The sequence below is a fragment of the Asterias rubens genome, unplaced genomic scaffold (assembly GCF_902459465.1).
Source record: "Asterias rubens unplaced genomic scaffold, eAstRub1.3, whole genome shotgun sequence".
NCBI lineage: Eukaryota > Metazoa > Echinodermata > Asteroidea > Forcipulatida > Asteriidae > Asterias > Asterias rubens.
Window position 1 is genome coordinate 1 of NW_022985725.1, and position 69717 is coordinate 69717.

At 38.5% G+C, this 69717-nt stretch overlaps 2 protein-coding genes, 1 long non-coding RNA gene and 36 other non-coding genes across 40 annotated transcripts; all 39 read right to left on the minus strand.

The window, feature by feature from the left end:
• Positions 1–35: 35 nt before the first annotated feature.
• Trnal-uag lies at positions 36–117 on the minus strand. Its single transcript has one exon. It is a non-coding gene; the product is annotated as a tRNA-Leu (tRNA).
• Positions 118–184: 67 nt separating this feature from the next.
• Trnal-aag lies at positions 185–266 on the minus strand. Its single transcript has one exon. It is a non-coding gene; the product is annotated as a tRNA-Leu (tRNA).
• Positions 267–334: 68 nt separating this feature from the next.
• Positions 335–416, minus strand: Trnal-aag. The gene has a single exon. It is a non-coding gene; the product is annotated as a tRNA-Leu (tRNA).
• Positions 417–782: 366 nt separating this feature from the next.
• Positions 783–864, minus strand: Trnal-aag. Its single transcript has one exon. It is a non-coding gene; the product is annotated as a tRNA-Leu (tRNA).
• Positions 865–931: 67 nt separating this feature from the next.
• On the minus strand, positions 932–1013 carry Trnal-uag. Its single transcript has one exon. It is a non-coding gene; the product is annotated as a tRNA-Leu (tRNA).
• A 67-nt stretch (positions 1014–1080) lies between these two features.
• On the minus strand, positions 1081–1162 carry Trnal-uag. The gene has a single exon. It is a non-coding gene; the product is annotated as a tRNA-Leu (tRNA).
• Positions 1163–1228: 66 nt separating this feature from the next.
• Trnal-aag lies at positions 1229–1310 on the minus strand. Its single transcript has one exon. It is a non-coding gene; the product is annotated as a tRNA-Leu (tRNA).
• Positions 1311–1378: 68 nt separating this feature from the next.
• On the minus strand, positions 1379–1460 carry Trnal-aag. Its single transcript has one exon. It is a non-coding gene; the product is annotated as a tRNA-Leu (tRNA).
• A 217-nt stretch (positions 1461–1677) lies between these two features.
• Trnal-aag lies at positions 1678–1759 on the minus strand. Its single transcript has one exon. It is a non-coding gene; the product is annotated as a tRNA-Leu (tRNA).
• Positions 1760–1826: 67 nt separating this feature from the next.
• Positions 1827–1908, minus strand: Trnal-uag. Its single transcript has one exon. It is a non-coding gene; the product is annotated as a tRNA-Leu (tRNA).
• A 67-nt stretch (positions 1909–1975) lies between these two features.
• Positions 1976–2057, minus strand: Trnal-aag. The gene has a single exon. It is a non-coding gene; the product is annotated as a tRNA-Leu (tRNA).
• A 68-nt stretch (positions 2058–2125) lies between these two features.
• On the minus strand, positions 2126–2208 carry Trnal-uaa. Its single transcript has one exon. It is a non-coding gene; the product is annotated as a tRNA-Leu (tRNA).
• Positions 2209–2275: 67 nt separating this feature from the next.
• Trnal-uag lies at positions 2276–2357 on the minus strand. The gene has a single exon. It is a non-coding gene; the product is annotated as a tRNA-Leu (tRNA).
• A 66-nt stretch (positions 2358–2423) lies between these two features.
• Positions 2424–2505, minus strand: Trnal-uag. Its single transcript has one exon. It is a non-coding gene; the product is annotated as a tRNA-Leu (tRNA).
• Positions 2506–2721: 216 nt separating this feature from the next.
• Trnal-aag lies at positions 2722–2803 on the minus strand. Its single transcript has one exon. It is a non-coding gene; the product is annotated as a tRNA-Leu (tRNA).
• A 214-nt stretch (positions 2804–3017) lies between these two features.
• Trnal-aag lies at positions 3018–3099 on the minus strand. Its single transcript has one exon. It is a non-coding gene; the product is annotated as a tRNA-Leu (tRNA).
• A 218-nt stretch (positions 3100–3317) lies between these two features.
• Trnal-uag lies at positions 3318–3399 on the minus strand. Its single transcript has one exon. It is a non-coding gene; the product is annotated as a tRNA-Leu (tRNA).
• A 68-nt stretch (positions 3400–3467) lies between these two features.
• On the minus strand, positions 3468–3549 carry Trnal-aag. The gene has a single exon. It is a non-coding gene; the product is annotated as a tRNA-Leu (tRNA).
• Positions 3550–3915: 366 nt separating this feature from the next.
• Trnal-aag lies at positions 3916–3997 on the minus strand. The gene has a single exon. It is a non-coding gene; the product is annotated as a tRNA-Leu (tRNA).
• A 67-nt stretch (positions 3998–4064) lies between these two features.
• On the minus strand, positions 4065–4146 carry Trnal-aag. The gene has a single exon. It is a non-coding gene; the product is annotated as a tRNA-Leu (tRNA).
• A 67-nt stretch (positions 4147–4213) lies between these two features.
• On the minus strand, positions 4214–4295 carry Trnal-uag. Its single transcript has one exon. It is a non-coding gene; the product is annotated as a tRNA-Leu (tRNA).
• Positions 4296–4362: 67 nt separating this feature from the next.
• Positions 4363–4444, minus strand: Trnal-aag. Its single transcript has one exon. It is a non-coding gene; the product is annotated as a tRNA-Leu (tRNA).
• A 214-nt stretch (positions 4445–4658) lies between these two features.
• On the minus strand, positions 4659–4740 carry Trnal-aag. The gene has a single exon. It is a non-coding gene; the product is annotated as a tRNA-Leu (tRNA).
• Positions 4741–4958: 218 nt separating this feature from the next.
• Trnal-uag lies at positions 4959–5040 on the minus strand. Its single transcript has one exon. It is a non-coding gene; the product is annotated as a tRNA-Leu (tRNA).
• Positions 5041–5108: 68 nt separating this feature from the next.
• Trnal-aag lies at positions 5109–5190 on the minus strand. The gene has a single exon. It is a non-coding gene; the product is annotated as a tRNA-Leu (tRNA).
• Positions 5191–5711: 521 nt separating this feature from the next.
• Trnal-aag lies at positions 5712–5793 on the minus strand. The gene has a single exon. It is a non-coding gene; the product is annotated as a tRNA-Leu (tRNA).
• A 68-nt stretch (positions 5794–5861) lies between these two features.
• Trnal-aag lies at positions 5862–5943 on the minus strand. The gene has a single exon. It is a non-coding gene; the product is annotated as a tRNA-Leu (tRNA).
• A 68-nt stretch (positions 5944–6011) lies between these two features.
• On the minus strand, positions 6012–6093 carry Trnal-uag. The gene has a single exon. It is a non-coding gene; the product is annotated as a tRNA-Leu (tRNA).
• Positions 6094–6309: 216 nt separating this feature from the next.
• Positions 6310–6391, minus strand: Trnal-uag. Its single transcript has one exon. It is a non-coding gene; the product is annotated as a tRNA-Leu (tRNA).
• Positions 6392–6458: 67 nt separating this feature from the next.
• Trnal-aag lies at positions 6459–6540 on the minus strand. Its single transcript has one exon. It is a non-coding gene; the product is annotated as a tRNA-Leu (tRNA).
• Positions 6541–6758: 218 nt separating this feature from the next.
• On the minus strand, positions 6759–6840 carry Trnal-aag. The gene has a single exon. It is a non-coding gene; the product is annotated as a tRNA-Leu (tRNA).
• A 67-nt stretch (positions 6841–6907) lies between these two features.
• On the minus strand, positions 6908–6989 carry Trnal-aag. Its single transcript has one exon. It is a non-coding gene; the product is annotated as a tRNA-Leu (tRNA).
• Positions 6990–7055: 66 nt separating this feature from the next.
• On the minus strand, positions 7056–7137 carry Trnal-aag. The gene has a single exon. It is a non-coding gene; the product is annotated as a tRNA-Leu (tRNA).
• A 66-nt stretch (positions 7138–7203) lies between these two features.
• Positions 7204–7285, minus strand: Trnal-aag. The gene has a single exon. It is a non-coding gene; the product is annotated as a tRNA-Leu (tRNA).
• Positions 7286–7349: 64 nt separating this feature from the next.
• Trnal-uag lies at positions 7350–7431 on the minus strand. The gene has a single exon. It is a non-coding gene; the product is annotated as a tRNA-Leu (tRNA).
• Positions 7432–7646: 215 nt separating this feature from the next.
• On the minus strand, positions 7647–7728 carry Trnal-uag. Its single transcript has one exon. It is a non-coding gene; the product is annotated as a tRNA-Leu (tRNA).
• A 435-nt stretch (positions 7729–8163) lies between these two features.
• LOC117306381 (short transient receptor potential channel 4-like) lies at positions 8164–12904 on the minus strand (the record flags this gene model as incomplete). The annotated part of the gene is made up of 6 exons (XM_033790993.1): positions 8164–8732; positions 8897–9033; positions 9420–9556; positions 10214–10401; positions 11706–11819; positions 12773–12904. Coding segments are annotated over 6 exons (1277 nt in total), but the record flags the coding sequence as incomplete, so codon positions are not given.
• A 1989-nt stretch (positions 12905–14893) lies between these two features.
• On the minus strand, positions 14894–17883 carry LOC117306379. The gene is made up of 3 exons (XR_004520933.1): positions 17806–17883; positions 15373–15556; positions 14894–14992 (listed from the first exon to the last, which is right to left on the minus strand). It is a non-coding gene; the product is annotated as an uncharacterized LOC117306379 (long non-coding RNA).
• Positions 17884–20960: 3077 nt separating this feature from the next.
• LOC117306380 lies at positions 20961–34565 on the minus strand. Of its 2 annotated transcripts, none has more exons than XM_033790992.1 (4): positions 34444–34565; positions 31410–31561; positions 26219–26344; positions 20961–22339 (listed from the first exon to the last, which is right to left on the minus strand). In XM_033790992.1, the coding sequence occupies exons 2-4, from the start codon at positions 31543–31545 to the stop codon at positions 22335–22337; spliced, it is 267 nt and encodes an 88-aa protein (XP_033646883.1). In that variant the 5' UTR covers positions 31546–31561; positions 34444–34565; the 3' UTR covers positions 20961–22334. The 2 variants fall into 2 exon arrangements, with proteins under 2 accessions (XP_033646883.1, XP_033646882.1); XM_033790991.1 differs by having other exon boundaries at positions 31410–31566.
• Between the last annotated feature and the right edge of the window lie 35152 nt (positions 34566–69717).

A 69717-nucleotide genomic window follows, 5' to 3' on the forward strand; every position in this document is an offset into this window, starting at 1 on the left:
AATTGAAAAAAGTATGTTTTAAACGAAAAACAAGTTGGCAGCGGTGGGATTCGAACCCACGCCATCGAAATGACTGGTGCCTAAAACCAGCGCCTTAGACCCCTCGGCCACGCTACCTAATGTAAGTCTTTAAAGATGCTCAATTAAAAGTTGAAAAAAAGTATGTTTTAAACGAAAAACAAGTTGGCAGCGGTGGGATTCGAACCCACGCCATCGAAATGACTGGTGCCTTAAACCAGCGCCTTAGACCGCTCGGCCACGCTACCTTGATGATATACTTTTAAGAGGCTAAATACACAAATTAAAACATCTGTGTTTTAAACGAAAAACAAGTTGGCAGCGGTGGGATTCGAACCCACGCCATCGAAATGACTGGTGCCTTAAACCAGCGCCTTAGACCACTCGGCCACGCTACCTTAATGAAAGACTTTTAAGATGCTGAATAAACATTTAAAAAAGTTTGTTTTAAATGAAAAACAAGTTGGCAGCAGTGGGATACGAACCCACGCCATCGAAATGACTGGTGCCTAAAACCAGCGCCTTAGACCGCTCGGCCACGCTACCTTAATGAAACACTTTTAAGATGCTCAATTAAAATTGAAAAAAGTATGTTTTAAACGAAGAACAAGTTGGCAGCAGTGGGATTCGAACCCATGCCATCGAAGTGACTGGTGCCTTAAACCAGCACCTTAGACCGCTCGGCCATGCTACCTTGATGATATACTTTTAAGAGGCTAAATACATAAATTAAAACATCTGTGTTTTATAAACGAAAAACAAGTTGGCAGCGGTGGGATTCGAACCCACGCCATCAAAATGACTGGTGCCTTAAACCAGCGCCTTAGACCGCTCGGCCACGCTACCTTAATGAAACACATTTAAGATGCTTAATACATAAACGAAAACATCTGTGTTTTAAACAAAAACAAGTTGGCAGCGGTGGGATTCGAACCCACGCCATCGAAATGACTGGTGCCTAAAACCAGCGCCTTAGACCGCTCGGCCACGCTACCTTAATGAAAGACTTTTAAGATGCTAATACACAAATGAAAACATCTGTGTTTTAAACGAAAAACAAGATGGCAGCAGTGGGATTCGAACCCACGCCATCAAAATGACTAGTGCCTAAAACCAGCGCCTTAGACCGCTCGGCCACGCTACCTTAATGTAAGTCTTTAAAGATGCTCAATTAAAATGAAAACAAGTATGTTTTAAACGAAAAACAAGTTGGCAGCGGTGGGATTCGAACCCACGCCATCGAAATGACTGGTGCCTTAAACCAGCGCCTTAGACCGCTCGGCCATGCTACCTTGATGATATAGTTTTAAGAGGCTAAAGAAACAAATCAAAACATCTGTGTTTTAAACAAAAAACAAGTTGGCAGCAGTGGGATTCGAACCCACGCCATCGAAATGACTGGTGCCTTAAACCAGCGCCTTAGACCGCTCGGCCACGCTACCTTGATGATATACTTTTAAGAGGCTAAATACACAAATTAAAACATCTGTGTTTTAAACGAAAAACAAGTTGGCAGCGGTGGGATTCGAACCCACGCCATCGAAATGACTGGTGCCTAAACCAGCGCCTTAGACCGCTCGGCCATGCTACCTTGATGATACACTTTTAAGAGGCTAAATACACAAATCAAAACATCTGTGTTTTAAACGAAAAACAAGTTGGCAGCGGTGGGATTCGAACCCACGCCATCGAAATGACTGGTGCCTTAAACCAGCGCCTTAGACCGCTCGGCCACGCTACCTTAATGAAAGACTTTTAAGATGCTAAATTAAAATCGAAAAAAAGTATGTTTTAAACGAAAAACAAGTTGGCAGCGGTGGGATTCGAACCCACGCCATCGAAATGACTGGTGCCTAAAACCAGCGTCTTAGACCACTCGGCCACGCTACCTTAATGAAAGACTTTTAAGATGCTAAATTAAAATCGAAAAAAAGTATGTTTTAAACGAAAAACAAGTTGGCAGCGGTGGGATTCGAACCCACGCCATCGAAATGACTGGTGCCTTAAACCAGCGCCTTAGACCGCTCGGCCACGCTACCTTAATGAAAGACCTTTAAGATGCTTAATACAAAAACGAAAACATCTGTGTTTTAAACGAAAAACAAGTTGGCAGCGGTGGGATTCGAACCCACGCCATCGAAATGACTGGTGCCTTAAAACCAGCGCCTTAGACCGCTCGGCCACGCTACCTTAATGAAATACTTTTAAGATGCTGAATACAAAATGAAAAAATCTGTGTTTTAAACGAAAAACAAGTTGGCAGCGGTGGGATTCGAACCCACGCCATCGAAATGACTGGTGCCTAAAACCAGCGCCTTAGACCGCTCGGCCACGCTACCTTAATGAAAGACTTTTAAGATGCTAATTAAAAATGAAAAAAAGTATGTTTTAAACGAAAAACAAGTTGGCAGCGGTGGGATTCGAACCCACGCCATCGAAATGACTGGTGCCTAAAACCAGCGCCTTAGACCGCTCGGCCACGCTACCTTAATGAAAGACTTTTAAGATGCTAAATTAAAATCGAAAAAAAGTATGTTTTAAACGAAAAACAAGTTGGCAGCGGTGATATTCGAACCCACGCCATCGAAATGACTGGTGCCTTAAACCAGCGCCTTAGACCGCTCGGCCACGCTACCTTAATGAAACACATTTAAGATGCTTAATACAAAAACGAAAACATCTGTTTTTTAAACAAAAACAAGTTGGCAGCGGTGGGATTCGAACCCACGCCATCAAAATGACTGGTGCCTTAAACCAGCGCCTTAGACCGCTCGGCCACGCTACCTTAATGAAAGACTTTTAAGATGCTGAATAAACATTTAAAAAAGTTTGTTTTAAATGAAAAACAAGTTGGCAGCAGTGGGATTCGAACCCACGCCATTGAAATGACTGGTGCCTAAAACCAGCGCCTTAGACCCCTCAGCCACGCTACCTTAATGTAAGTCTTTAAAGATGCTCAATTAAAATGAAAACAAGTATGTTTTAAACGAAAAACAAGTTGGCAGCGGTGGGATTCGAACCCACGCCATCGAAATGACTGGTGCCTTAAACCAGCGCCTTAGACCGCTCGGCCACGCTACCTTAATGAAACACTTTTAAGATGCTCAATTAAAATTGAAAAAAGTATGTTTTAAACGAAAAACAAGTTGGCAGCGGTGGGATTCGAACCCATGCCATCGAAGTGACTGGTGCCTTAAACCAGCACCTTAGACCGCTCGGCCATGCTACCTTGATGATATACTTTTAAGAGGCTAAATACATAAATTAAAACATCTGCGTTTTATAAACGAAAAACAAGTTGGCAGCGGTGGGATTCGAACCCACGCCATCGAAATGACTGGTGCCTAAAACCAGCGCCTTAGACCGCTCGGCCACGCTACCTTAATGAAAGACTTTTAAGATGCTAAATTAAAATCGAAAAAAAGGTATGTTTTAAATGAAAAACAAGTTGGCAGCGGTGGGATTTGAACCCACGCCATCGAAATGACTGGTGCCTTAAACCAGCGCCTTAGACCACTCGGCCACACTACCTTAATGAAATACTTTTAAGAGGCTCAATACACAAATTAAAACATCTGTGTTTTAAACGAAAAACAAGTAGGCAGCGGTGGGTTTCGAAGCCACGCCATCGAAATGACTGGTGCCTTAAACCAGCACCTTAGACCGCTCGGCCATGCTACCTGAAAGAAAGACTTTTAAGATGCTCAATTAAAATTGAAAAAAGTATGTTTTAAACGAAAAACAAGTTGGCAGCAGTGGTATTCGAACCCACGCCATCAAATTGACTGGTGCCTAAAACCAGCGCCTTAGACCGCTCGGCCACGCTACCTTGATGATATACTGTTAGGAGGCTGAATACACAAATTAAAACATCTGTGTTTTAAACGAAAAACAAGTTGGCAGCGGTGGGATTCGAACCCACGCCATCAAAATGACTGGTGCCTTAAACCAGTGCCTTAGACCGCTCGGCCACGCTACCTTAATGAAAGACTTTTAAGATGCTGAATAAAAATGAAAAAAAAGTTTGTTTTAAACGAAAAACAAGTTGGCAGCGGTGGGATTCGAACCCATGCCATCAAAATGACTGGTGCCTTAAACCAGCGCCTTAGACCGCTCGGCCACGCTACCTTAATGAAAGACTTTTAAGATGCTGAATAAAAATGAAAAAAAAGTTTGTTTTAAATGAAAAACAAGTTGGCAGCGGTGGGATTCGAACCCACGCCATCGAAATGACTGGTGCCTAAAACCAGCGCCTTAGACCCCTCGGCCACGCTACCTTAATGTAAGTCTTTAAAGATGCTCAATTAAAAATGAAAACAAGTATGTTTTAAACGAAAAACAAGTTGGCAGCGGTGGGATTCGAACCCACGCCATTGAAATGACTGGTGCCTTAAACCAGCGCCTTAGACCGCTCGGCCACGCTACCTTAATGAAACACTTTTAAGATGCTCAATTAAAATTGAAAAAAGTATGTTTTAAACGAAAAACAAGTTGGCAGCGTTGGGATTCGAACCCACGCCATCGAAATGACTGGTGCCTTAAACCAGCGCCTTAGACTGCTCGGCCACACTACCTTACTGAAAGACTTTTAAGATGCTGAACAAAAATGAAAAAAAAGTTGTTTTAAACGAAAAACAAGTTGGCAGCGGTGGGATTCGAACCCACGCCATCGAAATGACTGGTGCCTTAAACCAGCGCCTTAGACCCCTCGGCCACGCTACCTTAATGAAAGACTTTGAAGAGGCTAAGTACAAAAACGAAAACATCTGTGTTTTAAATGAAAAAAAAGTTGGCAGCGGTGGGATTCAAACCCACGCCATCGAAATGACTGGTGCCTTAAACCAGCGCCTTAGACTGCTCGGCCACGCTACCTTGATGATAAACTTTTAAGAGGCTAAATACACAAATTAAAACATCTGTGTTTTAAATGAAAAACAAGTTGGCAGCAGTGGGATTCGAACCCACGCCATCGAAATGACTGGTGCCTAAAACCAGCGCCTTAGACCCCTCGGCCACGCTACCTTAATGAAAGACTTTGAAGAGGCTAAGTACAAAAACGAAAACATCTGTGTTTTAAATGAAAAACAAGTTGGCAGCGGTGGGATTCGAACCCACGCCATCGAAATGTCTGGTGCCTTAAACCAGCGCCTTAGACTGCTCGGCCACGCTACCTTGATGATAAACTTTTAAGAGGCTAAATACACAAATTAAAACATCTGTGTTTTAAATGAAAAACAAGTTGGCAGCAGTGGGATTCGAACCCACGCCATCGAAATGACTGGTGCCTAAAGCAAGGGCCTTAGACCGCTCGGCCATACTACCTTGATGATATAGTTTTAAGAGGCTAAATACACAATTTAAAACATCTGTGTTTTAAACGAAAAAAACAACAAGTAGGCAGCGGTGGGATTCGAACCCACTCCATCGAAATGACTGGTGCCTTAAACCAGCGCCTTAGACCGCTCGGCCACGCTACTTTAATGAAAGACTTTTAAGATGCTCAATTAAAGTTGAAAAAAGTATGTTTTAAACGAAAAACAAGTTGGCAGCGGTGGGATTCGAACCCACGCCATCGAAATGACTGGTGCCTTAAACCAGGGCCTTAGACCGCTCGGCCATACTACCTTGATGATATAGTTTTAAGAGGCTAAATACACAAATTAAAACATATGTGTTTTAAACGAAAAACAAGTTGGCAGCAGTGGGATTCGAACCCACGCCATCGAAATGACTGGTGCCTTAAACCAGCGCCTTAGACCCCTCGGCCACGCTACCTTAATGAAAGACTTTGAAGAGGCTAAGTACAAAAACGAAAACATCTGTGTTTTAAATGAAAAACAAGTTGGCAGCGGTGGGATTCGAACCCACGCCATCGAAATGACTGGTGCCTTAAACCAGCGCCTTAGACCGCTCGGCCACGCTACCTTGATGATAAATTTTTAAGAGGCTAAATACACAAATTAAAACATCTGTGTTTTAAACGAAAAACAAGTTGGCAGCAGTGGGATTCGAACCCACGCCATCGAAATGACTGGTGCCTAAAACCAGCGCCTTAGACCGCTCGGCCATGCTACCTTGATGATATACTTTTAAGAGGCTAAATACACAAATCAAAACATCTGTGTTTTAAACAAAAAACAAGTTGGCAGCAGTCGGATTCGAACCCACGCCATCAAAATGACTGGTGCCTTAAACCAGCGCCTTAGACCACCCGGCCACGCTACTTTAATGAAAGACTTTTAAGATGCTCAATTAAAATTGAAAAAAGTATGTTTTAAACGAAAGACAAGTTGGCAGCGGTGGGATTCGAACCCACGCCATCGAAATGACTGGTGCCTAAAACCAGCGCCTTAGACCACTCGGCCACGCTACCTTAATGTAAGTCTTTAAAGATGCTCAATTAAAAATGAAAACAAGTTTGTTTTAAACGAAAAACAAGTTGGCAGCGGTGGGATTCGAACCCACGCCATCGAAATGACTGGTGCCTTAAACCAGCGCCTTAGACCGCTCGGCCACGCAACCTTAATGAAAGACTTTGAAGAGGCTAAGTACAAAAACGAAAACATCTGTGTTTTAAACGAAAAACAAGTTGGCAGCAGTGGGATTTTAACCCACGCCATCGAAATGACTGGTGCCTAAAACTAGCGCCTTAGACAGCTCGGCCACGCTACCTTGATGATATACTTTTAAGAGGCTAAATACAAAAATTAAAACATCTGTGTTTTAAACGAAAAACAAGTTGGCAGCGGTGGGATTCGAACCCACGCCATCGAAATGACTGGTGCCTTAAACCAGCGCCTTACACCGCTCGGCCACACTCCCTTAATGAAATACTTTTAAGATGCTAAATACAAAAACGAAAAGATCTGTGTTTTAAACAAACACAAGTTGGCAGCGGTGGGATTCGAACCCACGCCATCGAAATGACTGGTGCCTTAAACCAGCGCCTTAGACCACTCGGCCACGCTACCTTAATGAAAGACTTTTAAGATGCTAAATTAAAATGAAAAAAAGTATGTTTTAAACGAAAAACAAGTTGGCAGCGGTGGGATTCGAACCCACGCCATCGAAATGACTGGTGCCTTAAACCAGCGCCTTAGACCGCTCGGCCACGCTACCTTAATGAAAGACTTTTAAGATGCTAAATTAAAAATGAAAAAAGTATGTTTTAAACGACAAACAAGTTGGCAGCGGTGGGATTCGAACCCACGCCATCGAAATGACTGGTGCCTTAAACCAGCGCCTTAGACCGCTCGGCCACGCTACCTTAATGAAGACTTTTAAGATGCTAAATTAAAATGAAAAAAGTATGTTTTAAACGAAAAACAAGTTGGCAGCGGTGGGATTCGAACCCACGCCATCGAAATGACTGGTGCCTAAAACCAGCGCCTTAGACCGCTCGGCCACGCTACCTTAATGAAAGACTTTTAAGATGCTGAATTAAAAATGGAAAAAGTATGTTTTAAACAAAAAACAAATTGGCAGCGGTGGGATTCAAACCCACGCCATCGAAATGACTGCTGCCTAAAACCAGCACCTTAGGCCGCTCGGCCACGCTACCTTAATGAAAGACTTTTAAGATGCTAAATTAAAAATGAAAAAAAGTATGTTTTAAACGAAAAACAATTTGGCAGCGGTGGGATTCGAACCCACGCCATTGAAATGACTGGTGCCTAAAACCAGCGCCTTAGACCACTCGGCCACGCTACCTTAATGAAATGCTTTTAAGTTGCTTAATACAAAAACGAAAACATCTGTGTTTTAAACAAAAACAAGTTGGCACCGGTGGGATTCGAACCCACGCCATCGAAATGACTGGTGCCTTAAACTAGCGCCTTAGACCGCCTGGCCACGCTACGTTGACGATATACTTAGAAGAGGGTTAATGAAAAAAAAAAAAAAAGTATGTTTAGCCGAAAAACATTATGGCAGCGGTGGGTTTCGCCACGCTACCTCGATTCAACTCCTTTAAGAGGCCAAATTAAAAATGAAACAAATTAATGTATCTTTCATTAAACGAAAACTATGGAAGTTGTGCCTTTAGAAACAAGCGCATCAATAACTAGAACAAGACCAATAAGAACAAGAACAAGACACACAAATACCAAGAAGAAAGACACGAGAGCTGAAGAACAAGAAAATTACCTTAAAAAGTTGTTATTTGGGTTTTCGTCCATCTTCTCTACATCGTTATCTTGAGTGGAGTAAATCAGTGTCATTCCAAATGCAAACGACAAAGCCACTGCGCCCACAACGAGGAAGAAATGGTACGTCCCTATTATCATTCGGACGAGAGAGATTTGAAGTGGACCAAACACATTGCTGATCACCACATAGGACATCATGCGCACTACGGACAATGTGGTTGCCAAGGCAAACATGGCGGAGCCGATGAGTTTTGGATTGTACCACGTGAGCTGAAGGAAGTCCTCTGATTCGTCAACATGTCGCTCGCGTGGTGTTGCTCGCTTGCGTCGGGTGCCGACTTGGCATCGCGCCGTGTTGAAGTTCATCAGTCTTCCGACTTCCTCTTTAATCTCTAACCTCATGGAGTGGTTGATATTGGAATTCGTCTTCGATAATTCACCGAGAACATAATCTCCTATTTCCGAAATCCTTCCCTCACTAGAATTTGTTGTCAGTGTTGAAGTGAGAGCTTTTACTGATCTTGTTGATTGATGATAACTCAATGTTGCCTTTGTCGGCGGAACCTTCTGAAAATCATCACAACAAAATTGAGTAAGTCATCAACCTAGTTTCTGCCACCCTCCCCTGAGGCCATGACAGAAAGCTGCAACAGGCCAAAGCTAAACACCATCTACACATTGATAGAAAATGCTTATTAGGCCTAACGTTAAAAATCTTACACGAAACTTACACACAGAGCAACGATTTCAAACGAAATCCAACAAAGGAACAATGAGATGATGAAGATATCTCGGAGGTGCTCACTGTTTCTCATGATATTCGTGAACCCTCTGGCTGCAATACTTTCTACTTCCCTCCAAGTCATACCTTGAAAGATAAGATAAGGCAAAGTCAAAGAGCCGACGACTAGATTTACCAATTGAAATCATCGTACTGTGACATAAATATGTTATAACAACCCTTTATGGTCTAAAAAGAATGGGTATGTGTTTACATCGTTCTTCGGATGGGACGTAAAGCCGTTGGTCCCCTGTATTGTGTAACGCACAAAACAGTACCCATTGCACTAATCGAAAAGAATGCGCCGTAGCACATTGTTAACCCTTATTAGGTGCTACATAATTGGGTCTCACAATTCATATCTTGAATAACCCATCTTTCTGTCCAAATGTATAAAATACTTAGCGCATTGAGTACTTTGTCGGTAAAGTACGTGCGCTATAAACAAAAGTTGATATTAGTGAGTTTATTACCTGCTATCCAAACAGAAAGTACAATATTAAGTGGTTGGGTTAGAGTGTGGGGTGATCCGCTACTGCTGACTGATTCCCAGGTCAACAGGGTCACCAGGGTCAGGTCGGATGCTAAATGCATGATGAACACCACCACGCTGAAAAGGAAGAACAACAAAACTAGAGGGCAGTGTTGTAAAAAAAAAACGGAGGAAAAACCAGCAACATAACAGCATATCTTATACATAATGTATAACACAGCAAAGGGTGTCATTATTTAAAAGGGGGATGTCCTAGTGCTGTATTTAATCATCACATTTTGTTGTTGCTAATGATTTGTTTCAGGGGCTGAACATATTTTTACTCACTTCGTGCACAAAACTGGACAGACTGTCTTCTGACAACATTATACAACATGTATTTGCATACAAACAAGATCAATGAAAATTGAGTATTTGGCCACCCTTTCATTGCCATGCACATACCCAGTCACAACGACAAAATTGTGACTAAAATAATCGGACCTCGATCTACACATAAAACCTGTACAGATTATTTTCCAGTCGTAAAGTGTCACATGCCTTGACAGCGCCCGCCCGCATATATCCAATTGTGTGGGTAATGGTATGTGACATAAAAAGGCTCAACTATTATGGTAGCTGAAATTGTTTAGGAAATAAAATAAGTGACCCAGTGACTAGGGGAGTAATAACTTCGAAGTGGATTGATAATTTTGTAGAAGTTGCACCAAAATAATATACTGTTTAACAAACTAAGAACAATACTTGTTAAAAATGACACAATTTTTTTATTACGGTGTTTGAACGAAGGCTTTTATCTTCTCGCTGTTAGAGTAAAGATGAAAAACAGCTAGAACTGGGAACAGGAGAAAAAGAAGAGCAAACACCGTTGCACGGTAGAGGGCGCGCTTGTCTCTCAAGAAGATAAGCCGTTTGTAGAACTGTGCGATGATGACTTGCTGACAATTCGGATGTGCAATGAACTACAGGGGGGAGAAAATGATAAAGATGTAAATTTATTAGAAGTGGACCAGTGGTCGATTTCACTTTAAAAGCAGTGGACACTATTGTTAATTACTCTTAATGATTATTAGCATAAAACCTGACTTTGTAACTAGTAATGGAGAGAAGTTGATAGTATAAAACATTGTGAAAAACGGCTCCCTCTGAAATACGTAGTTTTCGAGAAAGAAGTAATTTTCCACGAATTTGATTTGTGACAAGGTTTTTTCTTCTTTCATTACTATCTCAACTTCGATGACCGATTGAGCTCAAATTATCACATGTTTTTTATTGTATGCATACGTTGAGATACAGCATGGGAGAAGACACTGTACACGTTTGGTAATTGCTCAAAATATATAATAGCATAAAACTTAAACTTGGAAACGAGCAACGGAGAGCTGTTGATAGTATACAAAATCGTGAGAAACGACTCCGTCTAAAGTAACGTAGTTTTTGAGAAAGAGGTAATTTCCCACCAAATTAATTAAAGACTTCTGGCCAAGTGTTCCTCACAGGGACGCACTGGATAGTATCAGTGTACAGGTCAAAAAAAAAAAAAAAAAAAAAAAAAAAAAAACATTTATAACATTGTTAATACCCAATAATATGCAAAATTAACAAACAAGTTAAAAGGTTATTTTAATGTTATTCTACAAGCTCAGTGATAACAAATCCGTACCAGTAACTAAATTCGGGCTAACCGCCCCCATCAAGCCATTGTTGTTTTACTGTTAAATTCCTAACCCTGAGTAGCGGGTATTTTCATGAATATGCTAGTAAAAATACATGATTTGCCGGGCTGGTTCAAATGTAAGTTTGGCAAAACAGGGCCCACAGAGTGGTGAAATAAGGATGCGATATTTGAAAAAACTCGAGTTCATGCGGTGGATTAATTAGGAGTGAAGGACTCGACGCGAGTCCGACCTGGGTCAAGTCCATTATTACAACCGACGGTAGAACGTCGCTTGACTTGGACACTGGCCATGTTTTTGAATATTTTAATAGGTGTGGCATGTTATGGAACTTTCCCGGGTTTGGCCTAGGTTATTGACCTTAGCAAGTGTATTGTACATACAAGTGTTTTTTGTTCCTGTATTTTTTGCCTATGTTATTATTATCTGAATTCAGCCGTTGTAATATTTTGTTCTCGTCAATTTGTATGTTTTACGTCATCTTCCAAAATTGTGATCGTTTGTAGCTGCTGGGGCACCTCTGAAAAATATTGTTTTCTTTTCCAAGGTAAATACTTAATAAATAACAATTAAAAAGAGTTTCAACTTACTTTCTGAAGTCCAAGATCAAGTGCTTGTGAAACCTTTGGTAGCGGCGAGTGCGCAGTCTTGTCGTAGTTAGTAATATCGTCATTATCACCAGGATGGGTAAGAACTGTCAATACCTTGTAAAAGGAAAAACGGGATCATTGCATGACTGTTTTGCGGTTTATGACTTCCCCCTTCCCATTCCGTTGTAAAATAAATGGGGGACATTTAGTCGGAAGGTGGCAGCAGACAAACCAGCTATATCTTTGGTATCGGTGATGTGCGCATGTTCAGAGCTAAGTCTGCTGCCACCTAGCGTTGCAGAGTTTCCACTTGTACGGAACATTATTTTAAAAGAGACAGTTTATAAGAAAACAATTTGTTCAGTAATGTTATGACTTTAATTGATAAATAATTGGGAAAATTAAATTAGCTGTTGCAAACAACTTACCAACCAAATGGACCGCTGGAAACAAAAGTTAATGGCCTGACGTTTCGACCCTAGCAGAGTCTTTCTCGAAGGCTAAAAAAAAAAAAAAAAAAGACTATGCTAGGGTCGAAACGTCAGGCCATTGATAAACAATTGTGATTAAACTTTTGGATGCTAAGTTATAAGGAATTCTAACTTCTAATTGGTTACTTATTGATTTAAGGCCGTGTAAATAAACAAATTATCAATTTCTTTTTTTGTGAACAAGTGTTTTAAAGACAGTAGACACTATTCCGTGGTGTATCTCATCATATGCATAAAACAATGAACCTGTGAAAATTTGAGCTCAATCGGTCGTCGAAGTTGCGAGATAAAAATGAAAGAAAAAAACACCCTTGTCACACGAAGTTGTGTGCGTTTAGATAGTTGATTTCGAGACCTCAAATTCTAAACTTGAGGTCTCGAAATCAAATTCGTGGAAAATTACTTCTTTCTCGAAAACTACGTCACTTCGGAGGGAGCTGTTTCTCACGATGTTTTATACTATCAACCTCTCCCCATTACTCGTAATCAAGAAAGGTTTTATGACGATAATTATTTTGAGTAATTACCAATAGTGTCCACTGCCTTTAAGGGGTTTGAACATGACTATATATTTACCTCCTCCGAACTCCTAGCCTGCGAGATGAAATCCGTTGCGAACTGTTGCATATTCAACTCAAGTTGTTGATACGATAACTTAAACTCAATATCAATCTCAGCCAATCGTCTGATCTCACCACACAGTTTAAAAGCTCTTTCAATGGGGTCATTACTCGCCATCGCTACGTATGGTTCGCTTGCTAGTCCCTTGTATATCTCCATGGTCCCGATAGATCGCTGGAAACCATCATCAGAATCAGTGCCGTCGATCTGATCATCTCTACGGCATGTTGGTATACGAGCACCGGCATCGAGTAGGCACTATATTAACAACACAAAATGCAGTATATTGGTACATCGCATGTATTAAATCAAACACAATTTAAATGAGGAAATCAATGTGTGGTGAAGAGGTTTTCAACTATAGTGGTTTAATCCCAATGAGGCCTGGTTCTTGATAATTTTACCGAGACGAAGTCGAGGTAAATTATCAAGAACAAGGCCTCGGCGGGTTTCAACACTTTTTACTGGTAATAAACAAAGGTTTATACACACCCACGTGACGCACTCTCCACCAATAGGAATAGCGAGACTGTCTGAGGTATTTATGAATACTGGTTAATCATGAAAGACAAAAAAACGTCATAACTGATATTTTGAAAAGACCTCTAATAAAGCTTATAGCACTCTAGGAAATCGTACTACCCCGGGGTGAGAATTGTGTTCAGATCATTTTCATTTTTATAGGCTTATTTCTTATAAAAAAATAAATAAAGTAGAAATATGAAATTAAATAAACAACTTTATGCATGAGTTGTTTCTAAGACTGAAATGAGTTTGACTTAAAATTATCCAAGCCATAAAACTAAATTTTTAAAAACAGTTCACACTATCACCAGCTGCATTACTGCTCACCATAGTGGCATGTTGTGGTCCCATAAAATCATTAGTCACACGCTCCTCATTTTTGTTTTATGTCGGCACCAGTGGTGTCATTTATAAATATAAACTGTCGTAGTAAACTTAGGTGTCAAACAGGCAGTGGACACTATTGGTAATAGTCAAAGACTACTCTTCACAGTTGGTGTATCTCAACATTATGCATAAAATAACAAACCTGTGAAAATTTGAGTTCAATCGGAGGTCGAAGTTGCGAGATAATAATGAAAGGAAAAACACCCCTATCACACGAAGTTGTGTGCTTTCCGATGCTTGATTTAGAGATCACAAATTCTAAACTTGCGGTCTCGAAATCAAATTTTGTGGAAAATTACTCCTTACGCAAGAACTACGTCACTTAAGAGAAGCTTTTTCTCGCAATGTTTTATACTATCAACCTCTCCCCATTACTCGTAATCAAGAAAGGTGTTATGATGATAATTATTTTGAGTAATTGCCAATAGTGTCCACTGCCTTTAATTGTTAATAATTTATATGACCCCACTAGGTTAACATACAAGACAACTGGCCAACCTTAATGATGTTAAAGTTTTTCATCTGTGCAGCCAAGATGATAGGGGTTATCTCGTGGTTAAAGTCATCGTTCGCACAGTGACAATTGATGATGGAACGTGCATCGTTGGTACCCTAAATTATATAAAGGTAAATAAGGACCAAATAAAGAAATGCATATCACCAAACAAAATTGTACCGTAAGCTTAATTGGAGCATTTATGACGCTAGTTCGTAACAGAATTACCAGGTAAATTTTCAGTTTACGCAGCGGCGCACTGGGTCAATTTTTTTTCAAATGATTAAAAGTTATCTTTTGATGGTTGTTGTTTGCTTTCTCAAAATACACAGCAATTTTTAAGCGTGGCAATAAATTAGTTTGGGGGCTTAATATTTTCACAGAAGAAGCACATTTCTACAAGATACAAGATGCACGATAACATGCCTATACAACTGGAAAATATATCAGTTGATTTTCTGAGCCAAAGATGAAGCATTTTATTTTTTCAAACAGTCTTGTCCAGACAGTTTCATGTAGGCCTACAATTATTTTTTTAATTATTTTCTTTGCGGGGAATTTGTTTTGTGGTCATTGATTCTGAGCTAAATATGTCCCACTAAACTGCCACAATTTATTCCCCTCGGTGTTGTTAATTTCACCAACCTGAACTTGTTTGGATGCGTTCTCACAGAGCAATTTGACCGCCTCTGGAAAATTGAATTCAACAGCTCGCAAGAGGTTGTCCTTTATCTTGACTCCATTCTCAATGAGTGAATAAAGAACAGCTGGGGGAAAAAAGTAAGATAATGTTAACCCGTTTATCGAGTCTACACTTGAAGGGGTAGTTTACAAAACTTCCACCGTGAAAGTTACGGCACTTTACCCGGCCCCCTAGCTGCCAGGTAAAGTGCCGTACATTTTACGGATATTTTGTTTACGTGTAAGATAATGTTAGCTCGTTTACGAGTCTACACTTGAAGGGGTAGTTTACAAAACTTCCACCGTGAAAGTTACGGCACTTTACCTGGCGCCCTAGCTGCCATGTAAAGTGCCATACATTTTACGGATATTTTGTTACGTGTATGCACATGACGACGTCATTTGAGTATGGCGACCTATCCGAGAGGTCAAAACAAGTTTTGCTAATTGGCCAATCACGACTCACCTAAATGTCCACCCTGAATGGCTAAGTACAGGGCAGAGCGCCCGCTAGCGTCCGTAGAATCTATGTCAAGACATGAATCTTTACGATTCCGCATAAGTCGTTTTATTTCCACTAGGTCACCCTTTTCGGCTGCATGAAGGTATTTTCCAATTACAAACGCCTGTGGAACGCACTTGTCCATAATCTAAAAACCAAAGTCAATATATAGTTTGAATTGATAATATTAATTGGTTGGTTCTCACAGAATCCTATCGTTCACTGGAATTAAGTTATTAAAGGCAGTGGACAGATTGGTAATTACTCAAAATATTTTTTTTATCATAAAACCTTTCATGATTACGAGTAATGGGGAGAGGTTGATAGTATAAGACATTGTGAGAAACAGCTCCCTCTGAAGTGACGTAGTTTTCGAGCAAGAAGTAGTTTTCCAGATTATTTGATTTCGAGACCTCAGATTTAGAACTTGAGGTCAGAACTCGAAATCAAGTATCTGAAAGCACACAACTTAATGTGACTATGGTGCGACAAGGGTGTTTTTTTTCCTTCATTAATATCTCGCAACCGATTGAGTTCAAATTTTCACAGGTTGTTAGTATATGCATATGTTGAGATATACCAAATGAGACAATTTGACAATTACCAATAGTGTCCAAGGTCTCTAACTCCCTAAAATTTCAAAATGATTTCGATGGTGCTAAAAAAACAAAAACTCACAACATGACTTATTTTGACAGTTCACTTAATTACATTCTCACGAGCATGACATATTGAAAACACGCAAAATGAAAAACATGTGCTATTGTTGTTTCCCTTCTCTTAAATAAGGTGTGACCCTAAGTTTATACAAACTTACTTGGTGAGAGGTACATTACCTTTCGATATGTATTAAGCATTTTGATAGTCATTTCCACTTTGAAGTCATGTGGTTATGGACAGGTATCAGTTTCCATCCCCAAAATGAGATTATGAGAAGCGTTGTTGTGAGAAACATTTCTCAGACTCTGAAATCCTATAGGGAGTACACTTTATTCCTTATACTGCGTGGCAAAGTTCTCCACGGATTTGTTGTGATATCTCAACAAATTTTGCCGTGAGGTTATTTTTGTTGTATGCTATTGTTAAAGACACTGGGGTCGATTTCACAAAGACTAGTCCTAACTTAGGACTAGTCCTATAAGATTTACAAATTGCATGGATAGTCCTAAGTTAGGACGAGTAGCTGGTCCTAACTCGAGATAAGACTAGTCCTAACTCTTTGTGAAATCCACCCCTGGACTCACTTGGTCTATCTCAACAAATAACAAACCTGTGGAGATTTGAGCTCAATTGGTCATCGAAGTTGCGAGATAATAATGAAAGAAAAAACACCCACGTCACACGAAGTTGAGTGCTTTCAGGTGCTTCATTTCGAGACCTCAATTTCTAAACTTGAGACCTCGAAATCAAAGTCATGGAAAATTACTTCTTTCTCGAAAACTACGTCACTTCAGAGGAAGTCCTTTCTCACAATATTTTATACTATCAACCTCTCCTCATTACTTATTCCCAAGTAAGGTTTTATGCTTATAATTTGTTTTGAGTAATTACCGATAGTGTACACTGCCTTTAAAACAATCAAACGGTTTCAAAAACCAGAGGTATACTTTCCTTTTAGAATGACCACCATCTTAAGCTGAACTTCGTAAAGAGGCAACGTAAACAACAATTGGAATACAATAATCATGCCGTTTTGAACATGGCCTTCAACATTGGGGCATTTATAAATAAACATCGGTTGATAAATTATTGATACTCGGTTTTTGTATAGCGCTTGATCACAACCAAACGGGCGTGTAAATGATCCACACAAAGCGCTCTGTATTAGTATTTTTATTTATTTTTGTATGTTGATCTTTAGTATTGAAGTATAATGAGACCTATTCCTTATAGCACCATTTTTACAAGGTGCTGTGGTGCAATATGCTTGCGATAGGAGATTATATAAGACTGAAGGCAGTGGACACTATCGGTAATTAGTCAAAATAATTATTATCATAAAACCTTACTTGGGTAACGAGCAATGGGGAGATGTTGATAGTATAAAATGGTGTGAGAATTGGCTCCCTCTGAAATTACGTAGTTTTCGAGAAAGAAGTAATTTTCCACGAATTTGATTTCGAGACCTCAGATTTAGAATTTGAGGTCATAAAATCAAGCATCCGAATGCACACAACTTCGTGTGACAATTTTTTTTTTCTTTCATTATTATCTCGCAACTTCGATGACCAATTGAGCTCAAATTTTCACAGGTTTGTTATTTTATGCATATGTTGAGATACACCAAGTGAGGAGACTGGTCTTAGACAATTACCAATAGTGTCCACTGTCTTTAAATAAAGCTTCGCAGTAAAATAATTATTTATCTTTCAGAAAACAAAAACAAAGTACACTTACGATAGCAGATCAATGGTGAGCTTGTCCAGATAGTGAAGGCCCTATTCCTTACTGCTAGCAATGGTGTTTCGATGATCAATACGAACGCAGCACTAATTGGAGAGTGGACACTTACCGAAACACGTATCCCATCAACATTATAATAATAATAATAATATACAGTCGTGTCTCCTGCCATTCATCTGGTTTCCAAACCAGGGACAAGTTCCACAGAGATGCTTAAGCATAAGCCATGCATAATGCTTACCGACGAAGCACGGTTACCAGCCAAAATACCATGTCACATGTGCAAATTGTGACTGGTGTCCTGTTCCTTTTTTTTTGCTTAGCGGGAGAATTGTTCAGTTGTTATGCGGGTTGATAAATTGAACAATGGTATAAATTAGGTCGTTTAACTCCGTTCGTTATTATTTCAAAATTTTACGACGAACGGCAAAATCGACTGGCCTTCTTTAGGCCATATAGACTGCTCATTAATTATGTTGTCTGGTAAATTTAATAATAATAATATCGTTCAGCATGACTGCTTCGCCAACGTGCGATATAAAAACCACTAACATGTTTGTAGCGCAAACGTATGCATTATAGAAAAATTGCCATTATGGTTGTTGTTATAATTATAGATACCGAAGAAAGAATCCAAATTAACGTCACAGCTAGGGTCATATAACTGATGTTATTGTCTTTGTGGAGAAAGGTGCAATTTATGGGTGTCGATGTGGACGCTATATCGTGTATTTATTTATGTGTTATGTATAGTATATAAATGTGTACCCTTTTTACGAACAAGGTCTGGGAGGGCACCTTTTTTATGACATTTTTTGTATTGTTTAGTTTTTTATACTCAGTTTGCCTCAGCTTGTTTTGATACTTTTTGTATTGTCCGAATAATTAAAATAAAATAAATACATAATTGTGGCAACACCCAGTGGTGCTAAATTCCTCGCAGAGCGCATGGGCGTGTCAATTAACCAGTGCGAAGGCTTGCCCGAACCATTAAGCTGACAAGACAACTAGCTCTGGTCTGAACAACTCAAATTCCCCCTTTCCTAAAGGAAACCGGTGTCCCAGGAACGTCACCGCAGATTCTGTCGCCCATTTGGGAAATTATTATCAGAAGTAGTTGGTACATAGTTCACCATTATGGGGGAACCGAATCACCAGGGGTGGGGTTGGGGGCACACAAATCTTAACCATGTGTACCAGTGTGGCAGGAGATTCTGTCGATCACACTCGCCCTCTCGTGGTGACGGCATGTACCTCAGGTCATCCCAAGTAACCCACTCCACAAGCAGGGCACTGGGGGCTGACCCGGGTGAGCCCTGTCAAAGCTATTCGAACAGACCGGGGATGATCCAAGGAAGCTAAACGAACGCACCCAGATTATTATGGGTGCGTTCGTTTAGCTTCCCTGGGTCGACCCCGATGTGTGGCGTTTTCCAGGACGAACGTGGGTAATTATCTACACACGTTCGTCCTGGAAAAAAAAACACCGCCACACACCGGGGTCGACCCGGGGGAGCTAAACGAACGCACCCAATGTTAAATGAATGTAGGTCATAGGAGAATGTATACGCCGGCTGGTGGCCGGTCTCTGGCGTTCTTCACGAGCCTCGAAGTGTGACGTCAGATGTTCAGGCTAATTTCACTGTTCCTGTTTGTAGAGAGTATACACTCCTGATACAATCTCGATACCTTAGGAGTCAATGCATCAACCAAATTACGTAGGATACGTATGCGTATATAACAGACCAGCAATCTCAACCTAACAGATAGCGATTTACACATAAGTGATAAAAAGCTATTATAAGTTAAGTGTCTTGCTCAAGGATACAGAGTGCATTGATTCTCAACCCGCACTTGTTTGCCTTGGTCTACAAAACAATAGAGAGTTGGTCACACTAGACTAAGGACAAATCACCCACCTCGTAAATTAATGAATTGTGACATTGGTAGTTTTGAATATTTCAACCAATATTTGTTTGTGATAGGAGAAAGTGACTCTCATGTTTAGATAAGCCCGAAGCTTCGATGGTGACCTTTACTCGACCTGCACTCAACTGTCTAAGCCAACAAAACCTAAAAAAACAAAAACAATGGAAACTTTGAACTTTATTCAGATTGATTTAAAGGCAGTGGAAACTATTGGTATAGTTACTCAAACTAATTATTAGCACAAAACCTTAATATTGGTAACGAGTTATGGGGATTGGTTGATAGAATAAAACATTGTGATAAATGGCTCCCTGAAAGGAAGTAGTTTTCGAATAAAAAAAAGTAGTTTTCCACGAATTTTATTTTCAGACCCCAGGATTAGATTTTGAGGTCCCGAAAGCATCTTAAAGAACACAACTTCGTGTGACAATTTTTTCTGTCACAGTTATCTCACAACTTCGACGACCAACTGAGCTCAATTTCACAGGTTTGTTATTTGATGCATATGTTGAGATAAACCAAGTGAGAAGACTGGCGTTTGACAATAACCAAAGGTTTTCCAGTGTCTTTAAGTTGGGTTATTCATGTTTGTCTGCAATTACCTTGCAATAAAAAGGCAATCGTCCTGATCCCTGACGTAGACACCCATGCAAATTAGAGCAAACTGCTACATTTAGCAGTAGTACGGTGCCAAACCGCTCAATCTGCTCCTTGATCTTTTGCTGAGACGTGGTTGTCCTGACAACGCCATGCAACATCACGTAAAATCCATGTGACACGAGGTCTGTTTTGGTGCTAAGTAACGAAGCACTAATTTCCCAATATAACCTTTTCCGTTTGTTAACTAAGTCAACACAGTTTGCGCAACTTAGTCAGTGCATTCTCGCAATTTGACATTTCGAACCACAGGTCGTAACCTCAATACAAACTCTGAAGGAGACATCACAAATATTTCACAGTATTTATCGATTTATTGACCTATTTGTTTTTCACATAATGTAAAGAAATCTGTGCCTGACACAACATTCAAAACATCGCCATATTTGTAATAATAATACTAGTTTTCCATTTTCTTATTATTTTTGCGTAGGTAGGCCCTACTTGAACTAGTACCACCTTTTTATTTGCTGCAATTTGTCTACTTACTGATAATATTATGCATTTACAAAGGTCGTGTGTTCGATTCCCAACCGAGTAATATGCCTGTTATTTTTGTTTCCCACAAAACTCGGGTAAGTTCTGAGTATACAGTGCTAACACACATCGGCGTATACGGGTAAACCAAAATTCATATTCTTTATCCGTGCAAATTAACTTTAACATCTATTTTGAAGGATGTAATACATTTTTTGTTTAACAAACCACTAGGAAAATTGCCTTGGTGAGTCGTTTCTTTTTATTTGAACAAAGGCAAAATGAATGGACCTGGACCCGAACCAACGACCCCAGGATTATTGTGCCGACGGTGCCACTTAGAATCCTAGGTTGCATTGTAAGCTTGGGTGTTATGCCAAGCTCCACGCACGGCGGGTAACAATTAAATTAATGGCTTCTGACTGGCAGCCTTGATATTGACTCAAAGTAAGACCGCCTGTTGAATAGCTCTGTTGGTAGAGCGCCAGTACGTTAATCCGAAGGGAGTTGGTCCAAGTCCAGATCCAGTGAAACTGTCTTTGTTTAAAACTGAAACAACTTAAATAAGTTTGACATGTTATGTTTATTGCATTACAAAATAGCACTTATTGAACTATGTGTGTATTTTTTTTAGAACTGTTATTACTTATTAAAGTGACAAAGTAATTTACAGTCCTGTTTAAACTTGCGCTTTTAACTGTCAGAGATTAAAGTATTATATTTATTGTTTCAAAGAAAATAATAGGATCGGGACCAAAAAGTTATACTGCACAGTTATTCTTCCCTAGTCTTTGTGTTCTAATTAGTGTTATATTTAAAGGTAAATTAAACTACAGGTATTATTCAATGATAGTCCAGTGTCTTGGCTTACTTTCATAAAATGTGGAAACAATACAGGAATATTTCCATCTAAAACAATTACTTTGCACCACAAGTCTTATCTCGTTATGCCAAAATGGAGAAAGCACAGGACAGTGAATTTCAACTATTAATAGTAGGTGTTCCCTCCCAAGGCTTGCGTAAGAATTGTATGACAAATGATGAAATATATTTACAGTTATTGTAAACTATAGAATTTCAAATAAAACTTCCTCTTAGAAAACCAAAGATGTACCGCACCTTTAACATTCAGTAAGATGCATTTATGATACCCAAGTATATGCTATGGCTGTATGTTATGATGCTTCTGTCCCCAGCACCGCTTGGTCTGTTATTCAACAACGACGAGATTTACGAAAAGATGCGGCTATCGCGAGGGCGAAGGCTACGGGGATTTGGTTGAGTAGCCCCCACGGTATTTGAACAGTAATTTCAATTATGACGGGCTTTCCGGGATGTTTTTCCAGAATGTGACAGTTTGCTCTCAAGCTTGTCCTCGTGTCCCTTGCTGAAGAGTTGAAAATATATTTCCCACTGGTATTAATTGTGAGATCGTCATCATCGACCTAACTCTGCCATCTTTAGCCTGTAGAGAATAGGAAGGCGGTGAAACAGGAGGGGGAAGAAAAAAATGAAAGCAAAATTGTTTATACTAAAGATAAATAAAGGTGTTATTCGTGGAAGAGTATTTTTTCTTCCCAGTAATAAACCAGAGAAAATGAAAGCACAACAAAAGCTGACTGGGCAAAATGCTATGACCACTCATAAAAAAAACCACACAATTTATTGTAGTATAGGAAGGTGGTGGGGAAAACGATGAGGAAGGAAAACAATATAATGAAACTATTTATAAAATTAAAGATACACAGTGTGTTATTCAGGGAGGGGGGTACATCCCCCACCCCCAGGTACAATAGACAGAATGGGGATGAAATTAACACAGCAGCACGTATATAAAATAACAGGAGGAAGCTGACTGGGCCAAAACGCTCTTCATATGCACGGGAAAACAGAGATAAACATGGGAAACAACAAGGACAAATGATTTTTCTTAAAGCATACTTAAAGTCCCATTTACTTTGAAATTGTTTAACCAAATGCAAAATTTTGTGCAAATTTTAAAGGAAAGAAAATAGTTCCTTGTTTTGTTTCGAAAACATTCAACACCATGTTTTAATATTTCTGCCAAAAAAATATTGTTACAAACAGTAGCTATCTGTTTATTTGTTTGTTTGTTTGTTTGTTTGTTTGTTTGTTTGTTTGTTTGTTTGTTTGTTTGTTTGTTTGTTTGTTTGTTTGTTTGTTTGTTTGTTTGTTTGTTTGTTTGTTTGTTTGTTTGTTTGTTTGTTTGTTTGTTTGTTTGTTTGTTTGTTTGTTTGTTTGTTTGTTTGTTTGTTTGTTTGTTTGTTTGTTTGTTTGTTTGTTTGTTTGTTTGTTTGTTTGTTTGTTTACATTATTGGCTTTTTGTAATTGTCCAACCTCGGTTGGTAACAACTTGGGCTATGACAAATAAAAAGGTCTAAACAATATAATATATACAGAATACTTTCAGACATGTTTTAATCTACTCGTTACAACAAGGCCCACATGACGTCATCTCATCGTAAATCATCTTTATTTTCCACTCACATATTTTCACGATATTCGAGACATTCAATACTATATGAATATTTTCCAGTGAATTCATTTTTCTAGGGAGTTGTTTAAGCTCAATCAAATTTTCCAAAAAACAATCCCGTCCCTCGAGACAACCAATCAAGTGCCTCAAGAAACGTCTTTCCCTCCTTCTTCTGGGGTTGGTCTGAGAAGGTTTTTAGTTTCATTCCACTGTCTGGAGTCAACAAAGTGCCGTCTTGGTCATAACCAGCAAAAATAAGCTGGACGAGCGTTCGTGTATAATCAGCACCTTATTCATATTTACTCAAAAAGACTGAGTGGGGATTCACTGGGGTATAAGGATCAATTACATAGTCCCCTGGTGCCAGAAACAGTCAGCCGATTTTTTTTTTCTTCCTAGGCTGGATAGAAATTCTTATTACCTAATAAATAATTCCAAGACGGTCTGACGGTCTCTCTTCCCCTTCCCCCTCCTTGTTTTGACCGCAGTTTTCTTGGTTAGCTTCCACTCAAGAGCGTTTCAAATTTACTGGTCAAGAATAGAGTAATTGTCACGGGTGAGGGGCTAGTGTTTTTGCACCAGTATAGTCAATTCAATTTGGACTACCCCGTGGGAGAGCAGGCCAAGATTGAATGCTGATACGACAATTTTTCTTTTCCAAACCATCATTTAGTTGATTTAATACCGAGCTTTTCAAGAAAATATGTTGTGAGGTTATGGATTAAATAAAAATAATTTGTTTTAATTTAACTTTGAAAGGGGTAATTTTATTTTGAAAAGGAGTTCATCACAAAATTTAAACTTACATTGGAGGTGTTTCGTGAGCGAGAACTAAAAAATGCATCTATAAACATCTTTATCTCAAATTGATCTCCGATTCCTTTACAGGTTAACGAATGAAATGAATAACCCCTTTCCCGCACAAGAAGAAATAAACAGTAACAATATTTTGTATTTAATGCTTTTATGCTCACTTTTTGAAATCATTGATTTTCAGTTATGTTGTCCTCAAAGGTCATGTTATTTACTTTATTAATATGTTTTTGTTAAGGCAGTGGACACTATTGGCAATTACTCAAAATAACTATTAACATAAAACCTTACTTGGTGACGGGGAGAGGTTGATGGTATAAAACATTGTGAGAAACGGCTCCCTCTGAAGTGACATAGTTATCAAGAAAGAAGTAATTGTCCACGAATTTGATTTCGAGACCTCAGATTTAGAATTTGATGTCTCGAAATCAACCATCTAAACGCAAACAACTTCGTGTGACAAGGGTGTTCTTTGTTTCATTATTATCTCGCAACTTCGACGACAAATTGAGCTCAAATTTCCACAGGTTTGTTATTTTATGCATATGTTGAGTTACAGCAAGTGAGAAGACTGGTCTTTGACAATTACCATTAGCGTCCAGTGTCTTTAAAGGCAGTGGACACTATTGGTAATTGTCAAAGACTAGCCTACACAGTTGGTGTATCTCAACATACACATAAAATAACAAACCTGTGAAAATTTGAGCTCAATCGGTCATCGAACTTGCGAGATAATAATGGAAGAGAAAAACCTTTGTCTCGCGAAGTTATGTGCGTTTAGATGGTTGATTTCGAGACCTCAAATTCTAAACTTCAGGTCTCAAAATCAAATTCGAAGAAAATTAATTCTTTCTCAAAATCTATGTCACTTCAGAGGGAGCCGTTTTTAACAATGTTTTATACCATCAACCTCTCCCCATTTCTCGTCACCAAGTAAGGTTTTATGCTAATCACTATTTTGAGTAATTACCAGTAGTGTCCACTGCCTTTAAGGAGTACCCCGTGAAAAAAAATCCCATAATATTCCTTAGGGATATCTAAGTGCTCATTTCGACAGACCATCCTACGATAAAACTCAAGAAGAAAAGAAAGGAAATAATGGTTATTGGACTATGCCTCACTCACTATATGAGAAAGTGATGAGATACACAACAACTAGCATCACCTGCAATCTTACTTGTCGTACAACAGGACGTTACTTAAGGTATTTATTTACTCTACATTTGAATGACTGCATGCCCTGGGTAGTAATGTATGAAATAACCAATGATGGGAGGCTGTTCCAGATCTTAGGAAGGAAAGCCTTTTGTACTGAAGTGTTTTGTAAAAAAAACATTTGTGTATGCAAATGAACACCCTGAAGCGACTACTTAAAGCCATTATCTACTTAAAGCCATTGGACCCTTTCGGTAAACAGTATTGTCCAAGTCCCACACTTCATGTATCACAACTTATATATAAAATAACAATCCTGTGGAAATTTAGGCTCAATCAGACATCGGAGTCGGGAGAAAATAGCGGGAAAACCCACTCCTGTTTTCGCGCGTTTCGCCGTGTCATGACATGTGTTTATAACAAATCCGTAATTCTCGCTAACGAGAATTTATATTGTTTTACCGTTTTTTTTTCTTTCTGTACCGAAAGGGTCCAATGGCTTTAAAGCCATTATACACTTTCGGTACAGAAAAAAAAGTTCACAGATTTACATATAATTTACAGGGTTTACAGAAGGTAATGGTGAAAGACTTCTCTTGAAATATTGTTCCATGAAATGCTTTACTTTTTGAGAAAACATCAAAACAATATCAAGTCTCGATAGCGAGAATTACGAATTTATTATAAACACATGTCGTGACACGGCGAAACGCGCGGAAACAAGAGTGGGTTGTCCCGACTCCGATGACCGATTGAGCCTAAATTTTCACAGGTTTGTTATTTTATATATAAGTTGTGATACACGAAGTGTGGGACTTGGACATTACTGGTTACCGAAAGTTTATAATGGCTTTAAGGCAAGTCTGTCCCTAGAAATACCTCTGAAAAATGGCGGTCGCTCATGAACGTACTTGAACTCCTTGGGGTTGTAACACGCTTGTAGTTTCGTTAACTTCCCACAAAAACAGACAAAGGTTGTCGATACGAAACACACTTTCCACTTATCTGCCGATAGAAAGAAAAAAAAAACATGTCGAAACATCAGCAAATGAAAGGTTAAAGTAAAATACAATGTAGCTTCTGCAGCCCCCCCCCCCCAAGAAATAAAGTCAAATCAAAGTAAAGTAAGACTCCCGAAAAAGAAGATGTAAACCGGAACTCGTTACCTAGCAATAGTAAACATAGAAAAATAGTATAATGTTACTTGAACCACCTTTTTAAAATAATAATCAAACAAATTATTAATTGAACGTTTGGGTTAAACAAACACGACATTACTCAATGACTCCCATATTTTCGAAAGTAACCTTTAAAAACTCTATCACCTTTTGAACTGAAATTTCCACATTATTTGTGCTGTGAATAAAACAAAAACGAGCGGTTCAAATAACATAATGTATACTTTGTGCCTTTCAATTAATACTTTGAACTAAAGGCCACAAGCAGAGTTGAAAGTTGAAGGTTTAGGTGTACAAAGGTGTAATGGAGAAAAGTACATAAAATCAAAGTACACAAACAAGGGGTTGACTTTAATTCACATATTCAAATATTAAAATATCCTGGCAGACCTGTTACTTCTAGAGAGAATGAACGTTTTCATTACATTTTGTGTCAGCGAAGCATAAGAGTTCAAACATGGATCAAATCAAATTCGTGGAAAATTACTTCTTTCTCAAAAACAACGTCACTTCAGAGGGAGCTGTTTCTCACAATGTTTTATACTATGAACCTTTCCCCATTACTCGTACTCAAGTAAGGTTTTATGATAATATTTATTTTGAGCAATGAATAATAGTGTCTACTGCCTTTAATGTATACTTTGTGTATTTAAATTGCTTTGATATAAAGGCCACAAGCCGAGTTGAAAGTGGGCTGGGCGTAACAAGGGTGTAGTGGAAAAAGTACATAAACTCAAAGTACACAACCGTGCGTCGACTATAATTCACCCGTCTGTACGGTCAGGTACTAAAACATTCTGGCAGAACTATTACTTCTAGAGAGAATGAACGTTTTCATTACATTTTGTGTCAGCGGAACATTATAGCTCAAACATGGATCAACAGAAGTTCTCAGTCAGATTATTAGAAAAGTAGAAAAGTAGCCTCAAGTTGAAATGCTTCACTCTTCCCACAAACTACCCGTTCTAATCTCAACATCGCTCAGTGTGATTTTCAGCGACTTTCGCTTCGACCTACTCGTAATCACGGAAGCTTACGGTGTTTAAATCCCCATGGATTGAGTGGGAAGGTGTTGCTAAGGCGAGGCGATGACCCCCTCCCCCGCCCCTCAAATCGCTGATGAGGGAGTCTCATACCTATGACTTCATTCCTTTCGTTGCTGTTTGTTAAATTATCAAATAATTTAGGTTCAAGTCGTAGGATAATGTGCCGTAGGCTAGCTGCCCTAAAAAAAAGGGGAAATGTGTGAAGTTGATTTTTTAATGCGATTCCAACATTACTGGCTTCTGTTGGAACCGTGGTTTTCAAATGATCTGGCTCAGGGTCTTGCCGTGTCTTTTGAATCTTTATAGAACGTCACAACTTTTGTTTTATAATTGTTCAGCCTTCCAAAAAGACTCTGCTAAGCTTTGAACTTCTAACTGTTGCGCATTTTAAAGCCATAGGACACTTTCGGTACAGAAAAAAGCACCCTCAGATTTACAAATAACTTACAGGGTTTACAGAAGGTAATGGTGAAAGACTTCTCTTGAAATATTATTTCATGAAATTCTTTACTTTTTGGAAAAAAGCAACAACATTAAAACAATATCAATTCTCGATATCGATATTTACGGATTTATTTTAAACACATGTCATGACACAGCGAAACTTGCCGAAACAAGGGAGGGGTTTCCCGTTATTTTCTCCGACTCCGATGACTGATTGAGCCTAAATTTTCACTTGGACAATATTGTTTACCGAAAGTGTCCAGTGACTTTAACTTCTCACTTGAAATGAGTTACATTGCCTCACAATACAACCGCCCATGGCTTTAAATGGGTGTTATCCACAATGTGAAACATTCCTGTCATTTCTTATTGAATGGAGTCTATTGTAGTTATTCAGAACCTTAGGCCGTGTCCGAAACGATGACTTCGGCTACAGCTACGTCTAGATCAGCGCGTCTACCAGTGTTGAAGAATAGGCAGACGCGCGCGATCTAGCCATAGCTGTAGTCGAAGTCGCCGTTTCGGACACGGTCTTAGATGCAACTGTTGCACCATTAATGTTATACTTTTCAATTATCATGTACATGTACGAGGCCTGTTCAGCAGACGTTCCTAGAGAGTATTACTGTAAATAAATAACTTGGTTGGGCAACAAACAACATGCCAGAATTGGGCTCGGTGAAGACGATACATGGGCTGTGATGTTAGTGTGCCCTAGGTGGGCTCCTATTAGTAGCAATATACCGTGAGTGCTCTCTAAAGTTTAAAATCGTCAATGGGGCCGGGCCGGTTTATTTGGGCTATCAGCTCACACTTGCTAATCAGGTTCATGGATGCAATACCAGATAATTCCAATGTCTTCCTCGACCGCCTACTGAATCTCTGGTGAACAGTCCTTTCATTTCTTTGGAGCATGTATGAAGTACCCTCAATCCAATTATTAAAATACGACGACGAAACCAAATTTGATATCGGTGTCCCATTTTCATAATTATATGACTTCTTGATTGGTATCAGATAATAAACCAGAAGCCGATTTTGAATGTTACCACTTAATGATGTCATTACCTGCATTATTTGGGGGAACTGCAATAGTTATTCAATAAAGGAACGTCACAGAATTCGTAAGAATCAAACATCGTGAAGATCACAGATTTACATACAACTTACACGGTCTAATGATGATGATAAAAAACATCCCTTGAAATATTTCTGTCTGAAATATCATATTTGATGCGAAATAAATAATCTAACGTTCAGTGAGCGTTTTATTAAAAAAAAATTGGCATCGATACAATGCAAAATTTGTAATCGGTTTTTCACTATTCTCTAGTGACCCAGATGGCCTATCGATCTCAAACATCTACAGGTTTGTCAGTTTACGTAAATGGTGGATTACATAAAGTGCTTACATTATCAGCAACGGTTTTGTTAGCCAAATCCAATTTTGTAATGTTCCTTTAATAACATTATGGCAGGCAACAACTCTCAAGAAGCTGATCAATCGATGATCAATCTCAAAGCCTTCTACCACAACACTAGCCAGGACTATCAAACATCGAACTGACCCATACACAACCTTTGCAATTGAGTATAAATTAATAGCCTCAATCCAATTATCAAAATACGACCACGATACTAAATTTAATATTGGTGTCCTATAGTCATAAACATTTTATGGCGTTTTATAATGATCAGATCAACGAATCGATTAGCATACTTGGTGGATCAATCTAAAAGCCTTCTATCACAACATTAGCCTAGATGATTCAACCTCGAACCAACCCATATATAACCTCTGCAACCAAGTACACCCAAAAATGATTATGAGAGCGCATCTCCAATCGTCTTCCTCCCTCCAAACACCTTTTATGTATGAATAATTTCTCCAATTCTGTATTTTTCTTGCAATCTTGACTTAGAAAGAAAAAAAAAATCAATTGCTTTTGTAACCGTCAAGTAGAGGTCTTTGCTAACCCAATAAATACACCAGACCTCCGTATACACGAGACCACGGTGAATTGTTATGAAGTCACGTTCCGGGAAGATCGGGTATACAAGTAGATTCATCCTCTCAGAAAATGGCAGCTGGAGCCCGACCCCCCCCCCCTTCCCGGGTGTTGACAAATCGGCCAGCCGTCGATATCTCAAAGAGTTATAGGACTCGTCTTATCTCGAGTTAGGACGATTACTTCATCCTAACTTAGGATTAATCTTAAGGTCTGCATGCTACAGTGCAGGGTTGGGACTCGTCCTAAGTCCTAAGATTGGTCTTAAGTTAGCAAAAGTTTTGTGAAATCGACGGCTGTATTATTATTAGTTTATTTATCATGTTTATGCCTTCTAGAAAGATTATAATATTGTCGAAACGCCACGCCTGTATTTTCTTTCTTCAATTGTACAGTAGGAACTTTTTGTTGTAACGGCTTATACTATTTTTCTCATTTTAATAACAGTACTTGACAAATAAAAGTTATCGGACCGGCTAAGAAGTACAAATAAATAAAGATTAATTCGAGAAAATAGTTGTTATGAAATAAAACTAACAACACAATTAAAATACATTGCTTAAAAATCGACATGCGAGACGGAAGTAAACAACAAAAGAAGCTAATAATAAACGAAAATACTGAAATAAATATTTGTATCCACATGTATACATTTAAAATGCCACCTATTCCGAGATGGTATGGTCGGGAGGCATCTAACCAGATAGTATCAATGGATAGTTAGGTCTGTGCGTGGGCGTATAATGTGAAAAAGCGCTAATCAGGATTAAGGATGTTAGCATGGAAATCATCCACTAAGAGTATGGCTGGTTGAGCAGAGTACAATCCCCATTTTTTGGAAGCAATAAATTACAGTAAAGTTCCTTGCTCATTGGCACAAGTTTCATGACCGGGATTCGAACCCACACTCTGCTAAGTATAAATTAATGAACTAAAAAGTGGCATTGAATAAAACAAATATTAACGAAGACTGAAGAGGAGATTAACTTATTTTATACTAATACAAATGAAAGAAAATAAACGAAGAATCATTGAAAAAGGTCACAATAAAAAAGGGAAAGTGCCAATTAACTGTTATTACAAACAGAGAACAAATCATAGATGTTAAATTTGCATCGGGGATAAAGAATTTACTTTTTTTTTTTATTACCCATATACAACGATGTGTGTCAGCACTTTTTACTCAGTATGACACTGCTCTAGAATTGCAAAGGTCTTGGGTTCGAATCCCGCCCGAGTAATATGCCTGTGATTTTTTTTTTCACAGAACTCGGGTAAGTATTGAGTATACAGTGCTCACACACATCGGTGTATATGGGTAAAAACCAAATGAAAATAAATAAATAATATCAAGACAATAATAGGCATCAGGGGGAATCTGATAAAAACCTACCTGCATCTTGTGAGAGTCTTGCAGCAAGAGATCGTCCATCTCTTGCAATACTATCTGTGAGTTCATCACAACAGATGGCGTGTATTAAAATAGATGCCATCAGAAATAACATGACAACAGTCCGTGTGAGCCTCATAGTGGTTGTCGAAATGCTAGACTAAGAACAACCGTAATAACATATTGTTATAAGTCACATTAAAAATGTCGTGGATTATCCCAACCGATTGTTTTCAAAGAGCTTGGGTAAATACTGAGTATACGGTGCTAACACCAAATAGCTGAATATTGGTAAACAAAACATTAAAAAACAATTTAAATATATACATTTGGTTTTACCCTCACACTGGTATTTACGTTAGCACTGTATACCTACTTCCCTAGTTATGTGAAACAAACTTACATGCTTAACCGGTTTCATAAAATTGTGCCCAGAAACACTGGAGAAAAATAATTTGACTTCTACAATAATGAGCATTTACCCGTGTGAGCTGGACCGTCAGGCTAACAAACGGCACATAAGTTTTGGAAAATAATAATTAAACATGCACTCAAGTTAGTTCAAGAAGCACGTATATCCACTTCGTAGCTCGTGCAGAGGATTTTCTAATCCGTGCAAACAATTTACTAACTCATTCATGCGAACGATGCTTCGGCCTGGAGACGTTAAACATGCTCGGACTGAATACCAATTGCTTTGTAATAATTATATTAATCGCGGTGTGTGAATGACATTAAAGTAAGTTTGATATTGGATATTGGACATTAACATACGTTTGTACAGCGAAATATCAATGTTGCTTTTTCAATATTGGACATTGGGCATTCACATAGGTTTGTACAGCGAATATCAATGTTACTTTTGCGGTATTTGACATTTGACATTCACATAGTTTGTGCACAGTGAATGTCTACCTCGTACAACGCTATTGCATATTTTTTATGGGCTAACACAATAGTTGTGTTTTCGTCACTTTTTCTGTAATTTTGTAAAGTATTTGTTCAGAGAACTTTATTTGTATGTTTTATTGTGCACGCTTGTGTGAACAAGTTTTTAAATTATTATTGATAAAGGGATGCAATAGTCGAAACTATACATTCTCGAATATTAAACAGGCATACCACTCGTTCAATTGCTCAGTTTGGCACGTGACCGCGAATTCAATATGTTGTTTTATGAATAAATAATTTCAAACAAAGTAGGTTAATCTTAAAGCCGTCCAATCGGTACTAGAAGCAATAGTAAAGCATCTTAAGAATCAGTTGTTACTTTGCCTCAAAACCGGATAAATTAAGGAATTAATGAAAATAATATATATTTCGATGTAAAAAAAGGGCAGTGGACACTATTGGTAATTGCTCAAAATAATTATCATCATAAAACTTGTCTTGATTACGAGTAATGGGGAGAGGTTGCTAGTATAAAACATTGTGAGAAACAGCTCCCTCTGAAGTGACGTAGTTTTCGAGAAAGAAGTAATTTTCCACGAATTTGATTTCGAGACCTCAAGTTTAGAATTTGAGGTCTCGAAATCAAGCATCAGAAAGCACACAACTTTGAGTGACAAGGGTGTTTTTTGTCTTTCATAGTTATCTCGCAACTTCGACGACCGATTGAGCTCCAATTTTCACAGGTTTGTTATTTCATGCATATGTTGAGATACACCAATGTGAAAACTAGTCTTTTACAATTACCATAGTGTACAGTGTCTAAGCGTTTAATAAGCAAGCAATAACGCTGAAATTGTAAATTAATGTCATACTTCGTTAATAGTATACCGCACTTGGCAGTATTCGAGCAAGATTGTTTAAAGCGAAGTTGGGCAGATATTGGGTTTAAAAAAAAGGGTGGAAATAATAAAGTTACTGTTTTTCATCAGAAAGAAGGGGGACAAACATAAAAAAATTTTTTAAAATTTTTATTTTTATTTTTTAGAACCCGATATTTAGTCCGAACAAAAGTGAGATTTATATCATGATTGGACTACACACCATACTTTATATGAACCTCTTTTTTCTTAGCCACGGTCATTATCGTTATGGATGGTATACATTATGTCAGATTTATTTGCTGGACGCTAAGTGAAAAATAACTCCAGAACGTCCACATAAATTATTCTGATTCGGTATGAACAATACCAATAAGTGACTTTTGCATTTAGCAGTTAGCAACAACAAAACCTATTCTTTACTATAGTTAAAGCGGAAATCAACCCCATTCGGTTTTTTGTCCAATGTTTAATGTGTTGAAAAGTTATATACCATTGGTCAACGTTACACAATAGTATCAATTATTATCTGTCAAGGACACAGCAGCTATTAATATTGTCTATACATTCACGGCGTTTAAAGACAGTGGACACTATTGGTAAATGTCAAAGACCAGTCTTCTCACTTGGTGTACCTCAACATATGCATAAAATAAACCTGTGAAAATTTGAGCTCGATTGGTCATCGGATTTGCGAAATAACTATGAAAGAAAAACCACCCTTGTCACACGAAGTTGTGTGCGTTTAGATGGTTGATTTCGATACCTCAAATTCTAAACTTGATGTCTCGAAATCAAATTCGTGGAAAATTACTTCTTTCTCGAAAACTACTTCACTTCAGAGGGAGCGATTTCTCACAAAGTTTTATACTATCAACCTCTCCCCATTACTCGTCACCAAGAAAGGTTTTATGCTAATAATTATTTTGAGTAATTACCAATAGTGTCCACTGCCTTTAAATTAAAGGAAATCGATTGTTTAATTTGATAATAATTAGTTCTTTATATCCCTCCAAGCTAGATATAAGTTTTAAGCTTTGTTATTGCTCTAACTTCCCCAAGGTATGATTTCGTTCCGTTTTGGGAACAAAACTAAATCATACCATCAATACAGTACTGTTGATTGGTATTTGTAATTATCGAGCTTATTTTGCCGAACTAAAATTACCACCAACACAATTCAATTAATCGGCGCTGCGTATAACTACAAGATAATCGAAACCAGAGTCTGCCGTCCTTAATAATTTTAAGAGCAATTTCGAACTTACTTTTGTTGAAAATATTTGTGTGGTCCGGTCTACTTTCCCAAGACGTCCGTGCCGCTGTAGTGAGGGTCCCGTTGATTGTGAAGTACCACGGCTACATAGACCTGTTGAGAATGTGTGTGTGTTCCAGAAACTAGACTCTCCGAAAGAATTTTTTTTTTTTTCATTTGCCTTTTTCGAGAATGGAATATTTATGAGCTTCGACCAAAAGTCACCGATTTGGGTTATTTATGAAGCTCTCATAATTTATCTCCAGTTTGTAATGGGTTTCGAGGTAGCTGTACCCTGTGTCCTTTTTACTGAAAATGTTTGGTAGTTCCATTTCGGAAATGGTAATGAATCAGTTGTTTTAAAGACAATGTACGTAAATTTAAAATAATGGAGGAAATAAATTATATAGTTCTTTAAACCCGAAAGGGTTTCTTTGGAGTAGCAAGGTATGGAGCTGGCTACAAAACAATCTGAGGTTTTTTGTTTGTTTGTTTGTTTGTTTGTTTGTTTTTTATTTCCAAATATCACAATAAATAATCATAAAGCATAAAAGAAAGAAGAAGAAAGGGTGATACGAGGCGGGCACCAAGACCTAAGCTTATACAGAGCCTGGACCCTTTAAAATATAAACTAACTGGTTTTACTTTATAACAATAACAATGTTGATTGATGAAATAAAAGAACAGTAAAAGGTATAATGCATACAGCAAAAAATAACACACAACAACGTTTATTTGTAATTAAACTGTTTTTAACAATTTGTTTGCTATGCAGCCTTAAATACATAATTATTGAGAATTGAAAAAAAAAAAAAAAAAAGGAAAATTAACAGAACATAGTTACCTAAATGATTTTTTTTTTAAATAATTTTTAACACCGTTATTAGTATTAATTTTGATTCTCTTTGTTTTAGTGGGACAACATCTATGGTGTCAATTTTAATATCCCATTTTTTAATTTTATTTAGATTTTTTTTTTTACAGTTTATAGCTATTCAAAGCATTCATTTAATTTCACTTAAAAACAGATTCGTGAACATATGCCACAAAACATTGTGCCATAATGAGCCAAAATAAAATATATATATATACAAATCCTGTCATAACTCGTTCAAAAACTTCGACTCCCGAGTTTTACATACGTCACTACCCTCTATCGACCAACCCACTTAACCTAACACTCCTGTTTTAAACTTAAAAAACAGACAGTATTAATGTGAACATAATTATGCCACATAACATTGTGCCATATTAAGCAAAAATAAGATACATTATTGAAATCCTTTCCTAACCCAATCGAAAACTTCGACTCTTGAGCTTAAAATTTATCACGTCACACCCCCTATCGACCTATCCACTTAACCTTCAAATTAGCCAGCTTTATCAAGTTTGTAAACATCACTGCAGAGTGAGCATGTTGACCCAAATTTCATGCATCTCAATCGTGCGTTGTGTCACCGTAGTGGTATCGAGTAACCATTAAGTGTTGACATTTCTACAGCTACTGGCTAAGTCAAACAATGCTGTCTCTTTCTTAGCCCCGATTGCCTCTGCTTTTTGAAGTAACGGAGTTAAGATGAGCTCAGGGTTATGAAATAGATGCGTAATACGGGCAGACAACGGCCACAGAGTCGATTATAACACGGGAAAGTAAAACATCTTAGTGGTTAGTGCAGACTTCTCGCCTACCCTTTGATTTTCTTTCCACTTAAAGGCAGTGGACACTATTGGTAATTACTCAAAACAATTATTGGCATAAAACCTTACTTGGTGACGAGTAATGGGGAGAGGTTGATGATATACAACATCGTGAGAAACAGCTCCCTCTGAAGTGCCATAGTTTTAGAGAAAGACGTAATTTTCCACGAGTTTGATTTCGAGACCTCAGATTTAGAACTTGAGGTCTCGAAATCAACCATAACGCACACATCTTCGTGTGACAAGGGTGTTCTTCTTGCATTATTATCTCGCAAGTTCGATGACCGATTGAGCTCAAATTTTCACAGGTTTGTTATTTTATGCTTATGTTGAGATACACCAATGTGAAGGCTAGTCTTTGACAATTACCAATAGTGTCCACTGCCTTTAAAAAGGCAAACCACCTATAGTAGTACTAATTATCATAACAATGATAATCACTTTGTTGTTCGCCGGTTTATCTGCAAAATAATGACGCACAGGGCACAGGCAAAGAAAACGGTACACAATTATGTTATCTTACTGACACCCCGAACAAATATAATAATATACTTTTATTGTTTTTTTCTTTTAGTGATAATGGTCATGAAGACATAGACGTGGCTGGATTCGACGTTTCTTTCAGTATGTTCTGTGGTCGTTAGTTGATATTTATCTCGTTGTGTTATCAATCAGTAGGTTTGTATCATGAAATACTACAGTGATTAGTAGGGCGTGCGTGAACATTTGCTGAGATGTACATACATTACCAGGCGCCTTTTTTCTAAGATTACAAAGCGTCCGCAGAAGATGCGACAACAAAGCCCAAACTCAAGATGTTCCAACGTGAAGTAAAATAAAACAGTCTTTTTCGGTATAAAAGAGTCTTAAGTAGTTTCTTGAATTGTACAAGTGTAGTTGCATGGTGAAAATGTAGCAACAGGTTATGACGTATGTGGCCAATTCGAAGACCCATGTTGCAAACCATACTCAATCGCACCCAGTGTATACATTTGCAGAGACCTTCGACGTAAGGCGACGAGGACCACAAGGGTCCTGTATTATTGGTATTTACTGAGCTGGTCGTACGTCATATAAATACGTATCTACCCCCTTCCTTGATTAAAGGTTATCGCTATCGGTTCACGGTTCACACCAAACAGTAGTAGATATAGAGCGTTATAATGGGTACTTTGACCGTTCAATAATATTTTCTGACAAAAGATGGCTGATGGCAACCTCGATGCTATGGCTGTACGATATCGCCTCGCATTTCTATCAAAACAGTACTTAGCTCTGATCCCTGGAAGTGTGAATTTGAAGTTTCCAATTATGGATGTTTTATTTGATCATGTGGTTGGTCTATTTTAAGCTTTTGGGCGCACATGAATCATGAACATGCAATAAAAAGAGTCATCAGTCAAAGAACAACTGGGGTCATTCACGAAACTGCTCAATAATTCACAAAAGTACAAACGTTACACTCAATTAACTTACAGGTTATTTCTTTGTGGGTGTTCACAAAGCATTATTTTCAAAACTTGTGCTAAGTGCCCCACTAAATTATGCGTCTAAAATTTCAGTCTTGGTTAAAAGACGTTGTGTTGTTGCCTGAGTTTGCTCCTCCGCGATTACTATCGCCAGACCGCCGTGTTGAAATCGTCCCTTTCTAAAAATAATCAAAGAAGGTGGCACTTCCCCGAAAACTGTTTTTTTTTTCAACAAATCGCTGCCTCGAGAAAGTACTGAGTATACAGTGCTAACACACATCCGTGTATGGGTAAAAAACAAAATTTGTACTCTTTATCCACGATGCAAATTTAACATCTATTAAATTGTTGTGGTACCCGCTGCCAAAACATAGGATTCGAACTGCCTCTAGCTACTGGGCAACCTCGGTAGTCTATGTTGGTAAGACACTGCTCTAGAATTGCAAGGGTCGTGGGTTCGAATCGTACCCGAGTAACATGCCTGTGATATTTTTTCACAGGACTCGGGAAAGTACTAAGTATACAGTGCTAACACACATTGGTGTATGGGTAAAAACCAAAATTAATAAATCGCTGCCTGTCACTGCATTGAGAAACAACATAACCGATTAACGGTGATTTGAGGATACGCCCTCTGTTGTTGCGTTTTGCGATAATAAAATAGTAAGAACTTTAAACCAGGACTATAGGCTGCTTCTGGCGTCAGTCTGTTACGGCGAGATTATGTCCCCCCCCCCCCAACACTGCGAACTGCTACAGACTTCCTCTTGTAGCGCCCTCTTGTGAATCCCCATCCTCCAGTCCATGAAACCTGGCCTCAAACATTCCGTTTTATTTTTGTCACTTACCGGGTCAGAATAATACAATACCAATGAGGCGAGTTAGATAACAAGAGGACAATGCGCCATGGCTGCAGGAAGGCGATGAAAATGTTTTTAATGAACAGCACTGAAGCAATTATTAAAACACAGTTAATGGAACTTAGCAATCTTTGTAAACGACAAACAAACCCGAAGAAAACAACGAAGCTATTTAACAGATGGACATTTTTTGAGAACCAATATTGTGCAATCTTGCAACAAGAATAGATAATTTAAAGCAATCTACATCCATCTTTAAATTGGATTCAAAGGTTGAAAGCAAAAACCGATGGTTTCAATGGTCCGTTGATATTATTGCAAGAGGCTAGACCAACGAGTGAGTTTGCTGCCACCAACTGGCTCAGTCGCTGTGAGAGTTTGCTGCGTCCAAAGTGCAGACCATAGTGGGTGTACCAGCCAGTGGGTGCGTTCGTTTAGCTTCCCCGGGTCAACCCTGGTGTGTGGCGGTTTTTATTTCCAGGACGAACGTGTGCATATAATAGCCCACGTTCGTCCTGGAAAAAGAACGCCACACACCGGGGTCGACCGAGGGAAGCTAAACGAACGCACCCATTGTAACCTGAACATCTGACGTCACACTTCGAGGCTCGTGAATAACGCCAGAGACCGGCCGTCCAGCCGGCGTGCACATGCACCTTTGACCTATATTCATTTCACATAGAGATATGCAGTCAAGTTCTATGGCGTATGGGATAGGAGTGTACTGTTTGGGCATCTTTGTGAAGCTATCATGTCACTGCAAGTTTATCAAATGATATCATTGTATTCAATAGAATCACTGGATCTTAGTAGCAGGTACCTGTATTCCTTGCATATAAAGACATGAACCCAGTCTACAGTCAATGTACCATAATAAGCTTTGTATCCACCACTGTCTCGATATGGCTTCACACGCAATAAACTGATAAAATAACATGAAATTCCCATCCAGCTACTAAACGTACTGTCTAGGGGATTTGTATACACAACAATAATGTCAGTCAAATAACATTATTGATTCTTTTGATTTTACACGTCATCTCCGTTTTGAGCGATGAGGGCGCAACTGACACCCCTCTGCGCTTGACAGCCAAAAGACATTAGTTTCGTTTGAATATTTCAATAATCGAAGTCACCAATTATGTGGTATTAGTATACAAACCAATAATGAACAAACATTGTAAGTGATTGTTGAAGTTGTGCATGGTGTGAACAATAAGAATTAGCTTTACATAACATTAGTAAACGTGAGGGTACAACCTATGCTAAGTCAGATTTTTGACCCCAAAAATTAAAAAATAGATGTTTTTGAGTGAATGGTATTTCAAAGAGTATCACCCGCTCTAACGAAAAAAAAAAACATAACAAAAATTTAAAACGTAACTTTTACCTTTAATGGTCAGGAACCATAACAAAAATTTAAAACGTTTCTTTTAAAACACATAATAATTGGTCACGTGATATATTGTCGGGATCCCGACAAAAACTAACTTTGAGCACTTTATTTCACTGCTACTAATAATTGGCGGACTTTTTCGAGCAATGGCTCAAATGAAAGCTTGAAACTTTCTCGACCCCCATCAAAATACCTATTGAATTTTAAATCAAAATTTTGGGGTCAAATCGCCAAAAATCTGACATAGCGTCTTCAATTAAATATGTTTTGAGTGCTGGCTCTGAGAAGAGCCGGATGGGTCTAACTCGACGTTTCAAACAATACTCTACTTGTCTTTTATTTTAGAGAACATTACGAAAAGATAGCTTTGAAACAGTCTTGGCATTCAAATGATACCTGAACTGGTATTTTGATTTCTGTTTTACAAAAACGGTTTTTATTCTCACGTTTTTCAAACACTAATCTTGTTATAAATAGAACTGTCAATCTTTACCCCGGTTTGCATTGTTTTATTTTTCTTAAGCTGAACTCTGTCGTGGCATTTAAAAACTACTTAACTTGCCGTTGTAGTCAACGAAAATGGTTATTTTTTACATTTTTTTTTTAAATAGTAATCTTGTTTAAAGCCATTGGACCCTTTCGGTAAACAGTGTTGTCCAAGGCCCACACTTTGTGTACCACAACTTCTATATCAAATAACAAACCTGTGAAAATTTAGGCTCAATCGGTCATCGGAGTCGGGAGAAAACAACGGAAAAACCCACCCTTGTCTCCGCGCGTTTCGCCGTGTCATGACATGTGTTTAAAATAAATCCGTAATTCTCGTTAACGAGAATTTATATTGTTTTGCTGTTTTCTCAAAAAGTAAAGCATTTCATAGAATAATATTTCAAGAGAAGTCTTTCACCATTGCCTTCTGTAAACCCTGTAAGTTATTTGTAAATCTGTGATTTTTTTTTGATTTGTTTTCTGAACCGAAAGGGTCCAATGACTTTAAAGGATTTGGTTACTTGTTATTACACAAAACGTAATGTACACAGATTTACATTAAAGTTACACCGTTTGAAGATAATGATAGTAGAAAGCGTACCTTAAAATATTAGTTGCTGAGGTGCTGTAGTTTTTGAGAAATGAGTAAAACAGCGTCATGAACATACGTTTTTACATGCTAAAATATTTTCGTCTCATGATCACTGACACGAAAATTATTTTCATGACATCGTTTTACTAATTTCTCAAAAACTAAACCACCTCAGCAGCTAACATTTTTAGGGTAGCTTTCTACAATCATTATCTTTAAACGGTATAAGTTTAGTGTAAATCTGTGTACATTGTGGGTGTTGTTGTCCCACAAAAAGTAGATACACCCTTTAGTAGCAGTTCCCAATCATTACACTGGATTGTATCGTTTTTTTTTTGTTTAGCTGAGCTTAGTCTCAGCATTTAACGAATACTTAATATGTCATTGCACGGTGATTTTTCCACCAAAATGGTTGTTATTGTCACTTTTTTCAAACAGTAATCTTGTTTAATTGAGCTGTCAATCATTACTCTGATTTTTTTTTTTTTTTTTTTAGTTGAGCGAGGACAAAGTGATTCGTGATCAAAACGCAATTAGATTGAGCATTTTTAGTTCGTGCATATTTGCCATTGTTAGCTCTGGCGTGAACACGACTAGACACCTCTCAGCCAAGGTAATGGCATTCTCTACAATTAAATTATTCTATTTGTGGTTATGATTCGCTGGGTTTTAATTCCTGTCTCTATTGTCACGAAAGATTCAATCTGTGGACAGAAATCCGACGAATCCACCGACAAAATCAAGTGATTGCCCTTGTAGAGAAAGGTCAGACTCAAAATCCCTTTGTTTGTGGTTATACTGACAACGCAAAAAATAAAAATATTGCAAAGAAAGGTGAGCAGTATGAAATATAACACTAATAAAAAGGTATATTGAAACTTAATGTAATGTCAAATCCCTTTGTCTGTGGTTGTATAGAGAACGCAAAAGACATACACAAAATGGCTTTAAAAAGGTAGAACAGTGTTAAACAGAATGCAAATACAAAAATGTAAGGGCCTATACATGCTGATCTTAAAAAATAAACTTTAGGTATTGAATCCTTCGCTGCAATAAAAGGTCGAATTCCAATTCAATTCCCTTTGTATATAGATGTACACACAACGCAGAAGACATGGGATTGTACAAAATGGTTTTAAAAGAAGGTGAAACAGTTTATACAAATACAAAAATGTAGGGGCCTATACATGCTGATCTTAAAAATAAACTGACGAATCATTCTCTATAATGTAAGGTTAAATTCCAATTCAATTCCCTTCGTATATAGATTTTACAGACATCACAGAAGACATGTACAAAAATAGTAAAGGAAGTAGAACAGCAAAAAATAGTTAAATGCCTGACGTTTCGACCCTATCAGAGTCTTTCTCAAAGGCTAAAAAGTAGAACAGTATATATAAAACATTACACGAAGAGAAAATTTATACAATGATGTTCTTAAAAAATAAACTTAACGTATTGAATCATGTACGAAAATCCATTTTGTCTTTGGTCGAGCAGACATGGCAAAAGGCATAGTAATACAGTAGAATAGGTAGAAACGTAAAAAACAAAACAGGACAAAAGGTGTACATGCTGGACTTAAAAATAACCTGAAGGTATTGAATCCTACTCTATTTGAAGTCACCTGGAAGTGGTATTTTCTTTCAAAATAAAGCTTTTGTCACTAAGATATGTGTTTGAATAAACACTTAACTAAAGGTTCTACAAAATTAGTTTTCATTTTATTTACAAATTTAAGAGTAGGCCCCGACCCGAGAGGGCGCTGTTCGTGACGTCAATCGAGGCGCGATATTTGAAGAGAAAATGTGTAGTCTGGCCTCGTACAATGTACACTCAGTCTGGGTACCTGATCGGTATGATGCCTACGTACAGAACTACGAACGGTCCACTCGGATTACCTGCACGGTGAATGAATCGTAGGCTAAAATGCATTCATTAAATTGCAATCAGTTTTGGCACTTTCCTTTGTCACTTGAACTTAAAGACACTGGATACTATTGGTAATTGTCAAAGACCATTCTTCTCACTTGGTGTATCTCAACATATGCATAAAATAACAAACCTGTGAAAATTTGAGCTCAATCGTGGTCGAAGTTGCAAGACAATAATGAAAGAAAAAACACCATTGTCACACGAAGTTGTGTGCTTCCAGACGCTTGATTTCGAGATCTCAAATTCTAAGTCTGAGGTCTCGAAATCAAATTCGTTGAAAACTACTTCTTTCTCGAAAACTACATTACTTCAGAGGGAGCCGTTTCTCACAATGTTTTATACTATCAACATCTCTCAATTCCCCGTCCAAGTAAGTTTTTATGCTCATAATTATTTTGAGTAATTACCAATAGTGTCAACTGCCTTTAACACTCTTCATTAATAGACTAAGCACACGAACACAAAGTGAAAACACAGTCATGATTCCAATGTGAGAGGATTCTTTTGCCGTCCCCACTCTTCTGATAATACCTTTAGTATGTGTAAGAGTACCTTATTAAATCTTATCCACGTAAAACCCTTTCACTACCGTGTGCTATTAAATTAAGTAGGACGAGCTCTGGAAATATAAACGAAACTGACATGTTTGGGATGTGTACAGCCTTTGAGTACCGGTGGCATTATAGCAGTCTATTTTTATTGTCAATCGTAGTTTGGCGAGCTAGAAATGTCGTTATTATATAGTCTGGTTTCCACTGTTGATGATTGAATAGAGTATGGGTAAGGGAGCAGCACAGATGTCTCAGTCATGCTTCACCAGCGAAGCGAAGCCAGCAACAACCTCATTGATGAGACGATGTCCATGATTTTAAAAGGCTGACGCTGGGCCTCATTCCATCATAGACGACACGTCAAAACATTCACCGAGACACTGAGTTTTATTAACCGGCTTCGACCTTGAGTAACCTTATTATTTTATCCGGTTTTGGGAATGCTACTTACCTTTTCCACGCGCACGCAAACCAAAACGACAATCAAGTAGAGGCTACACTTGTAAATTACAAGTATGAACTTGAAAGTAACGAATATGAAACCTATTCATAAAGTAGATACGATAAGTTGGGTTCGTCACGCCCTGAAGCCACTCACGTTACTCGACCGTTATTTTAAAGCATTTTGAAAAGTTGTTTATGGTAAGGTTCATTTGTGTACGTTTTGGTTGACTTGCTGGAGACGTGAAGACGCAAAAGACGTTTCCGGAAACCTTCAGATTTACAAAAACATGACGTCTGTTATTATTGGAGGAGACTCATAAGTACATGACTGAAACAAGGAGTCTGTTAATAAGTTTACGCCAACGACAGGGTTTAACTCGAATACAAAAAAAAGTTGCCCTACCCCCTCACCTTTGATCGCCACGGTTGGTTTATTTTCGTATAGAGCCCTAAGAGACAGGCCCTAAGAGACAGAGCTCCCAAGATATAATACGTATCGAACTATATAACAAGAAAGAGATACTGAAATTATTTGTTTCCCTGAAATATTCGTTCCCTCCAAATAACTGTTTTCGTTCCCCCGAAATAACATTTTGTTCCAACGCAATTAATATTTCGATGTATAAAAAAAAATGTTGAGGGATCGGAATAATATGCCCGGGTAACGAAATGATTTCGAGTGAGCAAAATAGTATTTAAAGGGTAGAGGTCTACATACGAGTATTACGAGCGAACGAACAAAAAATCGAAAAGGCGAAAATATTTTTTAATGGAAAATAAAGTGTGTCAACATTTTGTTTTACCCTGTCCATATTATTTTGTTCAAGCTGTCGCTTTAGGGGCTCTGTAATATCGAAACTTTAATGAAACTGAAAGTCTGGTCCTGATTTCTAACACTTAAATGTCAAGATCTAAATGGGTACCTTACAATGATCCAACATTTATATAAAAAAATCTGACCTTCATTTACATTAAAAACTCATTGGTTTCTTGAGAATGAAAGCAAGACAACGGATGTGCCAAAGAGACTCAGAGAATGAAAATCAAGGACATGAAGAAGACAAAGGAGAGAACGAAGAAGGAGACGGGAGAAAGAAAATGTGGTTATATATATTTTGCCTCTGAATAAGGTCCGGTTTGGATCGAAAGCTAAGGCCATCTACCCGATTCATTATATATATATTTTGTTATAATTATATGTACCTATAAACATGTACACCGATGTGTGTTAGTACTGTGTGTAACACTGTAAAAAAAGGTATCCGTAACATTTAAGGCACTTAACATGGCACCCCAGCTGCCAGGTAAAGTGCCGTATCTTCCACAGTCGAATCTTTAGAAAACTGTGCCTTGAAGGGGTAGTTTGCAAAACTTCAACCGTGAAATTTACGGCACTTTACCTGCAGGGAGGGTGAGTGCCAGGTAAAGTGCCGTAAATTTCACGGATATTCTTTACAGCGTACTTAGTACTTTCCCAAGCTCTGGTTCATCTGACTATTTTATTTCAGGTTACCGATTGCTTGTTGTTTTACTAGCCCTAATTCTTGTACCAAAGTATGCATCATTCACTGTTTGTTTTTGAAACATTTAAGACCATTTCAGCAACATCTTAATAATTTAAATCAAATCAAAAACTTGGTTGTGCTCAGCAGTTAATCGATTCAGAATAATCAGACGGCTCAGTTTTCCGATTTATTATTTGCCGATTCAATTAAATGAATAATCTCTAATGGGCTCCAATGACTTTGAAACTGCGCCTCACGTATTCTCGCGAGAATTGCAGGTGCCAGCGATTCGGGTCCCATCAGGCTTAGATTGGTGTGATGCAGTTTACCTATCGAGCCAACAATACATCGAAGGCTGTCATAAATGAGAGACGGCTATTGCGGAAATGTATACACTCAGCTATGCACAGAGTATGTAAATTATAATTGATCTGATGTACTCGTTTATTTCAACTTTTGCCTATTGGTGCATGCGTTAAATTAATGTGACCCACTAAAAAGATATTAGCTTGGAACTCAAGGGGGATGAAGTAAGAATGAGGTTGCCACTTTCTTGAGGTCATGTATTGTTTGAAAATATGGGTGTTACGTAACTCAAAGTTGCACACTGGGTGATGCAGCAGTTTTGGGGTAACAGTTTATGAAATAAGTTATACAAGAGGTTAGGTGGGTATACATGATAATGATGACACTTTATAAGATGACTGTCTTCCATGGCTGAAGTTTTGATTGACAAGATGTGTTGCATAAAACAAAGTTGCAGACTGGATTAGGCAAAGATTCGTTTTGGGTAACAGTTTAGGAAATAAGTTATGAAATGGGTCTGTTAGCGGATACATAGTCGGTGTATGGGGGTGTACTTATGACGCCACACTTTCTTCAAGTGATACAACTTTTAATATAACAAGAAGTTGCAAGCTGGATTATGCAAACAAACAGTTTCTAGGGAACAGTTTGTGAAAGAAGTTATTAGAAAAAAGGTTGATGAGTAACATCAATGGTGCCACTTTGGTGCCAGTAGTTTGAACTTTGAAATTGCATGGTAACACTTTAAAGCCATTGGACCCTTTCGGTAAACAGTGTTGTCCAAGGCCCACACTTTGTGTACCACAACTTCTATATCAAATAACAAACCTGTGAAAATTTAGGCTCAATCGGTCATCGGAGTCGGGAGAAAACAACAGAAAAACCCACCCTTGTTTCCGCGCGTTTCGCCGTGTCATGACATGTGTTTAAAATAAATCCGTAATTCTCGTTAACAAGAATTTATATTGTTTTGCTGTTTTCTCAAAAAGTAAAGCATTTCATGGAATAATATTTCAAGAGAAGTCTTTCACCATTGCCTTCTGTAAACCCTGTAAGTTATTTGTAAATCTGTGAACTTTTATTTGTTTTTCTGAACCGAAAGGGTCCAATGGCTTTAAGGAAACCTACTGCTTTTGTTGCACCAGACTTGTATGTTGTGTTATCATTTAGCCATCGAGAAAGACTGTGTGTTCGAAACATCAGACACTTTTCCCGTCTAATTAGCCTATTTAAACTCATGTCTGTGTGTTTTGATAAAAAGGCTAGTTATTCCTTTCTTCCACTATTTGTTCAGACTGCCTTACTCAGAAAAAAATACTTTTAGTTTGTGTTATCTCTATTAGCCAAGACCCCGACCCCCAACACTTGAATCGCCGAACCATGTTGTTTGTTTCTTATTTTGCCAATGTCGCTCCATTAGCAAGACCTAGTTGATCCTTAGCACGGGTAGATAATTGAAGAAACCTCGCCACATTAAATGTCGCATTACCCTTAATCTATAAACAAAGCCTTCCAATTTACTTGGCAGCAGCAGTACAAAGCTCCCCGTTTTGAGGCAAGGTCGTACATGTCGTTGAGGGGCGAGATTACCAATGGACATCACGCTAGCCTTTAGTACACCTAAGCACAGTTTCCTAAATCTGCTTACGGCAAAATTGTGTTCTTTCAATCACCATTCTCCGCTTTGGTGTGCAAGCGCCGTGTAAAGCGAATAATGCCAAAATACAAGACTAAAAAATGCACGCACACGCAAGCAAAATCCCGCTAACCCGTGAAAAATACGCTTGACGTGATCTCGCAATTCCTTCTGCAGGCGCCGAATCTCTGCTTGCGGTAAGCAGAGCCACGATATACGGCCTATGGCTCAATGCCATTTCATCACAGAAACTTCCTAAACAGGAAAGTATTGCTTAACATTTTTGTGATTGGTGCACCAGTACATCTTTGCTTAGCGAAGAAACTGCCAAGCAGTATTTTCTGCTTAACCGCTCTATGAAATTGGCCCCGATGTCAGTAATCACCGCACAATTTATGAACAGATTTTTGCTATAAATGGAACCCTGCTTGTGTTTGAACGTATATATTGGTACTCGCTAGATTTTCCCCACAGGAATGTCCAATGAATGTGGAAATGAAATGCAAACACGGACGGTTTACGTTTCGTCTTCGTCGAAAAACTGTTCAGCTTTCCGAATTGAAATTTGGTGAAACTTGTGTCTATATTTGGGATGTCTTTGGCTGAATACGTCACATGTCACGTCACGGACAACTGGCACGTCACAGTTTAAGGCAATGTTTATCCGTAGGGATGTTGTGTGATTCGGGATTTAGGTTAAACGGGCCATTTGGGTCTCAGATGGTAGCTTAACATGGATTTGAGGCATACACTCACTCTTCTCGTTTTGGGTTGGTAGCAATCTTGTCGTGGTGCCATCAATGGTTGTTTGATCGCCAGGATTTTACAGCACTGATTTGATATCTCAATTAAGTTCAGATGTGTCGGGCTGTTCCGGTCCCTTGCGACTTTGCTTCGGCCGTGGCTTCGTGCTAAGGTCCTTGTTTTGTGAATAGGGTTAGCAGTGGTTTAAAAGTCATCGGTCAGAATTAGGGAGAATAGGCATAGTCCCGTTCAGTTGTCGAAATCACCCGGAATCAAACGCATGAAGTACAATCTGACCCGATTTCGTGTTAGGTTGACCCTATAAGGGTCATGCTGACTAGGAAATAGATATGGCTGAGCCCTAAAAAACCTAGATCCTGAAGTCGTCCCAAAGCAGGAAACAGCTGCACACGCGTCTAAAATCTGACCCGACTCACAGTTGACCTCAAAGGGTCACGATGACTCGGATATCGTTCTAGCTAACCTGAACTCCCGTAATGGTAGTTTAATAATGTAGCCGCATCCACACCACATGCGTCAATATTCTGAACCGAATCACAATTAGTTTGTTCCAAAAATGTCATGTTGACTCTGTAACTATAGGCCCAGCTTTACCATAAATACTTTAATGTGAAATTATCATAACAAAATCATTAAACTATCGAAATAATAATAATTAATAATAATAATAATTTATTTTTAATATAGCGTCTTACATACAAAACAACCTCAAAACGCTGTACGGTATTTTACATATTATAAACATTAAGCTAAAAAGAGTAAGCAAAACACAGCAAAATTACATTGTACAATAAGAACGACAAAAACAAACAATGACAAACACCAATACGCGACAACCAACAATATAACACCACAGAAAAGGCAATGAAAAAGTCAAAGATATTATCTTTTAAAAAGAAATGTGATGTACTTTAAACCAAGTAAGTTGTTATCACCAATACTAGTATACGAGGGTGATTAAAAAACGTCCACTTTCCCTTAACTGTCCCATTATTTTGTTTAACAGTTTTTTCCCGCTAAGTTTTAAAACCAATAAATTAAAACGTTAACAATTGGTTGTTATCTAGATTTCACAGCACTATCCCAATGAAAATGGCTTTAAATTACTTTGTAAATTACTTTCACAAACGCGCGGCACGCCAGATGACCGTTGCGGTTCGTCGACCGTGTGCAGTGTATCTTTTTACAAACAATGAAATCCGTAGGAAAAATAACCTGCCGCGACCGACTGCGCTTGGTCTAAATTAGTAGCGATCCAGGTCATTGGGGCGTGTGTTCTGTAGGGATTTCACATTCCACTTACTTTCCGGGTAGGGCCCAATTTCATTGCGCTGCTTAACGGTAAGCACCTTTTCGTGCTTACTGATGTACATGTAGCAGACAAGTTAAGTGTAAGCCAATTTCACAGGTTACCAAGACGGTCATCTTGCATGTTCACCATGTATTTGTACTGTGACGTCATTAAAGGAACACGTTGCCTTGGATCGGACGAGTTGGTCTTACAAAAAAAGCGTTTGAAACCGTTTGTTATAAAATGCATATGGTAGTAAAGATAGAAAATTGGCCGAGAAAACCTATACAATGATCCACACAAACTTGCCTCGAAATTGCGTGGTTTTCCTTTTGCTTTGCGAACTAACACGGTCTCAGCTAAGCTTCCTTACTGTGATGCATTCCTGCTTTGCAACCTGATATGATAGAATTATTTAACATTCTTTTTGCTTCTCTTAAAAATCAATCAGTCATTGTTGTTATTACCTGAATCTGTTCAGGTTTATAATAATGTATTCTTTACGACTATTTTCGTTCATTGTGCTTCTTTCTTGGTTAAATTATAAATCTTTTGTTTTTTGTATGTTGCTTTTATAGGTTGCATTTCGTTTTATATTGGTCAGTGAGCATTTCAAAACAAGAATCCTCTTGGTGCTTGGTTCCCGAAAATTCCGCAATATTGGTCAATTCTGGAGTGTTAGTTTAGAGTATCCGCTTTAACACGAAACAAAAGTCGTGTTCGTCAAATAATTTAAGGGAAATGCCGAATCTTTACAATATTAAACATGACATGTACATGAACAATCCATTCCTGGTTTCCCTCCGTCGCAGAAAATACCCGCAGCGAATTTGATCAGGCTCACATAACACTATAGAAAAATTGCATGCATTAACCAACGTGTCGCATTCGCCATCATTAACACATTTTAATGAATTCTGAATATACTTTACTAAGCCCGTGTATCAGTTTTTAATCCTTTCCATTATAGAGAATTACTTGACGAAGTGTGATGGCGAAATAATGTGTAGATTTCGTATAATCCCTTTTTCGCAGCAAGGTTATTAACACCAATCATTTTGTCTTCGTTACTTCGAGAGTACAGACATCTGGGCTAAAATTTCATTGAGCTGCTTAAGCCCTCAAACTCGTTAAGCACAGTAAAATTGTGATGAACAGAATACAGTAACCAGCCAAATACCATGCCACATGTACAAGTTGTGATTGGTATCCTGCTCATTTCCACTTAGCATAAAGATTTTAAGCTTTATTTTCTGCTTAAGCACCTCTATAAAATTGGGCTCTGGGCCCAACTTCATAGAGCTGCTTAACGACCGTGTTTGTGCTTAATGTACGATTTCCATTTCATAGCAATGATAACCGTTACCACACGAAAAGAGCTATCACACTTCTATTCTGTACGAAAATTAAAGGAACACGTTGCCTTGGACCGGTCGAGTTGGTCTTTGAAAAGCGTTTGTAACCGTTTGTTATAAAATGCATATGGGCAGAAAGATGTTTTAAAAGTAGAATACAATGATCCACTTGACTCGAAAATGCGTGGTTTTCCTTTTACCTCGTCGGCCATTTATGGGAGTCAATTGACTCCCATAAATTGGTTAATGCATGCAATTTTTCTATAGTGTTATGTGAGCCTGATCAAATTCGCTGCGGGTATTTTTTGCGACGGAGGGAAACCAGGAATGGATTGTTCATGTACATGTCATGTTTAATATTGTAAAGATTCGGCATTTCCCTTAAATTATTTGACGAAAACGACTTTTGTTTCGTGTAAAAGCGGATACTCTAAACGAACACTCCAGAATTGACCAATATTGCGGAATTTTCGGGAACCAAGCACCAAGAGGATTCTTGTTTTGAAATGCTCACTGACCAATATAAAACGAAATGCAACCTATAAAAGCAACATACAAAAAACAAAAGATTTATAATTTAACCAAGAAAGAAGCACATTGAACGAAAATAGTCGTAAAGAATACATTATTATAAACCTGAACAGATTCAGGTAATAACAACAATGACTGATTGATTTTTAAGAGAAGCAAAAAGAATGTTAAATAATTCTATCATATTAGGTTGCAAAGCAGGAATGCATCACAGTAAGGAAGCTTAGCTGAGATTTAAAACCAGCAGTGTGTTAAATCGACCTTGAACCGGGTTGGTTAATGAATTGTAATTAATTAACTTAGAGCGCCGTAAGAATATATCCAATAAAGTAGCAGTTTTGGCAATCTCGTTCATATCGTTTGCTTTAGCCTTTGACTTCAAATTATTATGTGTAAAATGAACGAAAACGGAGGTCCATTTAAAGCAATCGCACAACATTAGTAAACAGTATTGTCCAAAGGTCCACACTTCGTGTATCACAACCTATATATAAAATAACAAACCTGTGAAAATGTAGGCTCAATCGGTTATCGGAGTCCTCGGGAGAAAATAACGGGAAAACCCACTCATGTTTCCGCACGTTTCACCGTGTCATGACATGTGTTAAACAAAATCCTTTATTCTCGATATCGAGAATTGATAATTGTTTTAATGTTTTCTCGAAAAGTAAAGCATTTCATGGACAGTCTTTCACCATTACCTTCTGTAAACCATGTAAGTTATTTGTAAATCTATGAACTTTTAACTTTGGTTCCGTTCAGAAAGTGTCCAATGGCCGGAGAATACAGCAAGGACTGTGTGCTATGAAACAAAATTTGTTCATTGGTAACTCGTTTTTGAGTGTTGTAAACAAGGTATTTGAAATACAAAATGCCAGGTTTTTTGTTTACATGCAATCACCAAGACATGCATTGATTTAAAACAAAACAAAAATAATAACAACACACAGGAGTAAATTGTAAGGCGCCAAAATTCATTAAATTAATACGCTAAAGGCGCACGAGAGTGTCCACTCAGCTCATTTCATTTCATTTGCCAGCAAACATGGAAAAAAACATACATGTATTAAAAAATTGCACATCAAAGATTTACAAGAAAAAGCAACACAATGGTTATAAAAAGAGAGAAAAAAAAATTATATGTAAAAACACTAGCAAATTACTGAAAAATCTGGCCTGGCCGCGGGCAGATAATATAAGGATTGTGTAGGAAACACCTCTATACAGTAAACAAAATATTATATAGTAAACAAAATGGGAAATCAGACCAAGAACAATATTACAGTATAAATTATAGCTAGTTTCATCATAATAACGATATAGCGCGGTTTTATAAAACATTGGTCTCTGGTTGTGAAGAAAACACTGTATCATGTATCTGTAATTCGTGAAATCCTACATAAATAAAAGGCTTTAATGCCACTGAACACGTTTGGTAATTGTCAAAGACCAGTCTTCTCACTTGGTGTATCCCAACAAAAGCATAAAATAACCAACCTGTGAAACTTTGAGCTCAATTGGTCATCAAATTTGCGAGAAAATGATGAAAGAAAAAACACCCTTGTTGGACGAATTTGTGTGCTTTCAGATAGGAATAAAATAATTCTCGCTAGAAGTCTTTAATTATTTTAGTGAGAAATTACCTCTTTCTAAAAATCGATGCGACTTCAGAGGGAGCCGTTTCTCACAATGTTTTATACTATCAACAGCTCTCCAATGCTCCTTACCAAGTCAGTTTTTAGGTTAATCTTTGTTTTGAGTAATTACCAAACGTGTACCTTCCCTTTAACAATTAAAACGTAACATTCCCGTACTACTCGAACGATCTTCAGCAAGTATTTATTCTGGAAGCACAGTGGTATCAAAAAGTCATTGAACAAAATTATTAAGGATTTTTCTTCTAATGTCAGTTGGGTTTTGGTCGGCACTATACGAATATTCTACATTATCTTGGTTCAAAGACAATAAGCGGACATTACATTTGTTTTATTACGTCATACAAATTTAAATGTCGCCAACGCTCAAATAAATGTTAATCGTCAATCATCAATCCAACACAAAGGTTCACGCAAACACCTTACAACACACATTGTGATATCAAACAAGCATCTTGCGTTTTCAACTCCACGCAAACCGAATCACGCGTGGGCCTGAACGTAAGTAGGTTTACAACCCACGTGCTTCCTCGAAGCTTCTATAAAAGCGTTAATTGCAGGCGAGTTGGAAACATTCTAACAAACTGCGGGCTAGAGACAAGACTACGAGAAAGAAGGATCGCAGAACTCTGGACGAGTGCTATTAAACTGAAACCGCTGAAGCGAACTTTTTCCACAAACGTAAGTGGCTTTATGTATTTCTCATTCAAAGATAGCTTGTTACCAGGAAAAGTTTGCGGTAACATCGTGTTTACCTTTGTTTCGAGCAGTGTTATTTCTTGTTCAAACCGCTGAAGTTTTTTTTTACCACAGTACAGTAGTTGATTATAGGAGTAGTTTAATTTGTTTCATCGGAAATTTAGAAAGAGAATGCCGTACCTTCCGTCTCTTTTTTTGTTTTGAAACAAATTCTCTGCATCGCTGACCCACCATAAATACTAACAAGTTAATAATTAATAATGTCAATTTCCAAAACAATTATTATTTTGTATTTATAGTCCAGTATGAAATTAACACAAACAAACAGGGGACCGAGTTGGTTGCCAAAAACACTTCGTTCAGCTTGTTCAGCTGTGTACATTTTTGACTCAATGCGCTGATTTATTTGTTTTAAAAAAAGCGGGTGTTAGTTTTTTTTTTTTTTTTTTTTTTTTTTTTTTTACAAAATATTGTTTTTAGTTTTATTATTGTTGTACTTTTTATTTCAAACACATGTCGTGACACGGCGAAACGTGCGGAAACAAGAGTGGGTTTTCTCGTTATTTTCTCCCGACTCAGATGACCGATTGAGCCTAAATTTTCACAGGTTTGTTGTTTTATATATAAGTTGTGATACACGAAGTGTGGGACTTGGAAAATACTGTTAACCGAAAGTGTATATATAATGGCTTTAAAGACACTGGACACTATAGTAATTGTAAGACCAGTCTTCTCACTCGGTTGTTCTCAACATATGCATAAAATAACAGACCTGTAAAAATGTGAGCTTGATTGGTCGTTGGAGTTGCGAGATAACTATGACAGAAAAAAACACCCTTGTCACAAGTTGTGTGCTTGATACCTCAAATTCTAAATCTGAGGTCTCGAAATCAAATTCGTGGAAAATTACTTCTTTCTCGAAAACCACATCTTTTCAGAGGGCACCGTTTCTCACAATGCTTTGTACTATCAACCTCTCCCCATTACTCGTTACCAAGTGAGGTTTTATGCTAATCTATTATCTATATCTATTTTGAGGAATTACCAATAGTGTCCACTGCCTTTAAAGGCAGTGGACACTATTGGTAATTGGCAAAGTCTAGCCTTCACAGTTGGTGTATCTCAACATATGCAGAAAATAACTAACCTGTGAAAATTTGAGCTCAATCGGTCATCAAAGTTGCGAGATAATAATGAAAGAAGAAAACACCCTTGTCATACGAAGTTGTGTGCTTTTAGATGGTCGATTTCGAGACTTTTAAGTTCTAAACTTGAGGTCTCAAAATCAAAGTAGTGGAAAATTACTTCTTTCTCGAAAACTATGGCACTTCAGAGGGAGCCGTTTCTCACAATGTTTTATACCATCAACCTCACCCCATTACTCGTCACCAAGAAATTTGTTATGCTAATAATTATTTTGAGTAATTACCAATAGTGTACACTGCCTTTAAACAGTAGTCTTCCAAGAATTACAATAAATCTGTGTCAACGGAGGAACCATGAATCATTTGACATCGTTGATAGAATCGCCGAACCCTTCCCGACATTAGCCTATCATATCGATACGTCATTGTGTCAATTACAAGCGTATCTGTTAGAGGTGTGAACAAGTCGTTACACGTCAGTCGCGAGGATAGCGAAATGAATGGCTCTCTTTGTAATTATTTCGAGATACTTCCGCTCTGCGCAAGACTACTGCTTAAAACTCTATTAGAGCAGACCCCAATTTCATAGAGCATTACATTTTTTTTTTTATTATAAAAACAGGATTAACAACAAAAAATGTCATTTGTTGCTTTGCTTGTGACTGGGTATTCAGCTTTTGTTTGTTTATCCTGAAAATCACGTGGAAATTGTGTTGGTAATCCCGTTTTCATGTAGGCAAACATTTCATGCTAAGCAAATTTCTGTGCTTAGCAGCTCTTTGAAATTGGGCCCAGTTGTAGTCTCGCGCGCAAAGCAGCAGTATCGCGAGATACCTACGAGAGAGCCCTTTCGCTGTCACCGCGACATACTTAACAAGTTGTCGACAAGTCTATCGTCTCAGAATTTCGATCTACAGTAATTAAAATATTATCTTATTAGACATTTTTGCCCAAAATATGTAATTCTATTAATTTAATGAGTTGAATAGTCCCATGCTTGTTGGGGTAAAGTGTTGCCACCAAGCGTCATATTAGATGGTGTACTGTGATCTTTCAGTACAATACACTGTCGGTGTAGACTCAATTCGGTATAGGCCCGCTGAAGCTTAGAAATCTGTCGACAGAACCATATGATTCAGTGTTAAATATTGCCGTAAATATAAGTGCAGAACATAAAGCATTGTTTCTTAACCAGAACGAACTCACTTCCAATTTAAAACATCAGGTGTTTGAGAAGAGAAGGGTGGTTATTGCAAGCCTTGCGGCGTAAATCTTCTTCCTGTGATGGGGAGGTTGGGAATACCGATCGGAGCTTCCAATGACGGGCGAAATCAATCAAAGGCAAACGGACAAATCTATTCATTATTCTAATATCTCAGGCGAAACAATTCTCATAGAAATGAGATGGACACATCTTCGAATTGCACAAGTTGGGTGCTTTCAGATGTTTGATTTCGATACCTCAAATTCTAACTCTGAAGTCTCTAAATAAAATTCAAATGTTTTAGTGAGAAATTGCTTCTTTCTCAAAAACTGCGTTACTTCAGAGGGAGCCGTTTCTCACAAAGTCTTATACTATCAAGAGCTCTGCATTGTGTCAGAACTACACCCATTCTATAGCATGGTGTTGTTTTTGCAGGTGCAGATCTACTAATGAATATTTGTTTTTCTCTCCAACGGTCTTGAACTATCTATTTTTAACCTTTGTTTATGAATATAAGTGCGCGTTACCAAGTAAGGTTTTATGCTTTTATTTTGAGTAACTACCAAAGTGTCCAGGGGTCGATTTCACAAAGAACTAGGACTAGCCCTAAGAGATATCAACAGCGTACAGCTAGTCCCAAGTTAGGACTAGTATCTCAAACTCTAGTCCTAAACTCGTTGTGAAATCCACCCCAGTGCCTTTAACACGAATACCTTGTCCACTACCACACGTAAATTGTTCACCAACTCAGCTCAACCGAGATTCAAAGTTTGCGGAATGCCCCCATCTACGATACTCCGGGAAAAGGTGTCACATGTCACAGATCGTGTTCACATAACACCGCGTGGTGTTTGGATTATTTGAAAGCGCCCCGGGGGGTAACGGTAAAAAAGCTTAGATTGCTTCGAGAAAAAAAATAAGAACATAAAAAGTTCAACTTGGATGGCTCTAGATTTAGATTTGGAGAAGGTGTCAATCATGTTTTGAACATTAAATCTTCAAGTGTGACAAGTTAGAAATTAGATTGTAAATGCCTTTTTGACACCATTTTCATTGTTACCACGTGTACATATAAGCAAAGCTGTAACACGCAGCCACAAGCGACTGAACATGTTACCTTAAAGGCACTGGACACTATTAATGGCTACGAGCAAATGTTGTTAAAAATTTACTTTGTGATGAGCAATCGTGAGTTGTTGATATAGTATGAAACATTGTGAGAAACTACCCCCTGTGAATTTATGTAGTTTTTGAGAAAAAGGTTATTTGTCACTGACATTATTAACTACGTCAGGCGCGAAGCCCTTCGTATGCATCTGAAAGCACACACATTCGTTCATTGTCCTCTTGCAACTTCGATGACCAATTGAGTACAAAATCGAGAATTATGTAATTATATATTTTATTTTGGATACACCAAATGGAAGGTGAGGCAACTTGTCTTTGGCAATCACCAAAATGTTTAAGTTGTAACAATCTACTGTAAATCAAGCAGATTCCCATATCCTCGCGACTCCTTTGAAATAGTGTGTGATATCTTCGGATATGACGTGGTTTATATTATAGTATGACATTTCCAATGTAAATAACTTGGTTATACATCATAGCTTAATGCGTTACTGGCGATCGTGATTGCGAGCATGGTGCAAGACACCTTTTTCGCATTGTACAACGAAAACTCAATATGTATCACATTTCGCGGCTGCAATATCTCGCCATTAGACTCTAAGCCACAGTGGCATTAATTTACAATGGAATATTCTTAACTGTCTTAAGCGATGTCATAGACCGTTCGATAAGCCTTGTCTAATTGAATTCTACGTTGACCCAAATGCTGGTATCCTCATTTAAGCCTGCAAAACTCGGTAAAATGGTTTGTATAGTGCCAGTGTTGAGCCCTCGAAAATTGTCTGCCGCAGGTAACAACCAAAGCCCAACTGTCCATTTTATTTAAAGCCATTATACACTTTCGGAACAGAATAAATAAAATAACAGTTCACAGATTTACAAATAACTTACAGGGTTTACAGAAGGTAATGGTAAAAGACTTATCTTGAAATCTTATTCCATGGAATGCTTTATTTTTTGAGAAATCATTAAAACAATTATCAATTCTCGACATCGAGAATTACGGATTATAGTAAACACATGTCATGACACGGCGAAACGTGCGGAAACAAGGGTGGGTTTTCCCTTTTTTTTGCTCCCGACTCCGATGACCGATTGAGCCTAAATTTTAACAGGTTTGTACTTTTATATATAAGATACACGAAGTGTGGGCCTTTGGATAATACTGTTTACCGAGAGTGTCCAATGGCTTTAAGATTGTGCTGTCAAGACATGCGTAGAAAGAGAGTGTTTGACTTCTGATAATATACTTATACAACCCGATGCTCAGATGTAAAATTTGACATAATGTAACTATGTCAAAGGTTTGCGGGTGTGAAGATTTATTTTTACTGTAGTGTTGGTTATACAAAATAACCGGTGGTTCACAACGCTCGACCATGCTCATGGGCCAATTTCATAGAGCAAAACAATTGCTCAAGCACGAAAATAGCATGCTTATTTTACACATTACTGGCCAAATGTCATGCCATATATATTGCTTGTGACTGGTATTTATCTGTTGTTTACTTAGCATAACAATTCAGTTGAGTCTTGGCCGGTACTCCGATTTTACTAAGCAATGATGTTTCTGATGAAGCAATGTTGTTTTGCTTAAGCAGCTCTATGAAATTAGAGCCTAATCGTATTCGGATAAACTATAGCCTAAATCAAGGTACACGCGGCGGCGGTACCCCCAGATATCACGCACGAAAAAAGGCCAGCGCGAGCGGCGAAGCCGCGGCTCTGCCGCTTGCGCTGGCCTTTTTTCGTGCTTGATATCTGGGGTCGTGCTTATAACATCTGGGGATGCCACGTGCGCCTTGACTAAAGGCTAGGTAAACTACAGCAAAATGTACATGTTTGCAGCCTGGTTAGGGTCTGCTCGGTTTGCCAAGATTATTCGCCATACCTGTTAAAGAAACCGCTTGTTCGTATGGCCTATTGTATTTATACGCTGTCTATTGGTGTAACAGACCTTGCAACGTCACAGCCTGATATTTTGCCAACCGATGTTCGAAAACTATATGGGGCTGAAGGAGCCGTAAATGCAAAGCAAAACAGGGAGCCGTATTCAAGTAAATGTTTAATTAAATAATTTAACAACACAACCCATTTCAATTCCAGATTTTTTAACCCGGAGTGGTACTTTCTCTATCAATGTTATTCGTTTCAATTCGACCCAAATATTACTAAGAAATTTGAATTCAATTTATTAATTTGTGTTATTTTACTTACTGTTTATACTGGGTACAAATAGGCTCAGCATGAAAGCTGTTTGACACTTATGCCAAGTCGAACCACTAAAACATTGCATTGTTCAGTCTTGGTGAGCTAACCGTAGTCTTAAAGTCTAAAATGTACCATGGCTATACCCTACAGCTAATGCTTTGCTTCGTCGTGACGCGTGTACACAGCAAGCTCGCTCATGAGCGACTCACTACGCACTTACTCGGATTGCCTCTTTAAGTGTTATAAGTGCGGAGTTAAGTACACAGTATATCTTGCCGTATATATTCAACTACTTGACTTTTTGTGAAGATGAAAAATATCGCGTTTTTGTTGAAAGCGTGTTATGAACTCACCGGGTCTAGTGTTATACCGTAGCTTGGCTGGAGCACAACAAAAATGGTTCTTCATGTTTGGTAAACCGATAGTGCTTAACACTGCTATTGAACTATTGAAAGTTGAAACCCAACATGGGATATACAAATTATCTAGCAATTTTGAGATTAAGAATCGGGTGTCGAGAGATCTTGTTCTTGGGTGTCCAAGACAAGATGCCCAGACCAAAACAATATGATATTGACTTTCGAGAATGTGATATTGCCCGCAAGGGCCTTATAATACCCAAGGCCAAGTAAGATTGTATAAACTTTCAGAATACAAGAAAAACATCCATATTTCGGACGTCACAAATTTATTATTTTACGAACAAAGAGAGGAAGAACATTATGATGTCTTGCTGGTACGCTAGTGTGTCTTATAAAAATACTGACATAGACAAACTATCACCATTTATGATGCATGTGAACCTAACATTACATAGACTTGTTGATAAACAAACCGCGCTGGTTGGCATGGACACCCGAAGTATAGTATAAAAAGATTCAATTATTGTGAACAGAGTTTGTGTTCATTTTTCTGCAACTTTTAATTAAATCAAATATTCTCCTTAAATGTACTGCCCTATTTTGACAATAGGATGTAACATTTCAATTCTTCTGATTTTGCTTGGCACTTGTGGCTAACCATATAGCTGTCCAACCTGTATTGTTTGGTAGACACTCCGATCGGACGTGTGGACCTACTGTGTGTCCCAATGCGCATGACCTGCGCACGGAGGCTAAATGTTGAAAGCCGAGTCGATCCAATCATCACCTATCAATCAATGCCCGGTAACTTTGAAGCCTAGCGGTTACTTCACAGTTCCTCCTTTTGTTTTAATTAGTACTAGCCCCGTTATCATTTAGACAGTTAATGACGAAAATGTGACAGAGCAGCTTAGGGAGGGGTGTGTGTGGGGGGGGGGGGGTCTGTACATCTCCGTTTATATAGCCCGACAATAACTTAATTTTATAGATTCACTCCCCGTTAACATGACGAACATAAGATCCGTATTAAAAGCAAATAAACGAAACAAAACGGATGTGCAGTTTCGGTCTCCGCTGCCAATGACAAGAATTATTAAAGGAACAGAAAGCGTTGAGGCGAGATCTATTTCCTTTCCAAGTCATATTGTAACCCTATACCCTACACAGACACTAAACATCTACTTTGTGTCGCCGATAACAATGATAAGAAACTGATCCACACAAAAATCTAACATTAAAAACTACTTGTACAACAAAATCAAAGAAACACCACCGACAGGGTGTTAGGGGCAACTGTTGGTACTCTTAGAGTAATCACCAAGCTCATTGTTTTCGATGCCTCTTTTTCCACTCCATTACATCATTATTACGCCGTAGTGAATACCCACTAACCATCTTGCTATTACGGAACCCATAACAGAAATCACAGAGTCGCATTTGGTGTGCCCAAGAGCTATCTAATGACTTTGAGTAACTTGCGATGGACGTGTCGATTGGCGTTTCGAACGTAAACCACGCCATTAAATATCCAAGGCAAACCTATACTTGAGAGCGATATATATATATACTCCAATTTATTTAGTTCGTCTCCGCCCAGTGATTTTTGAGGGGGGGGGGGATTGCACTGAAATCCCTGCGGGTCGTTCACTCTGCTATCGTCAGTTTTCATCCCTCTTAGGTCGGGTGATACCTCAGCTACAATCACGAGGGACTATGTAGTCTTGGTTCAAGACTCTCCTGGATTTATCACAAAAGGGCGCGCTATCACCCCCAACGCGCTATCAACCACGAACCGCTATCACCCGAGAACCGCTATCACAGGAGAGTCTTGGAACATTCGTTAAATCTCCCCCCAAAATCGGGGGGAAACATAATGCGCGTGCGTACGTTTCCCATAGAGCCCGCCCCTTAATTTGGGGGGATATTTAACGAATGTGCCAAGACTCTCCTGTGATAGCAGTTCTCGGGTGATAGCGGTTCGTGGTTGATAGCGCGTTGGGGGTGATAGCGCGACGCGACCTCATGTCACAAATCCAGGAGAGTCTTGAACCAAGACTAGGGACTATGATGATTACGCAGGTATTAACGATCAGACCCACTTGTTCTAGTCTTCTGACCGTTTTGGGGTGACCTTTTGTTGCGTCTTTAGGGGAAAGGGGGATAGCATCTGAAGGTTAAACACTTCTAACCAATGCGGTGGTGCAATGTGCTAGCCTCCACAGTTGGTGTATCTCAACATGCATAAAATAACGAACCTGTGAAAATTTGAGCTCAATCGGTCATCGAACTTGCGAGATATGAATGAAAGACAAAGGTGTGTGCGTTTAGTTGGTTGATTTCGAGACCTCAAGTTCTAAATCTGAGGTCTCGAAATCAAATTCGTGGAAAATTACTTCTTTCTTGAAAACTATGGCACTTCAGAGGGAGCCGTTTCTCACAATGTTTTATACCATCAACCTCTCCATATTACTCGTCACCAAGAAAGGTTTTATGCTAATAATTATTTAAGAATTACGGCACTGGTCTTAAATCACCAAGAGATGCTAAAATACCACCCAATCCTGCCAGAACAGTAAAATAAGTGTTATTTTCCCACCCTATGAAGTAATTGTTGATGTCTGTTCAGTATCTACATGTTACAACAACTACGGTATACATTTGAACACCCGGTTTTTGCAGTGTATAAACCTCTAGTATAAAGCCATTGCATTACTTTATAAAGTGTGTTGGAGAAGCAAAAACCAATTTGCGTAGACGACGTTGAATTTGACGTGCAATTTGCAAATGAAAAGACTTCCTGATTAAAATTTGATTAATTCATGCGTGGGACAAACAGTGGCTGTACAAAACGGAGATTATAATACCTATTCAGACGGAAACAAAGAAAGAACGATTACAACGGTCTGTTGGCCCACTCATTGTAGCTTGTTCACAATACCCATTGTTGTCTTTTAAAGACACTGGACACATTGGTAATATTGTCAAGCATACAATAATAAACATGTACAAGTTCGAGCTCAATTGGTCGTCGAACTTGCGAGAGAATATTATACAAAAAAAACGAAAACAAAAACGGCCTTGTTGCACAAGTTGTGTGCTTTCAGATGCTTCATTTCGAGACCGCACGAGACCTCAAAAATCTAATTCTGAGTTCTCGAAATAATTCTCAAACATTTTAGTGAGAAATTACTCATTTCTGAAAAGAATACTTTACTTCAGAGGGAGCCGTTTCTCACAATGGTTTACACTATCATCAGCTCTCCATTACTCATTACCAAGTAAGGTTTAATGCTAATAATATTTTGAGTAATTACCAATAGTGTCCACTGCCTTTAGGAAAAGTGTATCAGACACTGAATTTATGTCATGAATAAACGCAAAACTTGACTCCTAATAAGTAATTTATTATACAATATTGTTTTGGACGGGTCGAACAAACCAAAATTGTCTCGAGTTGGGTTTGAATCTACCACCTCTAGATTACGTGCTATACCAACTGAGCTTACTAGCTCATATGTTGGTGGGATTCCTCCCTCATCAATAATCTTTGGTCAGAATACCAATCAAAATCCTTCAATATGTAAACGGTGCCTACAGCAAATCTTTATGGCATTTCAACTCACCGTTTATAGGATGGTGAATGGGGTAATTTGTAACTTATTATCAGAGATTGACAACTCTCCCCCCCCCCCCTAAACATGGACCACTTACGTAGCCCGTTCTATCGGGTCTCTTTATAACTCGGCTCCCCGCAAGACTATATCAAATTCCCGGTAGACCCTGCCTTGATACTTCAAGATGATACCTAACAACCCCGCGAGATGATATCAAGTTCTAAAAGGAGAGGAATACTCCATATCTTACAAGTTTACCCCTCGGCTTCGCCAAAGCGCAGTTACGAAAGCGCCCAGTATTTTAAATTCCTAACGGGTCCGATAATATCTTTGTCTCGCTAGCTCGGGGTGATCTAGAAAGTGTTTGAATGCAAGGTGGGTAAAAAGGGGAATAAATGCATATAACTGTCGCAAAATGAGGTTGTTATTACAATTTATTGAGTCAGATAAAATTCGGAATCTATTGCGATTCAAACGAACGTCATCAAGTTGGAAGAAACACTGAATTCAAGTACAGTAAGGTTTACGGTGACAGCATTTAAACATCTCTTGTGTGAGGGAGTGGTGGCTCTGAGGTTTCGGTCAGTGTGCTCTGACCGTCTTCAAAGAAATAAAATGTTGTTGAAAACACCAAAATCAACTGTTAACATGAAACGAATGTTTATAATACAATTAAATTGCTTCGGGAGAAGACAATAATTTAAATCGATTACAGTGACACCACGGGCAACCCGTCATACAATGCTGCATTTTGCCTCGTAAGCCCCCCCCCCCCCACAGATACGCATGAATGTTACCAGGCTAAAAATACACGTCAATTAAATGACTACGTTATGAAACTTCAGTTTTACCCTGTACTATTCTTGGAAAGTTAAAAGCGTGACGTACCATCTGAGTCAAATCTTAATAACTTGAATAATTTTATGTAACGTCATGAAAGGCCAACCTTATGCCTTTACCTCATCAGGCCGCCATCTTATGCAAAACAGTGACGAAACGATCACTGAAACGCGCAGCTACTCACGCGCGGACTATTCTGGAAGATGGATGTCCCACTGTCATAAACGGGCAACCCAATTGAGTCTATACAAATAACGGCAGGATGTGAGACTATACGTAGTCCCAAATTTTGAGCTGACGTGACGAAAGAAGCTGAACTTTCCCAGCCAGAAAGCAAAACACATTATCGATCGAGCAAAGCGAACCACGTGGCGGGAACTGATGTGAAAGTTGTCTCTGACAGTTCGTATGTTTGTTCACATCAATTAAACAGTCTTGGTTCATTGTATCTAAATGATTGGATGACACAAATTAGGTAAATATAGCATGATAATGAATGGAGGAGTTGTAGGTGGGTGTCAGTTTGTTGGTTCAGTGTTCGTAAGGTCATTCAATTAAAACGAACTATTACAAATACAACTCTGAATTTATCCCATGTGAAGACAACATTGCCTGTGCAAATCACACATTAACATAGACACTTAAAGCCATTGGACACTTCGGTAAACAGTATTGCCAAAAGGCCCAAAATTCGTGTATCACAACTTATATACAAACCTGTGAACATTTAGGCTCAATCGGTCATCGGAGTCGGGAGAAAATAACGGGGAAAAAACACCCTTGTTTCCGCACGTTTCGCCGTGACATGACAAATCCGCAAAGTAAAGCAAAGTAAAGCATTGTCATTAATATTCAAGGGAAGTGTTTCACCATTACCTTCTGTAAACCCCGTAAGTTATTTGTAAATCTGTGAACTTTATTTTGTTTTCTGTTCCGAAAGTGTCAAATGGCTTTAATACCTGAATATAGTAGTTTTAAAAAGTCCCCTAGTTTGTGTTGTCACATTCACACACTCCGTCACAACAACGGCATTCTCGTATGAAGTGACCGATTCGTTCAACCCACGCCATCTTCAATATACAAAACAAGCCAAACTTAGCTTTGCACTTTTTTGAAAAACGGAATCATGTTCGGTTTGCGCTCATTTAAAACGCATCCAACACTTTACATCAAACTCAGCGACATGAGGTATACACTTTCGTTCCCTCTAAACTCACCTGCAGTCACACCGGGTCGGAAATCAGTGACAATAGACTCTTGGAAGTCATTAAGACGGGGGAACAGAGATATGAAGACATAGTTTCGACAGGTGTAAAATGAATTACTAATACATCAATGAAATAATATACACGCGAGTGTCTTTGAAATTCATTCGTCTCATAAATATACAGGTAATGACTATGATAGTGAGAATGAAATCGGATGCAGGTAAAGTCCCCGGAGCCCGTTGGTTGACGGCACGGTAGGGTAGGGGCAACAGAGTAACAGTCTGTAAGATATACGGTGAGGCAGATGCTACTTAAAAAAAACAAAATTAAATGTCACAGCGGAAGTATTGATTTAAATCGTTTTTTTTTGTTTTTTTTTTGTTTTTATAATTAGTTTGTTTGTTAAGGTGATGTTCCCGTCAAGAGAACTCGGCAAACTCACACAAGGGGATAAAACACCGGGCTGGCAACAGCCAATCTCTCATACAAACATTGGTTTAGTGTCAACATTTTTAAATCGTACGAATCAAGAAGTTGTGATTAATTAACTAGATGAAGATCAGAGCAAAATCTCATATGTCAATAGAGTGGAGTGCAGCTGTGAGATAAAACATATGAAAATTAATATATTTTCGACTGCGTTAAATCGTTAACTTTCTTCATGTATTGCACAACCGGGCAAGGAGTGACTGTGTCCCTGTTTATGCATCATTGATCGATGGCAAAATATACAATGGTGCGTTTTCACGGTCGTAACGCAATAACTGGGCGGTCAAGTTGGTGTAGTGGTGTCTTGCCTCGACTTCCACGTCTGGGACCCCGGTTTAAATTCCACATGGAGGACTACGTGGATTGGGTTTCCAGTCCCTATTGATTGCGTGGGCTTTCCCCTGGAATAACTCTCAGGTTTTTTTTCCGTTGACGAGAATGGTCATAGATGTATAAGATGCTATCTAAAACCTGTTTCGGTGGAATTGGCCGTTGGTCGAAACAGTTACTTATTACAGCCGCGAAACCGGACACTGACCCGGGCAAGAACTCAGGGCGAGACCACATGTAAATAAGACGTAATGTCGATTTATATGCCCATAGCAAGACATATATACATAAAAATTAACCTGTGAAAGTTTCAGCTGAACACAATGTCTACTTGCTGAGAAAACAGCAAACACCCGACATGGAGTTTTTGCAAGAAATACAAATTTCAAAGACACAGAGGTGACAGCGGGTACCAACCACATCTCTTGCCGCAGCATTCATGAACAGAGACCAACCCTCAGAAATCGTATCAAACGACTCATGCATGAATCGTTCCTCATATTCAAAGTTCATTGGTGAAAACTTTCCAAACCAAACTGCTTCGAAATAAAACCTTTCTCAAAATAGTTTATACTAACAACAGCTGCTTCAGTATCACAGTTGTTGTGGGCATGCGATTTCTTGGTGTACTTTTTGACCCCACCCTTTAAGCCTTTGCCTCGGAAAAAAGTTAGGATTATCTTTCGGTTTGTTGAGATTATAATCGGCAAAATTCTACCCTGACTATAAATGACCTGATTTGGAAATCACCCTGAACTTAATCCCCGTTGCTGCTTTCAGATTGCACCAATTACCCAATCAAATATTGACACGGAGATCGCTACAGTCATTCGCAAATACTCGGACTGTACGACTGCCGTGAGTAGTACATACCATTTTTGGACGGAAAGTGAAGAGTGATTTTTTTGGGGAGAATATGTATGACCGGAATCAGTGTTCCACAACGTTGCGGGTGTTTGAACGGAGTGTGTGGATCTGAGAACAAATAACGTCCACATAATGTTTGGACTTAAAACACTATGTGCACTTGTTGACGTCCACACAGTGTTAGTTGAAGTGTTGAGGATTATGACCGGACGCAGATTTTGTCAATTAATGCGTTGGGGGGAGGTGGTGCGTTTTAATGCTAAATGAGAGCAAAATTAGTCCACAAAATGTAGGGACTTGAATCACTATGTGGACTTGCACACGTCCACACAGTGTTGATTACAGTGTTGAATCTACAAAACAAAGGAATGTCCACATAGTGACTGCCTGATCGGGTATCGGAGGTGGCCTTGTGGGGGGTTTCTTTAACATAATCGAACAATTTTCCCTCTTAAGGAATATGCGATATGTAGGGTTAACCGACCCACCATCACCAAAATGACTTTGACGCACGCTGTAGACAGCAGAAGTGTTTATATTTTTCAAACAACTAAAGGATAAACAAGCACATTTAAACAAGAGTGTATAAATGGCATTCCCGTTATATTTGATCGTTCATCTTGTCCTCTTTAACAGATGGCCTACAAGGTGATACTCCTTTTTCTTTCCTTGATGTTATTGGTGTCGATCTGCCGCACGGAGGAGTTTCTTGATGAAGAAGACGCCCTCAACTACCTGAGAGACGCAATGCAAAGAGAAGTCAGGGGTTTTAACACGGGAAAGGCAGAAGTGTGTAAGTATCAAAAGTTCATGTTTTCTTTAGAAGTCTGGACCTGAAAACAAAAGAGGTTCACAAAATCAGCCCCTTTGAGAAACGATGGACTTAATACTACACCTTAATTAGGTAATTTCGTTTGTTCTTAAAAGTCATCAAACCCGTCAAATAAATTAAATTTCGCTCAACTATCTGAGGGACCCAATGCAAAGACAGGTCAGGGGTTTTAACACAGTAAAGGAAGAGTGTGCACGTAGCATTATATTCTGTTTTAGCAATACATACGAAGTGTGGACGTGGGAATAAAAGAGGTACACATATGCCTCTTTGGACACACTACAACACTAATTTGTATGTATTCACCAAAACCTAACAGTGCACTATTACAGTGTCCAATATAATTATATCAAAAAGGCTTATGTGTGGACTTGAAACACTGTGTGTGGGCACTGAATGTGGACACTTTATGTACGTGTCCACAACTAACGGGTCTTTCTTAATAGTGTACATATCAAATGACCATTTTTCCCTAAGATAAAGTTAAGTGTTTTGTAATATCCGACCCCAGTCGGTATGGTTTAGGTTAATGGTAGGCCTATTGCGCTGTTGGACATGCACTTGATCTTCACCATGAGACTCACAACATCCCACATATAGACAGGGAAAACCAGTCGACTCGCCCCAAGCAACTCGCCCCCACCAAATTCCTCATTATTCCAGCATATTGCTCACTACAAAGTCACCCACTACAAAGTCACCCACTACAAAGTCGCCTCAAGTCGCCTCAAAACTTTACAAAGTCGCCCCTCTCAAAGTCGACCCCCACAAAGTCGCCCATTGACATTGTGGTGGGCGACTGCTGGGGGCCAGTAATTGACTGGCATCCCTGACACTCGCCCCATCCAAAGCAAAGTCTCCCACTTCAAAAAAAGACTACTACAAAGTCGCCCTTTCAAAGTCGACTCTTAACAGGTGGGCAAGGGACGGGCGAGGGGCGTGGCATTCCATCCGTGCGAAGTCAATGCAGGGGGCATAAATTGAAGGCATAAAATTGAAGGCATAAATTTCAAGCCGGCATCGTTAGATTTAGTATTTATAAAAAATCATCATTACTCAAATTGATGGCTTTAAAGAAGGAATCAGACACCATTAAAAGATGATTAAAAGCACATTATGGAAAGCTGACTTCTGTTTCGGTTGTTTTGTTGGTGATTAATGGTGTTCACGCCATGCATGTTTAGCTCGAAGCTGACTATAGAGGCATGTGGTATTTCAGCACATTTTAAGCGCATGCGTCAACGTCATTTACGATACGTGCGTTTGCTTGGCACTGGAAACAATTTGGTCGCCTAATTATGCAGATCATGTTCTTGTGAACAACATTATTTATAACCGTGACTGTGCAATATTTCTAACACACAGACAAACGTGTGACATGTGCCCCTGGAGCTGCTTAAAGGGTCTATGTAACTTTGAAGATAATGATAGTAGAAAGCTTCCCTGAAAATACTACGTGCTGAGGTGCTGTAGTTTTTGGGAAATGACTAAAACAATGTCATGAAAATAATTTTCGTCTCATGAGACGAAAATTATTTGAATCATTTACAAACGTATTTTCATGACATTGTTTTACTCATTTCTCAAAAACAACAGCACCTCAGTAAGTAAGATTTGAAGGGAAGCTTTCCACTATCAGTATCTTCAAACCCTGTAAGATGAATGTAAATCTATGGACATTTTGAAAAAGTACCCATCCTTTAAGCAGAGACATACTTAGCGCAACAAATGAATGCTTACCAGAATAACCAGCCAACTACCTTGTTATATACCTTGTTATATACCTTGTCCAATTTGTGATTTGTATCCTGCCCATAATATCTGCTTAGCAGAGAGTCACTCAGCTTTATTTTCTGCTTAAGCTGCTCTATAAAATGGGG

Bases quoted from the DNA above. Each gene is read 5' to 3' on its own strand.
- LOC117306380 (XM_033790992.1), bottom strand. From the start codon at position 31,545: ATGAGGCTCACACGGACTGTTGTCATGTTATTTCTGATGGCATCTATT. The intron at 26,345-31,409 runs GTAGGTTTTTAT...TTCTATCGGCAG, and splicing joins AAGACTCTCACAAGATGCAG to ATAAGTGGAAAGTGTGTTTC.